General features: G+C 38.3%; 4 protein-coding genes, 1 long non-coding RNA gene and 1 other non-coding gene across 7 annotated transcripts in view; 4 read left to right on the top strand and 2 right to left on the bottom strand.

Moving 5' to 3' along the window:
• The first annotated feature begins 16,955 nt into the window (after positions 1 to 16,955).
• uqcc1 (ubiquinol-cytochrome c reductase complex assembly factor 1) lies at positions 16,956 to 26,360 on the top strand. Its single transcript, XM_008320379.3, has 9 exons — positions 16,956 to 17,191; positions 17,966 to 18,073; positions 20,125 to 20,232; positions 20,511 to 20,583; positions 21,540 to 21,597; positions 21,712 to 21,820; positions 24,097 to 24,174; positions 24,346 to 24,459; positions 25,027 to 26,360. The coding sequence occupies exons 1-9, from the start codon at positions 17,117 to 17,119 to the stop codon at positions 25,159 to 25,161; spliced, it is 858 nt and encodes a 285-aa protein (XP_008318601.1). The 5' UTR covers positions 16,956 to 17,116; the 3' UTR covers positions 25,162 to 26,360.
• A 397-nt stretch (positions 26,361 to 26,757) lies between these two features.
• LOC103386210 (interferon-induced GTP-binding protein Mx) lies at positions 26,758 to 33,512 on the bottom strand. 2 transcript variants are annotated; one of them, XM_025059827.1, is made up of 12 exons: positions 33,173 to 33,349; positions 32,132 to 32,269; positions 31,651 to 31,842; positions 31,180 to 31,318; positions 30,869 to 31,067; positions 30,690 to 30,768; positions 29,843 to 29,965; positions 29,292 to 29,433; positions 28,937 to 29,095; positions 28,485 to 28,561; positions 28,177 to 28,410; positions 26,758 to 27,575 (listed from the first exon to the last, which is right to left on the bottom strand). In XM_025059827.1, the coding sequence occupies exons 2-12, from the start codon at positions 32,153 to 32,155 to the stop codon at positions 27,351 to 27,353; spliced, it is 1,593 nt and encodes a 530-aa protein (XP_024915595.1). In that variant the 5' UTR covers positions 32,156 to 32,269; positions 33,173 to 33,349; the 3' UTR covers positions 26,758 to 27,350. The 2 variants fall into 2 exon arrangements, with proteins under 2 accessions (XP_024915595.1, XP_024915594.1); XM_025059826.1 differs by having other exon boundaries at positions 26,783 to 27,575; positions 31,651 to 31,805; positions 33,173 to 33,512.
• trnar-ucu (transfer RNA arginine (anticodon UCU)) lies at positions 31,452 to 31,543 on the top strand. Its single transcript is given in 2 exon segments — positions 31,452 to 31,488; positions 31,508 to 31,543. It is a non-coding gene; the product is annotated as a tRNA-Arg (tRNA).
• On the top strand, positions 33,469 to 36,835 carry LOC112487697 (uncharacterized). The gene is made up of 3 exons (XR_003051024.1): positions 33,469 to 33,591; positions 33,784 to 36,604; positions 36,698 to 36,835. It is a non-coding gene; the product is annotated as an uncharacterized LOC112487697 (long non-coding RNA).
• Positions 34,758 to 41,935, bottom strand: LOC103386213 (solute carrier family 2, facilitated glucose transporter member 9-like). The gene is made up of 12 exons (XM_025059828.1): positions 41,773 to 41,935; positions 40,928 to 41,026; positions 40,362 to 40,522; positions 39,390 to 39,514; positions 38,185 to 38,330; positions 37,938 to 38,070; positions 37,462 to 37,649; positions 36,949 to 37,059; positions 36,720 to 36,821; positions 36,553 to 36,628; positions 35,517 to 35,644; positions 34,758 to 34,976 (listed from the first exon to the last, which is right to left on the bottom strand). Exons 1-12 carry the CDS (start codon positions 41,908 to 41,910, stop codon positions 34,788 to 34,790), a joined length of 1,596 nt encoding a protein of 531 aa, XP_024915596.1. The 5' UTR covers positions 41,911 to 41,935; the 3' UTR covers positions 34,758 to 34,787.
• A 10,456-nt stretch (positions 41,936 to 52,391) lies between these two features.
• Positions 52,392 to 71,717, top strand: part of slc2a9l2 (solute carrier family 2 member 9, like 2) — a gene marked incomplete at its 5' end in the record, with an annotated part of 78,164 nt that continues 58,838 nt past the window's right edge. The window contains 5 exons of the mRNA XM_025060057.1: positions 52,392 to 52,496; positions 56,202 to 56,362; positions 61,261 to 61,385; positions 61,799 to 61,944; positions 70,168 to 70,300. Coding sequence (XP_024915825.1) covers positions 52,392 to 52,496; positions 56,202 to 56,362; positions 61,261 to 61,385; positions 61,799 to 61,944; positions 70,168 to 70,300 — 670 coding nt within the window. The remainder of the gene's footprint in view (positions 52,497 to 56,201; positions 56,363 to 61,260; positions 61,386 to 61,798; positions 61,945 to 70,167; positions 70,301 to 71,717) is intronic.

Consider the following 71,717-nt stretch of genomic DNA (forward strand, 5'->3'; position numbering starts at 1 on the left):
AAGGTACGATTGGCAGCAGGTATGTCGTTCATCACCGTAGTACATTCACCTTTGACCTCTATAGAATATGTCATCAGGGATCAGCCCAAGGTAAAGTGTCCGGAGCCACATTAAATGCGACACCGCTGCGGCACTTATACGATAACTTCCTGTGTGTCAAGTGGGAAGCAGAGAGAAATGGAGCAAAGTATAATAAAAAAGAATCTCCCTGTGGGAGAACACGTGCAGCTGTATGTCAGCGTGTCACATGACCTCCGGCTGCTGCTGCTGCTGCCGCCGCTCGCCGTGGGATGTGAACAGAACACAGGTATGTTTTGTTGAAACTTTAATGGTGTGAAACCAGAGCCTGCTGGGTAAATACAGAGTTATGCCATTTTCAACAATACGCCGCCATTACCGGCTGTATAACTGCCTGAAGTCCGAGCACATTCAATTGTGTCACTTCCTGTGTTAAATGGTGTTTCAACCCCCCCCCCCGCCTCACTCGGATGAAGAGTCAGAATACAGAAATCGAATAAATAATAGAAAAAGTCCAAGGTCTAATGGAAGACACATTTCAGAGGAGTGTGTTTTTCATTCAGTTGAGAGAAATAACTAAATAGAAAAGGGAGACAAACAACATTAGGCAAGAGGAGACAAAAAAAAAAATCCAGACAAGCAATAAAATAAAATAATGCCCAGAAATAAGACTGGATGAGACAATAAAAAGGATTTAAGCAACGAGGTTATGCCACTGTCAGCACTGTCAATGACTGGAGGCCACGGCTAACGAAACAGCGTTTTTCCATTGATTCATGAGGAACTGTCCTCAAGAGACTGGGAAATAAATAAGAATGAACTCATCAGAGACAAATAAATAAAACAGGAGAAAAACAAAAGTCAATTTCTCAGTCATCCAGGTCATAGTCAAGGACGAAGAGTTCTGTTAGGCAACTGGACGTGACATTTTTTTTTTCAATTTTCTCTGTAGGAAAACAGAACCCTTCAACCTTCAATTTCTTACAGTTTGCCGCTTCGACATCAGTGAGAGGTATAATCTATTACACTCAGAAATCTGATTTAAATGACTTTATTGTGTTTTGGTTTTGAAACAGCAGGAAGACCACCACATGAGTACATGGGTTTTCAACCAGGATCCCATTAATTGTTTACACTAAATCGACCGTTTCATGTCATTGTGGGTTTGGATGGCAGACGGTTTAAACGGCTCCAGCTCCAGATCAAAAAAAAAAAAAAATCAAATCTTTTGCAGGAACAAGACAGCTCCTTTTTTGGTGCCCATTCAAACTGTGAAGCAGAGTGGCGCAGCGGAAGCGTGCTGGGCCCATAACCCAGAGGTCGATGGATCGAAACCATCCTCTGCTAAATAGTAATTTTTAGGGCAGTGGTGGCTTAGTGGTTCAGAAAGCGGACTTGGGTACTCTGAACATGGCACCATGACCTTATGAAAAGAAAAAACATCACAAGATTTAAAAAATAGATATAATTATATATAAGAAAATAACAATGGCTTTCTCACGTAACTAATTATTGAAAAAAAAAAGGAAAATATTTACAGAAAGATTTGCCAGGACATTTTTACGCCAACCCTCCCCCTCCCTTTTCAGTCTCTCAGTTTCTACCAGTCAATGATATATATTGTCAAAGGTTCTGGACTGTAGCGGTAGCAGTTTTTCTCTTTCCGGCTCTACAGTGGCTCTAAAACGACCAGTGTATGAGGAAGGGTAAAAGTTCAACCTGGAGCAGAGGGAGTCGTTGAGAAACATGTTGAGTGCGAGCGGCGTCTGCATCAGCGTCCAAACTGTAATCTGTAGCTATGACCCGAGCAGAACCAATCGAGGAACAATAACTCAGCCCTGAGTGAATCACGCTGCAGCCCAGAGAGAGAGAGAGAGAGAGAGACAGAGAGAGGGCAGTAAGAGAAAACTTTCCAAAACCCCCCAAAATAAAAAAAAAATAAAAAAACGGATACGTTTTTTCCCTCCACTGGTTATGAACGACTGACTGTGAGTGTAAATCCACAGACGTGTCTCCAGTGAACCAAGAAAAACTTGTCTTATATTTACTGGGAGATTATTTGATTTGTGGCCTCAACTGAGAGGAAGAGGAGGAAATTACACAGGTAAACACACAGGGCTGTGTTCACACACACACACACCACACAAACACACACACACACGGATGTATGCACGTACATATACACACACACACCTTGACAAGTTGGTGCACACTGCATCATGATGACTTTCAGCAGAGAAAACATGTCATTTTTAAAGGCCATTTTCTTACACACACTCACACACACACACACACACACACACACACACACACACCACTGATTAATGTGAATTTAAATTTTTTTTCTTTTTTTTTCCTGTGGTGAAACCTTTGGTCACTACGACTTCATTCTGTCAAACAGTCGGTGGTGTAGATTTATGTTTGTCTCTATATGTGATCCTAGTACAGACTGGCCAACTATCTAGGGAAGTGATTACCAACTGGAGGCCCGCAGGCTAAATCCGGTCGGCCGCAGCGTCCAATCCAGCCCGTGACTGGATTCCAAAAGAAACATTAATTAATAAAGTTTGACAAAAATGTGTTGTGTTTTTTTTTTTTTTACTCATTGTAAATCTCTGTGTATGAAATACAAGACAGTGAAAACTCTACCACTGGGTGGCGCACAGAATAATTTCAAATAATGACATTTCTAACAATCTTACAGAAAAAAAAATCAGACACCCGGAACCGTACGTCTACTACAGTAAGAACCCAACGGCGTCTTAGTTTTGACACGGCTCTTTAAACAAAGGAGTTGCTGTTATGATGAAAGACATCACTCAGAGCGCAGAGTAAAGTGGCCCTGAGTGAACCAATCAACGGGGGGTAACGGGTGAAAGTGCTGAGTACGTTAGTTTCATATCTGTTGATCGGAACCCCAGCGGTGGCGGTCGGACCATTTGAGCCGTGGCTTCACAAAGCCGCCTTTCTATCGCTCCTGCTGACAGCATCTCGTCTCCGTCAGCCTCACTTCCCTCACATAGTGTTGCATTGTTGACACCGGACCTCCAGCAGCACGACTCTGCAGCTCAGGGATTTAAATCAAAGTAATGACTTCAATTTTTCTACCTCACAGCTTTAAGGGGAGAAACGTGAAGTTACACCTGCTCTCACTCAGATCTTTGCTGATACACCTCCCCCCACCCCCCTTTTTTTTCGCCCCAGTGTTTTTATGGTCTATCCAGAAAATTTGACCATCGTCAAACAATTTGACTCTTTCTTTAAGGCGATGTTTCCCACGCTCCCATGGTACTTCATGGTGTATCAGTATTTGACAATAATCAGTAAAGAGGCGTCTATTGGCCTCTTTAGAAATTAGATTAAAGAGAAGTAACTAAAAGTATTCAATGGTAACTAGTATGAGTATGAAGACTTTGTACTTGCGCTGAAACTTTGTTGCATCTATCGGTCAATGCAGTTTTACATTAAACTCTTGCCGAAAGAAATGACCACATCTACCAATAATAATGTCTGGAAGGAATATACATAAATAATAATAATAATAATAATAATAATAATAATAATAATAATAATAATAATAATAATAATAATAATAATAATAATAATAATAATAATAATAATAATAATAACTTTAAAAAACTCAAAGTGTCCAGTGGGGAAGAACATGTTACGTCTAATCCAGGGAATAAAAATGGTTTTCTCAGAAGATGACTCGCGTTGATTTCTCTGGTTTCAATGAAGTAAAGAGAAAATGTGAAAGTGTGAAGAGCCGTCAACAGAAACAATGGTTTGACTGCTCTCTCCTCCCTCTGTGAATCTCTGTGGCCACAGCTGCTTCTCTTAAGCAACCACAAACCTTCTCAGAAAGACATTCAATGTGACACTTGATGTTGTCCAGCATTCAGATGTGTTTTTTTTTTCTACATTAAATCATCTGCTACTGTGTTCTTTTATCACATACGATCGCAGTAACCTTCAGTTTGTACTGCTGATGCCGGTTGATCATGTAGGAAGGGTTTCAAATTTGGACTCTTAGCAACTTTTATACCCTACACTCTCCATATCCTTAGTTTTGTGTTTTAACACTTTATCCTCCTTTCAGATATATTTATTGCGAACTGTGTGACTAAAGTTTTAGTATTTACCTCCATGTTACCTTGAGGTTTTTACTTTTTGCTATATTTTTAGTATTGTTTTACTTCAAGGCCATTTTTGTACATTAACTTTGAGGCAGCGTTCTTTAATTTTGGTTATATTTCACACGCTATTGTTGGTGTTTGCTTGACATTTTTGCTTGTTTTTAGGTTCCACTTTCCAGTGTCTATGGATGTTTTAGAGTTTTGCAATGTGATCAACTCTTCTCAGGTTTTGCATCGCTTAACGTCACATATTTTAAACAGGTGTCAACCGTCCAATCATAACAATACAAGGTGATTTTCAAACTCCCCCCCTCCACCCCCCCCGCACATGTTGGAAAAAACTGTACATTGTGTATCTGTCTGTTTTGTTCCTCACATTTGTTTCAGGTGGTCAAAAAAAAACAACGTATCTGTCTGCAACATATCCGCTTTGGTACCAAACCGTGATACTTTCCAGACCACATGACCCCGAGAACCATTTAGCACGAAAAAGCAATTTTTTCCTGTAGAACTTTGGGTCTGAGTTCAAATTAGCTGAGAGCCGCGATGTGCTTTGCTTTCATGCCAGCAATTTGTTCTCCACAGTGGAGGCATCAGTTTAGAGTCAAACTACAAACGCTCCGATAAGGATGGGTCTCAAATGGTTGTTGAGTGGTGAGCTAAATTTACCCACACCGCTCCACAACATGGAAAAGTCTGTGACTGAATAAACAAGTGCTCAGATCTAACAAGTAAGGAATGCTTATAATGGGGCATTTTACCCGATTGTTGCTACGCCACCGTGCCAAACACACACCATCATTGTGGGCGACCCTGCCAAGCACACACACACATATACACACAATCTTCTCACGCACCCTTCTTTTAGACAGATGTTCAGTCTTGATTTACTTGAGCTTTCTCAGGGGAACTCTCTGATGCCTTGCACCTGCTGGTGACTGCAGTCAGGTCTACATCCTAGTCATCAATCACCACCAGCCTGTTGCCTCCTCCGTTGGCACCTTGGAGCCAAGACCTCCATGGATTCACAATGAGAAAGCACTTAAGTTTATATGTTGCATCCCGGCAGCCTGGCTGTCAGTAGGTATCTGGACTGTACTGTGCTTTTAGTGTTCACCAGAATTACATTTTGACCTCACAAATTTCTGGCGACCGCAGAGACGTTTTTTTTCTTGCGATCGCTGCCTTTAATTAAGATGTGCCACCTCAGATGCTTGTTTTAGATGCTGCATTTCATTTTGAACTTGATTTATTTTCATTACAGTATGACTCAAAATCATACTTTTAAATATATTTTAAATATTTTAATATTTAAAAGAAATATTGAAAATATATTTTATATCAGTATTTTTTAGCAACACCATTTGAATTCCAGGTGACCCCATGTGGGGTCTGACCCCAAGATTGAAAAACACTATATATAAATATTTGTATATATGTAAATACTCCTGGCTCAAGCAAAAGTCATCAGTAAATCTGCGTGTAGCTGTGTGTGTTAAAAACAAACAAACATTTATAAGAACAAAAGTTAAATGAGAGTTTTTTAAACCAGAATTCCATTGACAAAGTTAATAATTTTGTCACTGACCACAGACGTAACTGTATCATTACTGGTCCATTGAGAAGTTGAAATTTACTGTATTGTGACTTTCACATGTTTGGACCAGATTTGTCCCAGTGACTGAAACAGTCAAGAGTGGAACAACAGCTCCTGTGTCACATCAAGATAAAAGAAACAAAACAAACAAACTTAACTTTTCAATGGACTTTGTTTCAGTAGAGTGAGTGCAGTGTAAATAAATAATCCTTCTGTTCTTTGATGGGTTTTTTTTCTCTTCCAGGAAATAACTTGTTGTTTTCTGGCTCTGCTTAATTTTTGCACAATTTGCCAACCCATGTGCACTCTCCTACTTGTTGCCCTAACGATATAAAGCTATTTTTGACAATATTATACCTATTTATGTTAATGTGCTGCCTTTTTTCTCTAGCCTAGATCAGGGGTCCCCAAACCTAAAAAGGCCTAAAAGCCTCTATGATGTCAATATCTGTAGGTTTCATAGATGTATAAACAGAATGGAGTACGGTCAAGATGACCAGCATTTTATGAGGTTCGTCTGTTTCCCTTCCCTCCTGTGTGGAGTTGATTATGTCATCAATCTCACCTGTGTCTCTGTCATCAGTCTCACTCTTGTCACCTGGTGCCCTGGGCCACTCACTGTGTCTTGGTGGGATCATTGCACATGTTGTCTGTGGCTGTGTGGTGTTTTTGACTTGTCTTCCTGATACCCTGAGATCCTATTGTTTCTGCCTAGTTTTGAGAATCCAAAACGTAGAAGTATATACGTTTTGTATTCTAAATAAATGTTTGCTCACATGTCTAAAAAACATCAGAATTGTATATCAAAACTCAATATCAAAACTCAGAAGGAACTTCCATATTTGGTCTTAATCACTCTCTTACGAGCAGAGAAAAGGGAAAAATGAAAAAAAAATAAACGAAAATATTGCTGATGTATGGCCATAGTTTTTGTATTCAAGCATACCTTCGTTGTCCAGCTCACAGCAATCTGTGAAGTTAGACCTAAAGTCACTGTACAGTAGTATTCATTTCCATCTCTGCTGAGAAATGAAGAATTCAGACCAAATGATGCCAAACATTGATGCAATGGTGCAAAATGGCCATAAAGGGACGCTAATCTACGCACGTGTGCGTCTCCTGGTGAAGGCTTCCTGTCGATTCAGCCTCGTTAGTTTTAGCCAGCGACAATAATGTGCCAAAAATAAAGGTGTAAATGCGACAGTCAAACAGCTGAGAAGTCACGGCGTACGGCGGCACAGACGACGATTGTGCTGACGTCCTTGCCAGAGGATTGAACTTGTGCTGTTTTGATTGCAGAGTTCCTGACTCTGTAACCTGCTGCCAGGTTACATAAAAAGCCCAGGCCAAGGTATAACCGCTGTCTCTGTGTTCACCGGCCTCCGCTGGCAGCAGGAGCTCCGAGCAGACTGAGGTGTTTACTGAAAAGACAGGAATCCTGGAGAAACAAGGCCTCTAACAGGAGTACTGGAGGACACGGAGGAACACAACATCAGTTCAAAGTGATTTAACTTCTAATCTCAGGTATGTCTTATCTAATAATAGTTCAGTTATTGTAGTTCAAGTGTTAATTTGTTGTAAAGTTAAACTTTTTTACCTCATTTGACTTTATCATTTTTCATTTTTTCATCTCACATATGTTATGATTTTGACTTTTTAATTTCATAATTTTTACTTTATTATTATATTGTTGTTCTTATCAATTGATATTAATCATAAAATATACAAAATAGATTTACTTTCACACACAGAGCTTCACAAAATAAATTTTAGTAATTAATAATTGAATATATAATTTTGTAACTTTCCATAATTACTCTTAAACAGATATTTCAGTTATGATTCACTAATTAATAGTTACATTTTTTTTAATGTGACAACCTTTGACTTTTTATATCCTTACGTTGATTCGATTAGCTTCTAATCTACCTTTCATCAATCTTTTTTTACAGTTGTGATTTAAGAAATGTCAACACAGGGGATTCAATACAGTAGAAAACTGCAATTAATTAAAGATGAGGTAGTTAGTTCTCCCTTTATTGATCCAAACTCTAACACAGTAGACCACAGCAGCAGTTCTGTGTTCAATCTGTGGGTCCTGGATCTGATGGGTTCATACAGAGATTCCTGGGCCATATGGAAATTACCCATAGACGGGTAAATGGGATTTGAAAACTATAGCCCATGCTGTTAGCCACAATAATACCCACGCCCCATTTGTACCTGTGTATCCTGGACGGACAAGTCGAGGTCACATGGAGAAGGCCATCTTCTGTTCATTTTACAAAATTGCACGGTTTTTAAATGTGAATTTGTTTTGCAGCTGGAAGAGATAAACAGTATCTCAAATGTCAGATTGTCGTACACCTAGTGTGTACATCTGTTTGTCACCATCTGGTAAAAGGTTTGCAACTCACATCCCACACTGTTCACGGTTAAGCACTTGAAGAAGAGACCCTACAATAAATTGTTTCCATCGAGATCCCAGAAAAAAAGAATCAAGATAAAGTTCTACGGGACAAATAAAAGCAGAATGGTTTGTGAAATTGTCCAAAGATTGTGGAAAGTTTGTTTAGATGAGGCTTTATAGAGTGTTCCAGGTGGTTAGAGCGTGGAAACTTAAAGCAGATCCCTTGTGTGGGACATGTAGGCAATGTTGATCTTATTAGACCCAGTTTGATACGTTCCAGAAGTACTTGTAGAAGAAATACAAAGCGGAAGGTTCCCTCTATCGACATTCTAAATCAGGTATGTCAAAAGTTAGCCAGCCAAAGTAAGGCCAGCCATTCAAACTCTGCAGATTTCAACCCTCACCCTAACCCTGGCTCTAGCTTCCCCGGGAACAGGATCAAATGGAGGATGGATGGATGGATGGTTGGATGGTTGGATTGATGGATGGAGAAATGGATTGATGGTGGGTGAACTGATGGGTGGACGGATGGATGGATGAGTGGATTAAGGGGGGGTGGATGAATGGATGGATGGTTGGGTGGATTGAGATGTCCTCTTGAAAATATAAAGCTTTCCATGAAGTCCAGACCAACATCTGTACTGTAGGTAACTTTCACATGAACTCAAATGATACAAATCAGTGTTGCCAGATCTTGCAAGAGCAACACACAACTAGGTTTACGAAAAATGATGAAAAGAAACAAACCAACCTCCACTAAATCTTACGATGGAGAATTAATAATAAGACCACTGAATTATTTAAGCACCTGAGTCAATGTTTAGCCTAAGCCAGCAGCCAAATTGGCCATCTGAAAAAATAAATTTGATTTGATCCATATTAGATTTTATCAAAAAAAATTAACTTAAGTTTGTTTGAACACAGTTCACAGTTCAGACCAGATCCTAAAGATGTTTCAACTAGACAGCTCAAAATCGTGATAGCTGCACATCTTGCTGCCCATCTGCCAGTTTTTTGCTGTTGATTCCTACTGAATACGGCCGCTTAAATTTACCCAAACAAAACATTGGCAGTTGTTTCCAATGAAAACACAAGTGGAACAATTTAAAACAGAGGCATTCTCTGGGTCTGTGCTCAAATCCTTTTGCCAGAGAAATGCCTCTGTTTTTCTTTCTGTCTCTGCGTTGGAGATTAAACAGATGAGGAGCATGTACCCTCTGAATCCATGTTTCCACACTACATATGTGCTGTATGTGAGGCCCGTACGTAAAGCCCCGACAGCCCAGTGTGGCTTTTTGATTGCGGTTCTGCTGCTCGACTTTGAACGTCATCAGCACGGCGGTTGTCATGTGACAGGGATTCTAAACTGACAGCGCCAACTGAAAACATACAAAGCAATGTCAGAAGACTGACACTCAACTTCCATTCTAATGCTAAAATAACAAGGTTGTTTTAACCATCGCTGTGGGATGGCACATTCCAGTGCTGATTTCAAGGCAGAAGTCCAAGATGTATTGGTTTGATCGTGCCAATAGGGATACCAGCATAAAACTGGTGACCTTACTTGTTACCTTAATTTCCAGTACCTCCATACCAGATAGGTAATGATCATCACTAATTAATTCACTGTTTTGTCTTTTTTTTAATTGTGCACAACATTGGAAATTCCTTTTTTTTTTTTCATTTTTGCTCCAGAAACAAATATTGGAAAAAGGACTTATTTAGTTTTATTTAAAAAAATAAAAATAAAATTCTACGAATGATACACGGAGTACTTCACCTATTTTACTATACCTTTAGTCTACCTGTTTGATAACAGACACACTGGTGCACTGAGGTGTTTGTGCAGTGAAGCTTGGTAGTTTTTCAAAACACCACCGTCCTCAAAACACTAAATTAGAACCACAATCCTCCATTTACAGGCTGGATCTTTTGACCAATGGTGTACCTCAAAGTCAAAGGACTGAAAAACATTTGCCAAAAGTCCTATGTTGCCAAGGCTTTGTCAAGTTAACCTAGAGAGGAGGCGTAGTGTGCATGTGGAAATGAAGAGGAGGACAAGGATAACGGCTGAGCCAAGAATGAAGCTGTGGAAACTGAGGGACTAGTTGAACGTCTTCATGATATGAATTTACTTTTATATAAATCGGATTTTTAATTTAAAAATAATTAATTTGTTTACGTAGATCAATCGGATAGATTGTTTTAAATGCATGGGCAGAGCGCATGGCGTGCGCTGTATTTTAAAATTTCGAGTTATACTTTTGCACCTTTTCTTGACATTTTCTTGACACCTTTCAACGTGTGTCGTACTAAGGATTTCTTTTTTGTTCACAATCATTTGTAAATTTGTTGTTCTTTTTTTTGTGTGTGTCAGAATTTCAGGGTGAACATTTAAAATTCAGGCTGTGTCAAGTTACATATGTGCTTGACTCACATGTGTCCGTTCTGTGTTTGCCTGCACATGTGTTTGTGTGTGCAATTGATCCAGTGTTTTGATAAAAGTGTCACAATATTATTATGGGATGGAGATGCCAAGAAAGACAACAGTGGTGTAATCTAGCTGTCCTGTCAAACACACTTAAAACCTGGACAACAAGAGATAAACTAGACAAAGTTGTGTGTGTATGTGTGTGTGTGCGTGTGTGTACTTTCCATTGCGGTGACAAGGTGGACCACCCAGCCATGGCACTGGTGACTATTGTTATTGATTTTACCCTTGCAGTGCTAAATACGTTCAACATGTTGAACTGTCTTCCATGTTTTCCCAGAAACCATTTCAAAAATAAAGAAAACAAAAAGGTGCGTCTGAGCGCTTGTTTGTTTCAAACTACATCACTGTATCAGATAAAGTAACGAGAAGAACCAGAGTTTTAATCAGTTCAAGACATACCATAAATAACCAGAGCCATCAGCAGTTACAGAAATAAGAGTATCCTGAGAAGAACCCCATTCCTACTACAGTACCTACTGACAGGTTTACAGACTGGGAGCCAAGGACCAGGTTTACACGACCCAGTGTTTGTTAGAAATTGTGTCTAACTTAAGAATTTTAGCCTGAACACAACAGCAAGTGTTGAGCTGTCCTGTCTTATGGAAAGAAACTCATCGTTTTGCTTGTTCCATCCCCTTCTTGTTTCTTAATAGTTTCCCATGTGGGTGTTCTCCGGTGCTGTGGTTTCCTCCCACTGTCCAAGTGATGAGTCGAGGCTGGATGAATGAAAAAACGTCCTGGAGCCACTGAATTTGCTATTTAAATCTACATAAAGGGGTTTTATATTCTAAAATGTTTTACTTGTTTTATTTCTATATAATACATGTTTTAAAATACAGAAGAAATAAAAAGTTTGGTATATGTGTAAGTGTATACATAAGTGGTGGGACCAATACAGAAAATTACTTTTTATTAATATGGATTAAGTATTTATTTTATGAAATATGACACCTGCTCTCTGGATTAGAGAGTATATTGTAATTACCATATTGGGTCTCTATTTTTCTTGGTTTGTGACGTATAATTTGAAAAAAAAATGTTTTTACCACTAATGTTAAACTAAAAGTTGGTTTTGGTTTATTAAAAGAAAAGAATATATATTTTTATCTCACCAGCAGACTTGAATTCAATGACTACTTTGATCAAGTGATTTGCTTGTCACCAATGCGTCTGTGAAGTCACCACCAGCAGCTTGGTCAGTTGTCATAAATTGACCAAAGTCTGACTGACCTGGGCAGTAGATCAGAGCCTTCCATTCCCAACTCTACAAATGAAATGGTGGTTGGAAAAGGGTTCTCAGCTTTAGGAACCAACCACGTCGCAACCTTCTCTCTGATCAACCAGTCTTGTCTTTCTGGGGTCCACCCTACACCTTTCTTAAAACACACACTCTGAGTACACACTCCTGCTCCTTCATCACAAAGTGGATAAACTTTTGCTACGACTTAAAGAAAACATGGAAAAAGGCAGCACTGCCCTGTAGCTGTCATGATGTCATTGGTCCCTCTACTCAGCTTTAGTTATCTGGAACTGAACATGTATGTGTATGTATGTGTGTGTGTTTTTTTTTTCTCAGCCTAATAAATCCCGACAGACCCTCGACAATGAGCTGGATGAAGTTTCGCGTTTCTCTCACTCAGACGCTCATCCTATGGACTCTTTGCTCCAAAAAGGTTATACCTGCCACCCACGTTCAAACCTGAATGCAAACACAACATAAACAGAATATATGTTATATGCAAATTACTACGGTTCCTTGATGTCAACATGATGAATTCTAATCTTTTGAGCCGATTAACCCTGATTGAAGGTTTGGTCACATTATTTTGTTTTCTCCGAACGTAGGTCCTGTTCTAAAACATTTGGGAAAGCTAGAATTGTAGGTGTTACTAGCTGTACCATATACACTTAAATCTTTAAACTACATTGTTTTGTCTTTTTCGTTTTCATAACATACTATAAAATAAGATGTTTTTTTTCTTTCTTTCGTTTAGTTTTTCTTTCATTTCTTCGTTAAACTTCTATGTTACTCCTGCAGCCACACGACTTCTGCAGAACGCTAAGCGGCGGTTTATTTAGGTTCTGCACGATATATTTCACACTCGTCTGGAGTGGTACAGTGGCAGGTCCTCGCCTCCCATACGTTGCCACCAGAAGGTTCGAGGCTCATTACCACCCAGTTCCCTAGTCCCAGGTTACAGGGAGGCTGTGTCAGAAAGGGCATCTGGTGCCAAAAAACAAGGGTAAGGCCAAAAGTGATTCTTCACCGCAAATGTCAAATTCAGAATTCCTCAAGACGAGGTGAAGGTTTCTTTCTCTGATTTCGTCTTTGCCGTCTTTACGTTCCGTAGTCAGTACATTTTTGTACAGTGGCGACCAATGGTTCAAGGCTGACTTTTTTTGAGTGTGATGAAGTTTTCTTTGGTTCATATAAACATGTTTTTTTGACTGTGATGAAGTTTTCTTTGGTTCATATACTTTACTTACTTAATCACATTTGTGTGAACCGTGATGGTGCGTCACATTTCACTGGTGTATTCGTGGCAGTTGTGTGCCATGTATTCACGTCGGCAATGACGCATCTCACCTCTGCATTTTATGTTCCTCACTTCAACCAATTCATTTTCACCCACTCTTGTCCGTTCACTACACACACATACACACACACACACACACACACAGTGAAGGATGAAGTCATTATCAGCTCTAATAGGTGACGTGCCAGTTATTTCCACTGCAGGGAAATAACATGACAGCAAAACAAACGACACCATTAGTCATAGTTAACACTGCCTGTAAATCAATGTGTGTGTGTGCGCGTGTGTGTGTGTTGTATGTTTTAACAGGTTATTTGCTCCATGAGTAAAACCAGTGGAAAATATGAACCGTTAAGTGACTGACAATGTATGATGAGTGCAGTCAAGTGTGCATACACACACAAACACACCTAAAACACACACACACACACGCTCCACTGTTCATATTTTCCACTACAGGACTGCTGCAGGCTGACCTGGACTCACTCACATGAATGTTTGTCAAACCTGGAGCTGAAGTGGACTAATTCAAAAAGTGGGCAGAGTCAAAAGACCAATCAGCTTCAACCTCCAATTGTTATTATTATTATTTTTTAAATTTCTCTACATTATTAACACACTACACAGGTGAATGCATAAATGATTGATCGCCATCATAACGATGTTAAGGAGGACCAGGATGCAAAGACATAGATATTCCCAGTGATCACATCTGCATTATCAAACATGGACATTACATTTCAATTTGGAAACTGAGCTCACTAACTAAGCCTACGTCTCACCTGATGTATAACATTATTAAACATTTTCACAAGACTACGGACTAGACTACTTTTTTTTTTAGTGGTAACTTTAAACTTTAAAGACCTGTGCAGCAAACTTCAAACTTCAAAATGTGTGCCACTTGCACAAACAAGCCGTCCTCCACACCTACAGGCTTCGCTTCACGAATGGAAGAAAACATATTGTGTTTCATGAACCTACACATCCTCGTATGAGCACAGAGAGAGCAGCTGTGGTGGTTAGATCATCAGTTTGTACAGCGGGCTGGTAACCTGTCCTGCGTCAGTAGGTGTAAGTAGTAACATTAGGCAGGGGGTGTGGGACGGAAGAGCCAGGAGTGAAGGGGGAGGTGGAGGATGGAGGAATGGTGTGGAAGAGAAACAGAAAAAGTGAGTGAGGTTGAGTGTTAGCATAACCCGAGGCTTAAATGTGTCATTTCCATTTAAACACCAGGGAAATCAGGCTGTCGGCAGGAAAGCCTCTCTGTTATTATACACACATGCAGCATCACCGCCGACTCCTTCATTTTTTCATTGCCTTAATTACCTTTAAAGAGGAGCATGTTATGATCCTTTTTATGCAAATGCATACGGCTCCTTGAAATGTGATGTTAGTAAAATTCTTTGGTAGAAAAAGCTGAAGGTTTAAACACAGCTTGATACTTTTCACCTGTTTAACAGCCCTGATCTGAATAGCTGGTTTCTGTGCCTTTACCTTTAAATGGTAATGAGCCACTGTCTGGCTCACTCACTTCTTCCATGGAAGACTAAATTCTAAGTAATATGTTTTAAAATTTTGACAAAAAAGTTTTATTTTTTAAATTCCAAAATGCATATTAAATTAAGATTTGTTAATTAGTAATGTATTTTTTTACAGTTATGGCAGGAATTAGCTTATCAGGCCTGTCAGATTAGATAAGCCCAGAGTGACAGTAACTGTAATACTACATCTGCTGTAATACGGTGGCTCCTCGGCCCCATCGCACCTTGTATGTATTACTGTTTTATTCATTTTTTCTAGGGAATCTTCTCCCTTAGAGGCTACAGAAACTGAAGTGTTAACAGCCAACATTGGTTGGAGACTGAGCAACTTACAATGAGACAGAAACTAGTTTTTTAAAGATATGTTTAAAACATTTTTTAGGATTATGTGGAAACAGCAGTAGGTTTGTGTATGTTCTAATCAACAGCTAACATATAAATATTCGAAAGACTAATAAATGTTACAAATTAAATTTGACAGCCAATTGCTTCACACATATGACAGGCATATTAGTCAGTCAGTCTGAGTTTGTGCATTGGACGGAGTTCTGTGCCTGGTGCCTGGTTGGACCACTGATGTAAGACTGCAGTAGTTTTGTTTGGCATATGTTTTGAACTACTTTATAGGTGATTAATTTACATTTCTGGAACATTTCTCAACAATGTGATATTTTATTGGAGTTTGGCTGCATTTTAATCCTGTTGCCTTGTTTTTGGCAACCGCCATGACCACTGTGGTTTTTGTGCTTGTGTTACTTCTTAACTTTAAGAGTTGAGGTTAATGTGTAAAGCAAGTGATTTGAGACAATCTCTGACGATATACTTCTACAGAGTTTGTTTTAAAACTTTATTTATTTTGCTTAAAAAGGGGAAAACATTTCTGAGCCTGACTCTTTTTCAAAGAGCTATTGCACAGCTGCATTTTGTGTCCCAGCCCTGTGTAACAAGATAAAAAAAAACACATTTAAGAAAAAAAGAAGAATTAAGAAAGTTACATTTTAACTACTTATCAAACATGCTGGATGCAAGTTGCCTGTGCTTTAAATATAGACTTACTTTCCTAAGGAAAGACTTACTTTTGAATACATGTGTTGATACATACTTGACTTTTGTTTTCTTTTTCTTCCATGGGTTCCTGTTGAGACAGACATACACATACACAGGGCTGCAGACTAAGGTGCGGCGGTCGCCGTTATTTATGTCTGCTTTCTTTAGCAGAGGTTTCTCACAGGAACAGGAGCCGAGCATGAATCCAACACTTCCTCTGAGCTTGTCATTTATCACTCTTTATTAAAACACCAGACGCACATACACACACACAAGCACACTTTCTTTGTTTCCCTTATCACTCTATTCAGTGTAGACCAATACATCAGATATAAATGTTATATCAAACAAAAAACGGAAACATTACCCAACTCTGAGTCTGGCCATCGGCTTTTAAAAAAAGTCACTTTGAATGAAACATTATATCTTTCAATATTTTTTGTGCATGTGTTTGTTCATGTACTCGAAATTTGTCTTGTTGCGGAAACAAAACAATTTTTGTAATCATCTCATTTTGAAAACAAAAAACATTACACATGTGTCCACATGCAAATTTGAGGGTTTGTGATGAATGGTGAGGAAGGTTAAAGCACTAGAAATCCATTATAATATTTCTGGTTGAGTTTAGCCTTAGCTAAAAAAGGGCTATTAATATATATTTATACATCTGGATAATATATTTTAAATATATTTGGATTTTATTTTAGGGTAAATCTATACCATGTATGTATTTGTTAATATTATGGTATTTCATTTTTGCACACTGTTTTTACTTTTTGGATGTTAAGATATTTACAAGAACATCAGTGAAGTTTGATGACTTGTGGCTTTAAAATCCCTGTTTCCTCCCTTATCCTGTTAAGTGAATGTAGACACTCTTACTATTTGATACAATATGATGTTGGATTATATATTATATATTAGTCATCTTTTAACTATCTCAGTTGTTTTTTAATGCAAAATATATAAAATACAGGTAGAGACGAATAATAAAAATAAAGAAAGAACATGTATATAATCGGCAGTAACAAAGAGCTCAGCGTGTAGTAAAAATCATTAGATAATTTAAAGAATGACCGTCACAATTTAAGTAATAATAATAATAATAAAAGAACAAAATCTCGGTCTGAGCAGACGGACCGTTTCTCTGCAAAAGTCTATCTTCCTCGCGGACGTTGTTTCTTGTCGGACCGATTCCGCTGACATTGCTAAAGGGGGCGGAGGTGCAGAGGCACTGCTACCCTGAGAGAAACTATAGGCTTAAAGTGAACAGGCCCGAAAGCCGAGGCAGTCCGCTTCTCATCTCCGAGTTCCGGTCAAACGCGGAGTCATGTACCGGCGGCCGCTGCAGTCCGCTGTCAGGAGACTGGTCAGCGGGGCGGCGACCAGGGCCGCCCCCCTGCAGGTAACCCCACGCTGTCGGTCACGGCTAACATTAGCTCAGCTGCTAATGTGATTAGAGCTGCGTAAAGTTGTGTAAGGGGAGCTAATGACAGGATGGACGGCAATTTAACGTCATAGATAAATAAAATAAGTCAATCGCACACACCAGCACTGTATGTAGATTTTTTACACACGATGGTCGATCGAATTTTATATATTAAAAAGTCAGAAACTTTTAAAGATAAAAACTGATCACAGTCAGCAATTTAAGAGACTTTCTGATTGAATCTCCTAAATTCAAACGGGTGCAGTTTTTTTTATATCTGCAACACTTAACGATTTACTCCTATTCATTTATTATTTGAATGATTATGTTTTTGAAAATATTTCAGTCTGTTGCTTGACTAAATAATCTGCATTTTGCAGAGCTCTAAATACATTCTTGTGCCCGACCATACAGAAACATCCTTCACAAGATATAAATACTTAGAATACTTCTTTAAGCACAAACAATATGAAGTCACACAGAAAATAACGTCTTTGTTCAAGTTAAAGTACTTTCAGAACTGAACAAACTCAGTTGTAAGCTCCTTAAAAAATAATCAGAAGGCTTTGCTGGAAGAACTGCACATTAGCATACAAGTAGCATAACAAGAAATTGAAGAAACATTTACTTCTGTTTTTGTGAAAGTAAATATTTCTTTTTCAGTTTTCAGACATTGCTAAAAACAGTTTGGAATAGGTTACAACTTTTCATGTTTTGCTGTGTTCATGCGTTCTTTTCATCTTTATCCAGGTATTACATGAAAAATCCAGCCTGAGCAGAGCTTTAGTCACATGCCAGCGAGCCAGAGTCTTCTCGCCTTTTGTACCTCAATGTCGAAGCTACCACATCAGCACACAGGTAAAAAAGAGACTATGTTACATTGCTTTTTTTTTTTTTTAAATGTTCCCACCTCATAAGGCAGTTATGTCACTGAGATCAATTTGAGCAAGGATTTCACACACATTTTATTGGTGAGAGATTATATTAATATATTTTGATCCTGAACACATTTTATTGGGAGATTATATTAATATATTTTGATCCTGGGGAAAAACAGAATATATGAGAAAAGTTAAATATGAGACACACAATAAATCAGGTATCGGTATTGTTACTGTACTCTTCATAATAAACATCTTGACACAAACCCATTGGACGGCGCTCGGTTTATCAATATCAGTACCTGAGGTTTTTTGCTAAGGATGGCTTGATACAACTTTTTCATGTCAAGAAACCGCAATTTAGAGTATCTGCCGATACCAATCTCAGTCTATAACTTTTCTCCTTCAGCATGCCACGGGCTGCTGTTGCTGAGGCGATAGTGCACCTGTTTACGGCATGTCGTGCAAAGCCAAGTTGAGCATTTGGGCTGACATTCAGATTCATGTTTGAGTGAAAATGGCCAAACAGCATGTCGAGCTATTATCAAAACAACACTGACTTGAACATAGAAGTGTGTTTAAATCTGACTATACATACAGTATTTAGGAATCTAACAGTCAAAATGTTAGCCATGTTGCTTGAGTAACAAAAAAAGGGGAATGCATTTTTGAAGTAACTCACCCTACACTTGTCACAGTGTATGTCTTATCACCTCATAAGACAGGTGACAAAAATAGACAGGCAAGAACAGCAGACGTAACAGGAAACGGAGGGTGTTAAGCGGTGTGTTCAACCCCTTCAATAAATTTTTGTTTAGATTTGTGTAATATAGTTTGGAAAACACATTTGATTAGATTGAAAATCTGTATTATATTTATTTAAACTTGCATGTTAATGCGTAACTTTTGAATGGATTCTTGAGCTGAGTCAGTTCAAAAGATTTCTATTCAATTAATTCCTTAAGGTTAACTGACACCAAACCACTGAGAATAGGTCACTGTATGAACTGCACAGCTGCTTTCCCCAGGTAAAGGCCATGGTTCCCAGGTGTGTATTTTCTGCGGTGACAAGTTGCATTCACAGAGAAAATGAAGCCTTTCATTCTTAAGATGTGTCCTTTTCACTCACTCATCTGTTTTCCAGCTTTTTTAAAATTTGTTCCTTGTAACCGCCCTTTTTTTTTTATCTCTCTGCCCTTTAATTTCAAATGAAAGCAAGGTTTGTTGTTTTGTCTAATATTAAAGAGTGGTTCTGGAGTCTTGAGAGTGGGTCAGGGCTGACACAGTGTTAAGGTTCTCTCCCCATCGCCTTCTGCTCACAATCCTAATGGAAATTTTGTTATGAAGTACTTAGAAATAAATTAAAACCAAACAACATAACCTTCAGAATAGTAATATAAAGAAGTAAACATGAAAAAGTCAGAAACCAAAGTGACGTGTCTGTTTCGACAGCTCAGTACTGTAACTAATGAACAGAGCACGGTCCTCAGCTCTGTTCATGTGAAATGTAGCAGTTGGAAGGTAGAAAAAACATCTTGCTGGTAGGCACGCGATACAGCCCAGGTGATTACTCTGCAGTCACTGCTATAAGTTAGCATTGATAGCTAACACATAGCATTAAAGTTAACTAATAAAACAGGGGTTGATCTTTTCAAATTCACACTCTGTGAAGCAGTTTTTAATTGTATCTGATCTGAGGTTGTGAATCCATGTTTCAGCAGGGGGCAGTCTAGGCACAAATTTAAACTTTGATCTTGACATTCAATTTAATTTTATTCTTAGTATTACCACTCAGTGGTTGGGTACTTGGGCTGAAGCTTTTTTTGTTTGGTTTTTTGCTTATGGAAAATCAGCTACAACAAACTGTCTGAAAAACAACCAGTAGCTTATTTTATAATTTTAAAAATACCAACATGCACCTTTTACAATACTTTTTTTGCCAACAGGTTTTTGTGGCAATTAGTCACCCCTTCAGTTCCGATTTGTCTACTGGACTAACCTGTCTTCTTCTAATATTTTCCTCTGCAGCTCTGTAATGTGAAAGATTCACCTAGGCATTCAGACGAAGAGGTTGGAACGTTCACCAAGTTCATTGAGGCCATGGGCTTCACAGGACCGCTCAAGTACAACAAATGGGTGAGGAATAAAGTGTTTAATATATGTTGGTTTAGACTGTAGCACATGTTTTTTCTTTTAATAAAAATAAAATGTTTCTTTGCTCCTGTTTTTCCTATTTAATAGTGACAGATAGCGGCTACATCAAGGCTAATACTTACTTGATAAAAAAAAATCAAAAACTTTATAAAATACATATTTTTATTGCCATGATATTCATGGCAATTGCATGGTAGGTGCTTTATCAAGATTATCAGTCAATTGAGTAATTACTTTTATGAATGTGTTTCTCCTTGTAGAAAATCAAAATTGCTGCGTTACGAATGTACACATGCTGTGTGGAGAGGATCAATTACGACGACTTCTTTGAAAGTAAGTTTTAGTCACTTCCAAGCTGTAATTTATTTTGGGATCTTTATCATTAATAATGCCTTACGTATAGTCAACCCCAAACTTTCTCTGCAGCCCCTCCCTCTTGTAAATAGAACTGGTAAGACAATGTGTAAGAACAGAAATATTTACAGTAAAATAAGTATAAAGTAGTAAAACAATAGTGGTCAGGGTGTTCCAGTGAGAGAGGGCAGCTATGGAACGTGCTCTGTCTCCCAATGTTTGATGCATTTTTGAAAGGAGCATTACATTTATTGTCAAAGAATATCAAGAAAAAAACATGCACAGAACTACACATTTATCATTGAAGCCATGCTTTTCCTTCTTGGTCCTGCAGGAGTTGAGAAACATCCAGAAATGTTGTCACCACACAGCTGACAAATGTAGTTGACACTTTACTACCTGGCACACACTACACTCACTAATAATACACACACACATACACACACTTGGATCCCACCTGATGATCCCACTCTTTCTTAAACACTTAGTCGTCGTATGTATGGTTGTTTTTGCTTCACAGTTTAAATAATGTTTTCGATTTGCCAAAAAAAATAGGCACTGAGGGATATAATTTTTCACTGAACCAAAAAAAACAAACAAACCATAAAACACACTTGCTGAAGTACTTCTCCTAAATATCTCACTTTAATTTCATTTCATTATATCATTTCCAAAGTATAAATAAAATCTGTTGTTCGTATAGATTGCCCACTGTATACTAATCAATGTGATTAGTATGGCTGCGCTGTTGCAGTGCTGGTGGTGGTTGATCATTACTGGTTGATGTTCAAATGTTCAACATTACAGAACCCATTAAAATTTACAGGTTAGAGAAAAAGTTTTGTTCTTGGAAAATGTGGTCGACCTGTACGTACATCTTTTTCTCACTACATGACATGTCAATATACGTTGTCGTTGTCATGTTATTCTTTCAGAATGTAACCTTCCTGATACACTCAACTCCTGGTTTTTGGTTGCGCAGTTGCATGTTTGGTGAGTTTTGCACACTACTAAACATACAATCACCAAACATTCAAACACACAGTCTGACATGACAAACGACAGAAAGACATGCTCTGACTTTCATCTGTCTCTGCCTTTCGTTAGGATGTGTCTGGTGCGGATGCGTCAGGAGGGCAGAGAGGGGAAGTACATGTGCCACTACATTGTACACTCAATGTGGGAGGATGTGGAGCAGAGGAGCAAAATAATGGGGGTGAGTGTGACGTCTTCACATCTGTTCTCAGGATTAGTTGAGACAAATTTGCAAGTGTAAACTCTGGGCTCGAACCTGAAACCTTCCGGACCCAAGTCCGCTTCCTTAACCACCAAGTCACCACTGCCCCGGCAGGTGAAGGTGAGGATCAAATGTCACCACTCGTATTGCCTCAGTACAGTCCCCGACTGCCTTGGGAACCAATATATGTTCTTTGCAAATTCTCTGTCCCTGCGGCAAAGTAACATCATGGATGTAGTTGTAGCTGTGAACCCATTTACACAGCCTTCATCTTTTTTGACGTTATTCTGTTGTTTCTTCAGTCGTCTTCTCCGTTACTCCTGTTGCTTCTGAGCTGTACAGCACAACAGCACCCCCGTGATTTTTGGTGGTACTGCTCAGTTTTCTCCATTGCGTACTTGCAGTAAGCATCCGCAAGCTCTATGACAATGTACTGAATTGCACACGTGACAAAGTGAGAGGAACAATGACAGGCTCGGTGTGCCTACTAAACATTGAACAGTATTTAGGCTTGAGAGGAATTCTCCTTAGAGGTCCTTGTCTAACAGGAGCTTCTCTGTTCATCCTGGCCACATCCCCTCTTAACCTCAGTGTTAAAAAAACCAAAAAACAACCACAATTCCCCAGAGATAAGCAAAACTGGTCTCGTGCCTGAAAATGACTGAATGTCCCTCTGTTGAAATACATATTCATTATTTCATGAACATGATGCAACAGCACATTAAGTTTTATTCGTGCCATTGCATGCTATATAGGATGCAGGTTTTGTTGACTTAGAGTTTTACATCAGCATAATTGCAGCCACAGTTGTGGACCAACGAGTGTAGCCAGGTCCCCAGAGGGCCAGCCTGGCTGCAGTCGCTGCGTCCACAGAGTCGCGCCTCTATTCTCTGTCAGTGGAGCAGCTCCAGGAAGTGTCGCTCATTGGCATCACTGACTTAAATCCTGGCTTTAAGACCAAACCTCTTGCACTCAAATGATGCTAAAATCCGAAGTTGACACGACTGCAACTGGGTGTGCAACCTATGGATGGAAGCTGACAGAGCAGGATGAGGAAAGGGAGCCTTATGCTGGTACTCACTACGTTTTTTTTTTTCTCAAGAATATTTTTTTATTTTGACACCAACTGGTATATAAGTAACATTTCCAGGACTAAAGTGAAACGAGCTGAAACAGGTATATTTTCTGCCACAGTGTGGGTCAATTAAGACAAATTCTTCCCTTTTTTTTTAAATTAAATGCCCAAGTAGATCAGTAATTATTACATGATAATTCCCGGACTTTGTGCTTTAAAACACCTGGCTTTATGATTCAAAAGAATACTTACGTATGACAAAATGAGTGTACACTTGATGAAAAGTTAGCATCAGAGTCAGCTGTTCTGTGTTAGTTTTGTTGATAACATTACTCTGTGGTGTGAGTAGTTGAAGCTCCTGTGGCCTCCTGTGACAGAAACAGGCCAGAAATGAGAAATTACAGTTACAGCTTGCAGAGTCACGCTTGGCGTGTGTGCACACATGCATTGGGCGGGGCTCGGGGGGGTGTATGTGTTGTGTGTTTTTACAGCTGCACATGAACTGTTAGTGAGTGTAAACATGCCTCACTGTGGTTCTGCTTGACCCACACACAAAAGTGAAACTGCAAAGTTGACTTTTGTAAATAATACTTTAGTGTGAATGGCACAGCAGAAACAGTTAAGACACGGTTTATTCAGTGACCTCTGACCCTTCACTGCCAAATAGCATCTTCAGGAAGATCAAATACTGTGTGCTGTTTGATGACCTACAGGAAGTCACTAAACTAACACTAAACATGAAGAATTTTCTTTCTGGAATTTGCTGTGTATCTGATGGAAAGAAATAAAAAGCTGTAGTCCCAACTAATGAACCGTGAGTGTCCCGAGGTGGTAACTGTAAACAGGGTTAGTCTGTTGTAAGAATCAAACCTCAATATGGTTTTTTTTGTGTGTGTTTGAAAGATCTAATTTTTAAAAGTACTTTGAGCGGGAGTGAAAGTCACTCATCCTTCCACTTGACAGCCGCTCATCTCCAAGGCTTACTTTATTATGTGCCCAGATGGAAGTAAAGTAGACAGTGTGAGAGATGATTTATATAAGATAAATGTGTTGCATACTACTGTGTACTTTCAATGACGATGTGAAATACTGCATGTCATCAATTCTGTCTCTTTTTGTCTCTCTCCCTCTGTCTCTGTCTCGTTGTCTCTCTCCCTCACTCGCTTTGCTTCTAATAAAGATTGATGCCACCCATAGAAAGGAAGGATTGAAAGTCATGACCGAGACTTTCTACGCTGCAATCTTTGGATATGATGAGGTGAAATACGCACTTATTTATCTGACTGCATATAATTTTTGAAGAAAATATTCCATTTCACTTTACTTTGAGTTAATTATTTCCTCCTGAAGTATTGGTTTCACACAGTTAAAAGAAAGTAAGCACTTAGTGAAGGAGTAAATACGAGATGATATGTCTTTGTGCCTGTAGGGAATTCTGTCTGACGACTGTGTGCTGGCCTCTGCCCTTTGGAAAAATCTGTTTGGTTGTCAGTGTGAAGAGCCTCAACAGCTTGAGCTCATGGTGGAGTATGTACGGAAACAGGTGCGTTCTTTATGTACCAGTCCAACAGCCAGCTGACTAGTGCGTAAAACATGGTTTCAGTAAATACAAGAGAAAAAAATCAATCGGGTATCAATGTCAGGTAATAAAGTGAGGAAAACCAGAAATTATCTAGCAAAAATATCAAAACTCTAAATGTATACTCGTCATGTTTTTAAAAATCTTGTAATTTTCCACAACAATGTGACGTTAGATTTTGTCAAGATAATTGAACATTTCCCAAATCTCAGACGGCTTTATAAATAAGAACACATGTTATTTGGTGCTGTTTCCTGCTGGCTATTGAGACACTGCTACAGTCATTGGAAGTATTATGTCAGCAGTTTTGGCGTTTGTGTTTAATGCATTGTCATGAGTGTATAATCGTGTTTTTAACATTTGGATTTTACAATATATTAATATAGAAACCAAGTAGGAGTGGTCCCAGTGTATAGCCATGTGGATCTCCTACTGTTTAGCTTGTTTTGGTTGATTTAAAAAAAAAAAACACTTTAAAAAGTGAAGGAAAGTATTCTTTAGCTAAATGTTTTTCTTCTCGTCTTCCTGCAGATGCAATTTATTGACGCTCTTGATGGCCAGGACCTGCTGCTGACGGGGGAAGTGAAATGGCGTCCTCTGTTGGAGGATAACGCACAGAGCATCCTTAAGGTGGTCACACCCACGTACAATGACACCGGACTTTGAGTGGAGTAGACGTGGGTTACTGTGATGTCGCCCTCACTTACTTTTCAAGTGTAGGGTTTCCTTTCACGTAGTTTTGTTTTTTTCATTTTCTCTACTCTGTCACTCTTTTTTCATTTCCCCTTCACTACATCCATACTTTGCCTTTAGTTAAATATATATTAAATATATATTCATACCATATGCTTTAGATTGGCATTATCACTAAAACCCAGAAATGAAGAGGTGTATTGACTACACCAACAGTTCTGGACTGATGTATGAGACGTTCAGGACTGATAATGTCATCGTAATTCAATTTTCATGCATGGACCAAAGAAGTAGGTCAAACAGGTCTTGAAGTCTAAAGTAAAATAAACCTCAGTCAGTGTTACCAGGTAAGAAGCAATTGGATGCAGCCAGACCTTTTTTTTTTTTTTTTTTTTTTTACTTTGAAGACTTCAAAAATCTAAAGTTGGTTCAAAGTCTTAGATCAAACCAACCACAGACAATTTTCAGATTTTGTTTTTGTGATTTAAGTTGTTTTCCTAAGTCTAGTAAAGTATGGTCTCCTTTAGACCAACATAGACAACGAATCAGGGTGTTTCTGTGTGATTACTGGTTTAGAGTTTGGATTGGTTGATGTTGTTGATTCTGGACTCACCTGCTGGCTGTAAGATGCCAATGTTAAGGCTTCAAAACAGGAGATTGCAACCAAAACACTTCGTCTGTGCTAGTTTCTAACTTAACCCCCCTTCACTGTCTGCCTTTTCTATTGTTAGTTGCATTAGTATGGCTACAGGTAAGCTCTGACAACTCACAGATGTTGCTGTGAAAGTAGTAGTACTGGTCTATTCCTGTAGATGTCATGCTCGTTTCAAACCTTAAATAGGAGAAGAAAACAAAAACTCATGCACTATCACCCTGTTGGTTATCAGAACCTGTATTTATTGCACCTCTTTCCTCCTCCTGAACCACACTTTTAGTATGGATTTATGTCACCACTGTTTACACCACCAACTGAGATTTTTGTCAAAGCATGTAGAGATAAATGTCAGGTTTAAGGGACCTTCAGTCGTTTGGGTGCCATTATGTCACAATTCTTTTGATCCTCTCAGAAGTGAACAGGAAACTCGAGCCTGATAGTCATCAAGTGTAATCAACCGTTCTTGTTTTTAAAAAATATTGAATAATAAAATGTTCTCTGTACTTGTCAATCTTTACAGCTTCTAAGTGTTTGTGTTTGTTTTTGTGGCTTTTACCCTGACACGGGTGATAAATGGAGATAGGGGTGTTCAGAAGGTTAGGGTGATAAAGAACATGAAAGTTTACTTGTGAATGAGAAGAGTGTAGACAAGATGATGGATCAAGAAGTGCCCAAGGATTAGTATGAAGACGTAGGGCAGTGGTGGTTAGGACAAGAAGTGTAAAGACGCTTGATTTGAATGACAAATTTGTATTTGTATGGCATTCTCAGAATGGCTGCATGGTAAAATGGCTAAATCAGAAGCACCCTTTACAATCCCCTGCTTTCTGTTAGGTAGGGTCTTCATTATAGATTGATTTGGTTGTGATTAAGTATTCACAGCAAAAGAGAATGACTTGAGTGTTACCATAGTATTTGGTGTGTAAGAACTAAGGGCAGTTGATGTACTGTATGTACTTTATTTTTAACTCGTATTTATACAGTATTTCACATAACAGAATTGCCAGAAAATAAAGCCACTATAACAATAGTGCACAAAAGGTGTTGTAACTACTCGCTCTACGTTCAAGTGTATATTGGTTCTGTAAAAAACAAACAAAATGAAAGTTGAACTTCTGTTCTTTTGCGTCAGACATCTCAAACAACGTTTCCCAACCTTTTTGATTTTTTTGTGGGAAAAATCCCAGCGTGCACTATCAAACAAAAATGTCACAGATATAAATGTTATCAAATATAATTATCTCTATAAGGGTGAAACCTAGGCCTGTTCAGTACAACACTTGTAAACTCACAGCAATTGAAGAGGAAGTCTTTTTTTTATCTGTTGCCATCTAGTGGAAAATATTTAATTGTTCTGCCTATTAAGCTGAACTTGGGGCAATTGTTAGCAGTAAATATGATGAAATGATTTAGACAAAATAATGAAACTGGATATTTTCATACAGTACATTAGCTGATCATTCATGGCGCACTATATGCCGTGGAACAGAGGTTGGGAATGACTGATCTAAAAGTCCATCACATATGTACGAGCCTTCATGAGACGCTTGAGGCGTCCCTGTAGGGCAGCCCTCTTGTGCCCAATGTCTTGCTCCTCTTTCAGCCAGAATTCCAAATTCTCCCTATTCTGGAGCATCTGCAGCATTTCCCTCTGCAGTTGGACAGCTGACTCCTGCAGCATCTGGTAACGGATGATCATCGGAATCTGGTCTGCGAGACGCTGGCTGGCAATCTGAAGGTACAACCAAAAGCAACAGTGTTTTTTTAAATCCTTTAACCTTAACAATAACACTGTGCAAACAATTAGTGAGTAAAGGGGGTAAAGTTTGCACACTGCTGTGTCCCTCCAGTTTGAAGGGATATCTGGGCAGACCTTGGGAGGCCAAGCATTTTTGTTGGAAGATATGAAATTGGTTGATGGTTTGAAACCCACTCTTATCTCGTTAGGAATCTCAGCCCACAGTAACCTGGAAAATGTTACTAAAGACTATCTAGTCACACAAATTACCCTTGAAGCATTGGAAATAAACCAATGCGACAAATAATGCATTTAGGAAAAGAATGTTGGGTTGCATTTGAACAGATGGTCAAGAGGCTTTTCTAATCCCCCAGAACTTTTTAAACATTTCATTTCACTGATTAATCAGCTGTGATTCAAATTTGGTGACCTACAGACCAGCACTGGTCCCTGGACCAGGGGTTGGAAACCCCTGACTTAAATGACAGCCTGTTAGTGACAATGGTTTGGTTTCTGAGGTTTCTACAGACCTGATGCCGAAAGGACAGTGGAATTGAAGACAGCATTTATAAACAGGACGATTGTTTCAACTAACCGTGTAATATGATTGAAGGTGCAACATTAGTTGTTGAAGAGTTGCGAAATTGTCAATCCTGTCAATCTGATTTTTTGAGCCTTTTTGTTGTTCCTTCTCCTCTTTCTTTCTGTCACTCAAACTGTTGCTGTAGGTGTTGTCCTGGGAGTAAACAATCATCTCCATCTTAAACTGGGTCCTCAGCATGGCTTCGGCCATTGACTCCCTTTCTTGCTTTATGGCTTCAATCTTTGCCTGTTGAAATGACATTCTGGTCAGTCTAAAACTCAATAACAGCACATCAACCTCAGTGGCACTCCATGACAGACCTTAGCTGTTTTCTGAAGGTTAGGAAATCCAGTGAAGCTACTTTGGGACAACTGTATGAACACCTTCTTAACAGCCTCTAGAGAAGAAACAAAATGCTTTAATATACAGCATTTGCCACACACCAAATGTATATTTTTCTTTCCTACTGAAATAAAGCTGCTGATTAGTTTATTCTGTCATGATTGATTTTTGATTCATCACTGGGCAGCAATTAATAATGTTAATAATGTTTAAAATTGGTACATCTAACCTGGTTACCAGCCACCAGCCCATAACCATTAGACTTATTATTTGCAATTAATTGTGATAACCTCAATTTTCAATAATTGATCATTTGTGATTAATCAAATGGTGATGGAAACATGTCAAGAATTGTGGTTATGCAACATATATAATAATTCTGCTAAACTTAACTTAACAATGGGTGCAGCCTGATTTTGCAACAACAAACCTCCAATATCCTTGAGTTTCTTGACCGCAGGTTCTTCTAGCTGTTTGATCTGCTCCTTCACCATGACCTCAAAGGTCTTGTAGTTGATGAAGCCAGGCAGTTCTCTTCCTCGATACTTGTCTTCATAGGCTTCCACCTCATTCCTAATCTTTAAGTAAGCTGGAATACAGTTATTATTAATATAATACGGTCAATAGATCAAATTAATCCACATATTTGAGAAAGACTCAATTGTTCTTCCCACTCACACCACTTCCTCCACCTGTTCTTTTGTGTTGGACTAAAACAGCGTTTCCTAAACTTTTTGAGCCACTAAAAAAACCTTTCCTGCTTCATCAGAAATTAAAGGACCTACTTTTGTATCCTATTTGTTCCAGATGACCGCTCAAACCCCGAAACTCTCTTCTGAGTGAAGAAAAGACGTTGAGCTTCTCCCCGCACTTGAGCTCCTCTCCTTTAGTCAGACTGATGGCGTCCTGTGTGAATGCTGTCACTTTCTGAACACAACATGTGACAGGGAATACAGCTGAACACAGTGTAAAAAAACAAATCCTTATCTGTTTTACATTTTGTTTATGTGATAGCTGAGTTTAATATAATATCATTGTTTTACTATAGGGACATGAGGACATGAGACTAAATTGGATTAGATTGAATTATACACAACACAAACGTTGAAATTGTTTATCTTAAATCAGATAAGATTCAATTAGATTGTACGAAATTATACAAACAATTGATGGAAATAAAAAAAACCCTGTATACTGTAGTTTAGATATGATATGATATCTACTGAATTCAGATTAAATTATTTTAGATTAGATAGATTACATTTCATTGTCATTGGCATATGTAATAGATACATAGGGAGAAAATGTTCATGTGTAAGAGGGTGAAGGAACTTACATCAATAAAAAAATTAAGTCTCTCAGCTACATCAGACGGGGGTCCGGTGCCATATTTCCCAAGCTCTGTCTGTGTTTGTTGAAGTTTCTCCTCTATCTGCTCTTCCAGTCTCGGAAGAGTTTTCTAAAAACCACAAAGTAGAAGTCAGTTCTCCTTGGCCACAGAAGCAATAACTAAGCTGAACATTGACTCCTCTTTTCTGTACTGAAGGTTATTCAAACGTAAAATCCAATGACACTAAAGCCTAAACCTTGACCCATCGAGTCACCGGCATTAATGTCAGACTCATGTCCACATAATCTATACACTTATACACGTATAAAAAAAATGTTTTACACTCACAACTTATCTTTTGGTTTCTAGTAGCAATATATACTGTCAATCACTGTGTTCTTCTAGCGCCTACATTTTTTAACCCGACCTTCCCTTAACCCCAATAGACAACAGTGTCACCCAGTGACCAAAATAAGGTATTGAACCCTTCCACAGTATGATTTCTTTTTTGTCTTTTAAACAGTTGAGATACAATAATATTATTGTATATGATAATGTAATGCAATAATATGTATTAAGGCTCATCCAAATTAATCTTATTACATTAATAAAATCCCACAGTGCACCACCAAACAAAACTTTCACAAAGAGAACAGTATGTGATGGAAAATAATGAGGTTCTAGTTTCAGTTTCCTCACAATTTATTTACTCTTTGTGCAAACTGGGCCTGTTTAGTTGAACACAATGCTGGCATACTCACAGAAATTGAGGAAAGAAGATCTAACTCTTATTTGTTTTGCTTTGCTCTGACCACTAGTCTTACTAGGGCTTCATGAGGGAAAAACAACTCACCTCGATGTGATGCACCAGCTCGAGTGTGAGTTTCTCTGCCAGTTTGGGAACAGATGCAAGGCCTTCATCGTAGAGAGAGCTGCAGCAACAATAAGCCATTGAATAAATGCTACATATTCTGTGAAACAATATGTTTTGGATGTTTGAAAAAAAAAACAAAACAACAAAAAACGACTAACCAGAAGTACATGTGTTCTGTAAAGAACTCTTTCTCTCTTTCTATTGCTTCATTGAGAGATACCTTCTCCATGATCTCCTGTTGACCCCTGCACTTAACAATCATGTAGCCCTTATTCAGGCTAATGACCTCATTGTGGACAATGTCAACCACTGTCTGTTCTGTGCCTCTGTCCACCAGGTCAGGCTTGGTCAAGATCGCTGAATAGGAAAGAAAAATGTTCCTCAGGATTAGGTCACGTAGCCAAAGTCTACCCCAGTGGTTTTTGATGTCATACAGTATGTATGTATGTATGTATGTGTGTGTGTGTACCTAAAGTCCTCTCCCCATCAGGATCCTTCTCCTGTGCCATCTTCAGGGCCTCTGTGGTTGCTAAGTCCACATTGCAAGCATGGACCACCAGGCAAATGGTTTCTTGTTTTGTGATAAACTTGTGAATAAGTCTCTTTATCTGAAAGAATTATTCAATAATGAACAACAGAAGAACTCGACATGTTACAGAGGTGACATAGTGAGCATGTCAGTGTGTTTGGGTTTCACTGTTGTATCCTGTGACAAACTTTAGGTTTGCAGCATTGATACAGGGCTCTGTGGCGCAATGGATAGCGCATTGGACTTCTAGCTACTCTGGGAATAAGACATTCAAAGGTTGTGGGTTCGAGTCCCACCAGAGTCAATGTTTTCAGTCAGTCAGTCAGTCATGTTCAGAGTCAGTGCTCAGAGTTGAATCCTAGCACCGTGCCACTCTTGCCCCCTCCTTTGATCCATAATAACCCGTCATACCTGATCTCCTATGTTTTCTGGTTGTCCCTGCACGGCCACTCTAGTGATGCCAGGGAGGTCAATGAGGGTAAGGTCTGGAACGTCCGGAGAGGCGATCTCCAGACTGATCATGTTTTCACTGATACCCACACCAACCCCAGCCATTGTATTCTGAGCTGGAGTACAGACAGAGGACAGGTCCGCTGTATTCAACTGAATGATCAAGATCATAGAAATAAGGAGCAAGAAATTTCTATTTTATATACATATTTTTAGTGTAGTATTTAGATGAGACAAAACAGCAACAGTTATTACAATAAGAACATATTTTTCCTTAATAGATTTTATGACATGGCCATTGACCTCTGTCAGTATAAGGGCAATGCATCAGAAAAAATATTGTTTTTGCAGTGATTGTTTTTCTTATTGTGGACATTGGTCTTCAATAGAACATGAGGATCCTTTATCAGGGTTAAGCCTTTTACGACTTCTTGACATGTACCTTCTTCAATCTTTTTCTCCACATCAGCAGGATTCTTTATTTCCTCCTCATAATTTTCGTAGCTTATTTTTCCATGCCACGCCTCGCCGTTGTTCTTCCTTTTCATCTTCAGTTCCAGGGGACATCTTGTTACAATTCCTGAACAATTGATGGGCAAAGGACAGAATATTTTGAAGAATTGTAATGAAATGTGAGCAAAGTGTTCAACCAATTAGAAATCAGTGGCTGTACCAAGAACAGTAGTGGACATGGAAAGGACCCAATACCAGCACAACCAAGTCAGAGCACCACAGCTGGTGTCAACCATTATACTAAACTAGTATAATCTACATAACAGTTGAAAACTGAAGTATATGAATTCCTGGTTACACTGCTTTTTATGACTACTGACGCAGACACTCGCAGTATTCTTATCGACCTCCATGACTGCCACCTACTAGAAACAAAATTCAAATCAGAAAACTAAACAACCCAAGCACTGAAAATGGCTCAGAACAAATCAGCGTTCTACTTATATATTCGCCAGTAAAAATTATAAGTGGTAAAGACTAATCTCTTTTGTGAAAGGCCAATATAATGTTAAAAGGAGGTAAAGAAGTTTACAGATTTTAATGAACGTCTCGTGAGCGCCAATTACCAATGAGAATATGTATTTTAAGACAGTGATTGGGCGCTATCCTGGAAATAGGCGTGTTTTGTGTCTCTGTTAACGGAAATAAGTTAAAAATAAATAGGGGGATGTTGTTCCTCAGCGTTTTACAGCACCAAAAGCTTGAATTTAAAAAACATAGCACCCGAGCTTATTTGCTATCATAACCATTTTGATATTAAGAGGCTGATAATATCTGTTAAAGACGTGTTTGTCCTTCAATAGTCTTTAATTTTCCTAATATTTGATTAGGCATAAATCAAACATTTGCATGAGGTTAAGCCAGATATATGTGTTAATTGCTTTCGTAAAATATAATGACAACCACCTTCTGGTTTAATTAAAAAGCTCCCCTGTTAGAATTTACGTCATTTATTTTACATTGGTCTTACCGCTTCCTCTTGGCAGAGCTACCCCTGACAGTGCCTCCAGCACCGAACTTTTCCCAGAGCTTTGGTCTCCTATCACGGCAATAGCGGGCAGCGCCAGGTCCTTCTCTATTCCAAGAGAGCGCAACGAGTCGATGAGGTCGATGCAGGGACGAACCTTTTCCTCGAAATGTACATTCAAGTCATTCATCGTGGTGGTGGTGATGTTCTAGCAGGAGATACGCGTCGCCTGAGGTTTACACAGTGACTGAGTCATGTACGCCCGCCTGTGCTTGGTAACACCTAGTAGAATGCTTAGGTTTCGTTTCCAAAAAACCGACACTAGAACAAAGTCAAAACTGAAAATAGTCATTCTGGGGAATTCACATGAACTATACCTTTGTAGAATTCTCAGGTCTTGCTATTCAGGAAGGACATGTACTGTAGGTTGATGTTTGAAATGTTTCTTTTAGTCCTTTACATCTTGTAGGAATCTTTTCTTGTCGTAGTTCCATTTAACCCCCATGTGACAGTATTGCAACTAGAGTGATGAGAGCCTAGCGGACATCAAAAGAAGGATTTAGTGTTGGTTGTTGGCAGAAAATGTTGGTAATGTTAATTTTTCTTACTTTCAGTTGGAGCCAGTATTGTCAGCCGTGACGTCATGCATCCAAGAGACTCTTAATTCCTGTAAGTATGGTTTCAGTTTTCTGACTTAGGTTTCATTTCTGGGACTATCTACTGAGTTATCAGTCAAAGCAAGTTTTTTTTTTTTCGATATAAACTGCTACACAGTTTCAAAACCCCTATCAACAGATGTAAAGTCAGGTCAAGATGTTCTAAGACACATTTAAAATATGAGGAATTAATGGAAAATCTTTACATTTTTTTCATTAAGAATACACATTTCTGCAAAGGGTGTTGTCTTTTGCACTATGTCAATCGCAATGGGGCCAAAATAGAAGTTCTTATGTTCAGTTTTATTTATTTATTTATTTTTTTCTGGAGGGGGAGAGTGGAAGCTCGATCAAAGATAAAAAGCTTCACATCTTGTTCAAAATATTTGGTTTTGCTTTGTTTTCAAATGTGTTCATTTAATGATAAAACATATTGTCATAGCTGTGCCAGACACCTGTATGAGCCAAGGGCCACTGCTGTCAGTATAATTTATCTAAATCACAAATCACAATTATGTCACCATGGTTGGTTATTGATACATAGAAACCACTAGCTGTTGTTTAAATAAAGATTCCTCAAAGTTCATAAAAGTTCATAAACTTTATGTGATAAGAGTCTGTGGTAATAAGCGCCATTTGTGATAAGCCTAACAATTAAGACAGATTAAAAACCAAATAATAGTAGGGAACTCCCTACTAAAGGGCAAGGAGGAATAAAGTTAAGTAGGAAAAAAAGTTTGGCTTGAACTTATAAACATTTAATACAATATTAAAATATACTTCATTGCACAGTCAATCACAAGTTTAATACAAATTTTAACCAGTATTGTTAAATGATATTGGCTATATTATTACAAAAATACAAAACAGCATAAATAGTGGCAAATGTGTATAATTGTGTGTGATTTTGTCTCACATATCAGAGTGAAAAAATTCCAGATTTTAGTCTTCTTTTTTTGGTGTCAACCTTCATACACAGTAAGCTTTAAATGCTGGCTGTTGGATGCAGAGATGTTGTTTAGCTTGATAAAGTTCTGGCTGATTTCCATAAATGTTTTGTTTTTGGTTTCTGGAAGGATCATGAAAAGGTAGATTGATCCTAAAACGCAGATCACCAGAAAAAACAGGAAGGCATTGGACTGCAAGCCCTCCTACAAAGAGAAGAACAATGGCAGGATTGTAAATAAAATGGGATGCTTTTTTTTTTCTAAATGAAACAACCTGACGTTAACCTGATTACACCTCATCACAGGTCTGTTTTCTGTCTGCAGAGTTGTTAAAAATGGTATCCCAGTTGATTTGCATCTTCGTCTGTAGATTTGTATAAAATAACAAAACACTGCCCAGTACCATTGCCATGTATAAAACAGTGTTCCAAACCAATATGTAAGGCTGTTGTGACTGTCAATAGAAGTCAGTAGGGTGCCCAATAAATAGATCAGGATCTACCAGTAGATTAACCAATGTAGTGTCTTCTGTACTTATGTGGCTCATTTAACCTTTAGTCCTGTCTACATACAGTATTAATAATTACATTATGTGTTTATAATTTTACTTTTTATATTTTACTCTTATATTTGTGTGTTAATGCAATACAATCGTTCCTAATCATACAAAGGCTCTCAGGCCAAAATAGTGTATGTGTATTAATATATGTGCAGGTACAGCATGTTGATCACGTATTAACTCACTTGAATGAATGGAAACAGGAGCCCCAGAGCAAAGTTGGACAGCCAGTTCACGGTGCCGGCGATCATAAAGGCTGGTCGACGGTAAGACTGTTCAAACAGCTCGCTGGTCAGGATGAAGGGTATGCCCCCTGGTGGAGAAAAACACAGAGTAAATAATAAAACCTTTCTTTGAATTTGAAACAGATCCATAATTATAACTATTATAAATGTTGACCATTTTAAGTGGTTAAAGATCAGTGGTAACATCTGGGACGATATAAATATAAAGCATGGATTTCTGTATTACATAACCTGTGGTTATGTAATACAGTGGTGCAATTTGCTGAAAACAAACAAACATGCAATCTTTGTGCCTTGGCAATGTTCAAATACGTTGCTTGAAGGTTTACTACATTTGGACGTCAGCCTGTAATCATAGTGTTATATGGGTTTTCTTTTATTGCCTTTAATTGGACCGGCTCAAGATCTGTAGCTCTTAATGCTTATAGAATTTCCATTCACACCCACAACTACTGCCTCAGGCAATTACACACACAAATAAAGATTACTTGGTGTTGTCGTGGAAATTTTATATGCACTACAACAAGTAATACTACATGTATTACTATCACTATTCACTATCACTATCACAACACTATCATGTTGTGATAGTGATTATCTGAAAGTGTCTCTGCCGTAATGATTGACATTGTCCTGATCCTGACCTCTTCACTAGGGGTGTGAACATTTACTACCCTCCTGCCAGGCGTCCTGCCTGATTAAATCCACATCTTAATAACATTATGGCCACAGAAACCACCAATAATAAGGCAGAATTCTTTGGTCATGGCAACACAAGGCTTATATTTGATTGGTGAAAACATAAGAATGGACCGTGTATTTTATATTATTCAATAAATATTCACTTTATATTGCAACATAAGTCACTGATTCTAATACTGTTTAGGCCAGCAGAGAAGGCCTTGCTGGCCTTGACAGTTCACCACTGTACTGTACTCTACTCAGGTAGAAAGAAAGTGTAGGACTTTGGTTTCACCTGGACCAGAACAAAAGGATGCGATCACTGCCAAGATACAGACGTAACTGAGGTATGGAATCCATGGCGTGCTGTCCTGTGAGGAAAGAGAGAGGGATTTCTGATTGACTGTGAAGGTTCTCTAACATTCACTTTGTGTTATTAGGTAAACTGAGGGAGAGGCTGACCTGGAAGTTGAGGAACACTGTGAGGAGACCAAAGAACACAGCCATGGAAGAGAATCCAAATATGAGGAGAATCTTTCTGCCTGTTCGTTCTATCACAATACCCTATAGAAAAGACAATGCAATATTTTTAGAAACCTTATTTTCTGTCTTGAGTCTTTACCAAAAAAGGGAAACAGCCATTGTCTACTGTCACATTAAGTATTAATCTTTCATTTTATACAACACTTACTGAGGCAATTGCAGCCAATGTCTCTACAGCCCCTGTGCTTAGTGTGATGTAGGGAATGATGCTGTCTGAAAAGCCTGCTGCCTTGAAAATTCTATGGGTGTAGTACCAGATCTGTGAAAAAGAAAAGTTATTATTTTTTACCATCGTGGAGGTAAAACACAAGCAGAGAATCAAAGTACATATTACATATCAAAAATAGCAGGATCTAGTCTTAAAAGTAAGTTAAGTAAAATGTTACCTGCGGGCAAGTTGAGGCGAATAAAATTTAATATCCATTATTTAGTCTAAAATTCTATGATCACGATTAGACTTTTTTTTTCTTGTTGGGTTTCCTTTAGTTAGAAACAATATTAGGTATGTGCAAATGAAGAGAAATTATTGTGTATAGGTAGTATATAAAACACAGTTAAATTTGTTAAACGTATGACTTAACACTTTTTTTAACTCAACTTGTCGGCAGCTAACTATTGTGTTCCTAGGCTAAGAAACTTGGAAAAATAACCTGCAGCTTACAGCATTGAGGCCACAGAGCTGATAGCAAACCATTGTGATAACAATGGTGATAAGCTGCCAGCGTACGTTGCGGCTCTTCAGCAGCTGTAGCACAGTGACAGTGGATTGGTTGCCCAAAGCCTGGCCTTCCTTTAGGACGTCTTCAAGCTCGCAGGTTACGTCCTTCTTTCCCAAAAACCTTTGAAATGCTGTAGAAGAGTGAGGAAGGGGTACATGTTTTTTTATTTAATTAATTAATTGATAATAGCACTTTTGCAGTATCTTTAAATTATTTTCATAAACTAATTTGAACGTGGTCTTATTTTGAAAATAGTATACAACATTAGTCGGAATAGTTGATAGCAATAGTAGTAGTAATATTTAACTTTTAGAAACTGTGCCTCATACACCTCTACTTACAGTCATGTCCACATGCCTATAATTACCACCACATGTTTTAAGTTTTTGTGTGTAATTCCTGTGGTTGGGCTCTGTACCTTTTTTTGCTCCAGCATCATCCCTCTTCTCAATCAACAGATAGCGAGGACTTTCTGGCAGAAAGGGAAGGACACAGAGCTGCAGTAGAGCTGGCACTGCCAGGAACGCAAACAGGAAGTTCCACCTAGATTCCTGCACATATTGGTATGAAAAAAAACACACTTTGGATATTCAGGCTGCCTTCAAAGTTTGTCAATCCATCATCAATACAGCAAATATTTTCTGTCATCTTAGATTAAAACTGGCCTGTCCCAGCAGCTCTGGCATCCCCAGCACTTGTCCTACAAACACACCCAAGCAGATCAGAATGGAGTTGAGCTGGCCAATAGAGCCTCTTATGTGTCTTGGGGAAATTTCTCCCAGGTACATGGGGAGTGCACTCAGTGCTATACCTGCAACAAACAGGTAAAAAAAACACAACTACACAATATAAATTCCATATATGAATGCATGACTTAAAGCATCAAGATACTTCAGATTTGCAAAATGTCACACATATATTCTCTCCTGATGTTAATTGGATATTTCTATCGTCTTGATTTTAAACTTTTAAACTGATTTTAAACAGACCATATTTCTCACAGATCATCTGATGCCGTTCAACGCATTACAGAATTATTTTTGGATTGCACAGTGTGTTCAATGCATTCATTTTATCAGCTTTACTAAAAATAAATAGATAGAATTGCAAGTTGTACGCTTGCCCCTGTGATGGACTCAAAACAAAGTCCGTTCTTGTGCGTAGCCCTACAAAGACTTCAACCTTTTAATAGACAATATCTCACTCTTAACCAAGCTGACCAAACCTTCTTATCTTCATGGTTGGTTGTAGAAGACAGCAGATAAGGCAGCAGATAAGGCCAACAGTACATGACACATGCCTGTAGTTTGATGAGCCTCAGTCACAGCTCTGAGATGACAACTGGAGCTATTTTCTAGGTCAATCAACCAAAGAAAGTCTTGGTCGACTGAAGCCATGAAGTTTTGGCTGTAGTCCATTTAATTTATATTAACTTGGTTTTGACCTTATTATTTTGCATCGAAATGAATTACACATGAGTCTGTCTGCTCTGTGCAATAACGTATGTCAACTAGTGATATCAGCAAGAACTGTTGAGGAATATTGTTTTGGTCATGTTATAATAACTGACAGACCACCATCATTTCGCTTTGAGCATGTTCTAGCACACGGTCTGGGTGTATCTGAGGGATGCTGCTGTTGTTGTGGGTGGGTGGCGTTTATTGGACACTTGTTACATCAATCTGTACTATCTTTGATAATTCTAAACACAATTTGGGACAAGGTTTTTAATTTGACCAATTAAACCTTCCTGCAAACTAAAAAAGGCAGATAATAGATGATTGGATGGATAAAACTATAAAAATGCTGGGCAGTCTCACACAAAGCAGGACACGTTTCAGTCTACCATTAAGACTTAAAGACCTCTGACCTGAGTCCACTCCCATGACGAGACGGCCAATTATGAGCATTTCAAACGATTTTGCTGTTTCACCCAAAGACAGTAGCAGTGCAGCTACAATGGCGAAGCTGTTATTGACAAGCAAGGTTCCTTTTCTGCATAACAAAAAAATAAATAAATTAAGAATTAGTAATTCATATTGGACTCATTTGTGATGAAGACGAGACAGCGTACAAGGCCGAGGCAGAGGAACTGTCGCTCTTGTGAAAGTGAAAAAGTGAATTATTTGTCATTGTGACACAGCTCACCACTGCACACACAACCAAATGTGACCTCTGTTTTTACCCCATCACCAAAGTGAACAGTGGGCAGCTTTAAGCGCCCGGGGAGCAGTGTGAGGGGAAGGTGCCATGCTCAGAGCAGCTCAGTGGCAGCTGGTGGACTCGAACCTGAAACCTTCCTTCCCTAACCACCAAGCCACCTATTGCCCCTATTGTACTCAGAACCAGGGCACACACACACACTCACTCTCAGACACATTGACTGACAGACAGACATAACACCGTCCCAATCTGCCACCTCCTCCCTCCCTTTATCACCTGTGCCTTATAAAGATTACAGCCACTTTACAACAGTTTAGCACACAGCGTGTTTTCTCAGTTGTTTATATAACACCTTCGCAGTGTATATCATACTTTCACTTTTTTATGCCTCTATTTTAAGAAAATACCTCCCTTCCCCCCCAGAAAAGTTTAGTCTGATGCTGTTCCTTCCTTATGTCGTTATTGTTCTTGTTCTTTGTGTTGTTCTTGGTTATTGTGTTTTAAAACACTTTTCTGTGGTCCAGTGGCTCTCTGGGAGCACTCAATTTCAGCGTACCCCTCCACTCCCTAATAACAATGACAATAAAGACTTTTCTATTCTATTCTGATTTAATATTCATGGATATTTTTTACAAAATACCAGCTTAGGAATCAGTACCTTAAAGACTAATAGACTCACCTTCCTAGTATTCCAATAATTAAAGAGGCAGACCACGCTCCCAGAAGTCCCCCAATAGAAAAAATGGACACTGTAACAGACCACAGTAAGGTAGCTGTCTCTGTCCCGATAGGCTGACCATATCGTTCCGTCCATGTCTTATTGTAGAAAGCTTTGATGTACTGCAACATAAAAGACACTGTTTCAACTTAAATAGTCTTTATAGCATTGAAAGCAATAATACACAGCTATAAAAGATATAATAACCATAAAAATCATTGTACTCGAATTACTTTTAAACAGTTGTTTCACAATACTTGGAAAGGTCTGACCTGAATATCTCTAGACCAACACACCTTCACTACGTTCACAAAGTGTTTACACAGAGATTTTAAAATGATTTCTGTGCACTACATAGTACTTTATGTTAACTCAAATTTGTAGTATTCAAAGCACCGGACAAATAACTAGAGGGTCGGTGGCTCAGTAGACTAGTCTGCACGACCCCTACTGGCTTAGGCTTTACATAAAGGCTTAAACGCAAGGTACAGGCGGTAACTGTGTTTTGAATCAACAGTTTGACTTACCACAGCAGGAGCGTTGACGACAGAAAGGTTGTATCCATAAAGGAAAGACGAACCCAGGGCACTGAAGAAGGCTGCAGTCAGCAAACATGCTGTGACAGGCTGCAATTAAATGAGACAGAAAGGACATGACACTCTTTATACCTTACTTCATACAGAACATGTCAGATGCCATATCGTTAAAGAGTCACATGGCTGTGACATTGATGTCAAGGTCAAACAAACCCCAAGGAAACTGAAAGAAGAAAATTCACGTGTATAGTAGGTCCAGGTCTATATAANCAGCCCTGCCAGTTAAAATACACCCCCCTCCTTGTGGTATGCCTATTGTTTTATGTGTGTTATCACCTCTCCTGCTCTCCAGAGTCTTCCACTGTAGTGATTACATGTGCCTGGTCAACACATGTTTAGTTATCTTTTTCTCTGCACTTCTTTATTTTCTTTCTTTCCACTTGTTAATCTAGTGTCCCTATGCTTTTTTCTTGCTTTTACGATTTTGGCTTTTGTCACTTGTTAACTAAATTAATAGTTCTTGACCGGTTTTCTGACTACTGGGATTTTCTGAACTTTTTCATCAAGCATGATCCTTACCTTAAACCCCAGCTATTAACAACTGATTTGGCAAAGAATGTGTTTAAAAATTGGGAAGAAGTCTTCAGATTCTAATAAATAAAATTCCCAGTTCATATACAAGTAGGAGCTGGGTTGTGAGTTAGCAGGTGGCAGCAGCTAAGGTGACAGACACTTAAAGATACTCAAAGCAAAGTAGTCCCAAATCGTTTGTTTAATCATTAGGACATTCCCTTTCTTATAATGATTCTGCCATCTCTTCCTTTAAGCACACTAACCTTTTCACAATTCTTCATGGAAATGTTCACGTCCTGGGATCTCTGCTCTTCATTCTTCCTTGGGTCCATGGCCGCCTTGAATGAAAATGTCTGGTGAGATACTTGGTCTAAATTGTATCTATAGAACTTGCAAAGCATTTGCTACATAGTCACTGTTAAGAACATAGGGACATACAGGGCAGGTTGGGTCAGGTTAATGCTAGCAGCGGCTGCACTGTGACTCCAAAAACTTCAGATGATCTAATTTCCCCTCATTTTCTAAGGTTGTGTTCACTTACCAGCACATGCATCCACAGCCTAGAGATGGAAAAGTCATTGTGAAGTGGTCGTGTTGAGCTGGTGAACCATTACCATTTATGACTTCCCCATGTACAGAAATGCTTCAATCTTGTTGCTTAAAGTCCATTGTGCTACTCCCCTCCCCCAATCAGACGGTGCATTCAAGCTAGTGTTTTAAATTCCCTGCGTTACACAGAAATCCTTGCAACCTGGCATGTTTGATTTAATCACAAGATTTAAAAAACTCATCAGTGATCCTCTACCATAGGGCTGCATCCCACAGTTGGAGCGCAAGCGCCAACAGGAGGGCCTCACGAAACCTTCACCTTAGAATCTGCAGGTCACAGGTCTTTACTGCAGAGCCTTTTTTGCTCTGATCTTATTTAGCTGCATCTTTAAGTGCAGCTGTAGACTGTGATTACATATTTTTTCAAGACTCAGGTTGTTACCCAGTAGCACTGTTTACTCATAGGTGTCATTTGACCACACAATTATTTACTTTTTATTTTCCTCTTACCCCTCGCTTTCATTAATAATTATTGATAATAATTAATTCAATTAACTTCATTTCACATTGCATAAAACTTGATGCAGCTTACACTGGACAATGTTCATCAAATTCCTGTAGAAATCAGAGTTCTCGACATATTGAGGCACTGAGTCACTAAATTGGGATTATATCAAACAGTTATGTCCACCCTTTTTGAGTTTTCCCCTTGTGGATTTTCTTGTGATAAACTGGCTGTTCATCACAAAAAAAAAATCCACAAGGGGTGCTGCAGGCAAGCACACAAGAAAGGTGGCAAGTAGCATATAAATAACATACGACTTGGGTTTCCTTCAAGACAAAGAGAGAGAAAGAAAGAAAACAAGAAAAACCTTCTCTCATTTTTGAGTGTTCACAACAGACTGTCACTCAGTGGCTCTGTGAGATCTTTCTGGCATCACTCAGTCTTTGTTGGGTTATTTTGTGTTCTCTGTGTGTCAATGGATGTTGCTCCTGCATGCTTACCAGTGCTTGTTGCTCCTGCACTGCTGTTCCTGCGTCCCTGTGTTCCTGATCGTTGCTGTTTGTTTCTGCCTGCCAAACGTTCCTTCGTTGACCTGTGGATTACCTGCCTGGACTCTGGATTAAATAAACCTCTGATCACTGTCTCATGAATGATACACAGGCCCTGCCAGCTTCCTTGTACAATTAAACATGACGTAAGCATTGTTTTCCTAGATACTGTCTTGATGTCTTTGGATGACAGTGGTACATTTTAGCTACGGCTTTTGTAATGTATTTTACCTAAAGCTACATTGAAAACGTTAAATATATATTTACTCATATAAACTGAACATACTTTATACCTTACATGTTGAGTGCTGATTAAATGCATGTAGTTGTATGGCACAGTATTATTACATTCTTCTACACAATATAGAATTATATTTATATATTTTTTATTTCAATTGTTCATGATCCAGCAGTACCCCCTTGGTGATCTACAGGTAGACCTACTGATTTGTTATGTTATCTGTTAACATATCAAATCACTCTTTTTCTATTTGCTTCGTTGTTTTCTCTTCCCTTTGGCTGCCTTAAATATTTAAAAATATTTGAACCAAACCAAAATGTAAACCTGCTGAAACATTTCATTCCGTAAAATCAAATGCAATAATGTTTCTCAAAGTGTGGGGCGGGCCCCACTGGTGGGGGACTGAGACATGATGGGACAAACAGGAGGATATGTTCAAGGTTCAGGTGCTGTTGGCACAACTGCACTTTTGTTTTATCTTTTTGAACTTTGTGTTATTTGATGTTATCGATCTTGATTCATCATAAAATATGAAGTCAGTTCAATAAATGTGAAATGTAATTTGATTTTTGTTGGGGCGACGGAGTGTGTGGCTCGGAAATCCCCCAATATTACAAAAAAGAAAAAGAAAAAAAAGAGGGGGGAATCACTTGCAAAAGTGTTTAGACCTTCTCTGTGGTTTTCTTACATTTCATGTAATTTTGCAACATTTTTGACTGACCCCTGTGGTACTGTACTTAAGTATTGGCTCAAAACGTTCATGCATTGACTGATTGGTCAGTTTTTCAAGTGAATTAATTAGGTTTAGGCTTTGATTGTTTTTATATCAAACCAATTTACTTGCGCTGTGTGTTCAGGAGGAATGCCCCCCTCACAAAAATCAAACAAACAAACAAACAAAAAATACAATAAAAAGAAAATAAAACTCCCCCACTTCACCTTAGGTTACACCAATGTGTAACAAATGTACCATTTCTTATTAAAAAACAAATTAGAATGCTTTAAATTTGGGGTTGGGCTCTATGCCTACGGGCCCACAAATTCTCTTAAACGCCCCTGCTGCCTGGGCATACCAAGCGTGTTCACAGAAAAAGGAGTTAAATGCGCTGAAAATACGATAATGAAACTGAAAAATAAGAGGATCCCAGTGGAGCACTTAATACAAACACTGGTCGGAGTCGCCACGTGAAGATAAATAGGCAAATAATCGCAGTTTGCCAATAGATTTTTGGAAACAGTTAGGTACAACAACTGCGTAATGCCTTCACTGCCCTCAGCTTCTCTCTTTGGTGACAAAACCGATCCAGGCACGTCGAGAGATAGAGTGAAAAACACAGAAATGTGAGTAAACATCGGTGTCCATCGCCGTGTCCTGTCTGTTCTGACGTGATTACGTTTTATCGACGATGGTATTGCGTGCGTGTGAGAATAGAGACAGAGAGAAAGAGAGATTCACGTGCCACACTTACAAACATTAGACTTTAGCTGCTACCCAACGGTTTTACCCATTACCAAAACAGTGAAATAGGTGATTTGAATTGTACTGTTCAGGTAGCATAAGCTTACATTGTACATGTAGTTCCCCTCCTGACCATTAGATGGTGCTATGTACTTCCAAAAGGGCTGCCCTTACTGTTACTTTTATTACTGTTACATATGGATTCTAATGAAGTAACTCTGTCAAAGGATGGATAGAAAGAAAGAAAGAAAGAACTATTAATGACATTGAATTGCCTAGGCACACTGATTTTTGTCCTGCTAAAGTGATCGACCGACATTGAAAACTAAATATATATAAACTGAATATCTTACTATATATAATTATAATGTATAATCTATATATACATATACATTATATGTTTTAGAGCTGTATTATACTTTCTGACTCAATACTTGATATGATGATCCTTACATTAGCCCTAGTGGTTAGCATTTTGAAATAGATTTACATCTATAATAATAATAATAATTATTATTATTTAAATGGAATTGGTCCAGGAAACCAGGAGACCCCGAAATATGTTCTAATGTACCATTAAATGGACAACCAGCAATACCAACGTTTCATGGGCCAGATCAATGCTTGACTAAGATATGACAAAACTCAAAGCTGGCACTTGTGTCTTAACATTTTAGAAATCAATGTGGGTACGTTTTGTGTCATAAGGTCATTAATGTTTTTGGCCAATGTCTGCTGAGGGCGCTATTTTCAGTTCTGTTCAAGTATTCGCTATTTCAAAAGAATTTAAAAAGTTGTAATGTAAATAACAAATAGACATAAACTATAAACCTTAAGAGCGTAAGACTTAAGGGTAAATGTGTAGTTCCAGACAAACTGTGGTTTTGGTTAACAAAACAAGACTTTGTGGGGAAAGTCAGAACTGTTTTTCCAACCTCCAAAGTTTTTTTTCCAATCAAGCTGAGTCTTGACACAAACAGACAGATAAAATATCAGTGAAACAACTGAAAGCAGAGCGTTTTTATACCTCTCTGTTATTACACAGTCAGACGCTGTCAAAGTTTTACAGTCGCTCAGCTGTCCACGTTGCACCAGAAGTGAGTGAGTTGGACAATTGGACTATTCTGTGTCCATGTCAGGAAATATACTTTTACACATTCAGACAGGCAGAAACATAAGGTAAGTGAATAAAAAGCTTTATGTTCTCGAAGACTGCCTTTCAGGTCAAATGTTTCACTGTTAGCCTAGTCCCAAACCTGAGTCATTCATCGAGTTTTCCGCTGATGTTCAAAATTTTAGTTTTATTTGTTCAAGAAATTCTCTGGTCTAATCAAGTGAAAGTAAAAGTAAAACCCTGAAATATGAGATGTAATGTTTAAGTTGATAAACAAACTGATGTTCACTTGTTTCACAAATTGTTCACTGATCTTCTGAGAGGAGCTAAAGTTAAAATTTGAAAATAAAGTTTGTATGAAAATGAGCAAGATAACTAAAACGGACCTACTTTAAATGTCAACCTTTGTGGCCTAATTAAGAACAATTATATTGTCAGTCCTAAATGACATGAGTTGCATGTGGCTTTGGATGCTTTTGCTTTATGCCCAGACTTAGTAAATTAAGTTATCCAGATAGCTCTCATGTGATCGGAGGGGTTTTTTATTGACTGCAGTTGCAGTTGCTTTGGTGGTTGTAGCCGTCTGACAGTCCTTGAGAGTAGAGGGTGAGTTTTTTTTTTCTCCTCTAATTGAATTGGACAGAATCGATAAATCTGTAAGAAATTAGGTGTTAATGTTCCCTTTTCTTTACGATAAGAACTGTGAAGAGCTAAAGGAGAACAATTCTTTTTCTCTGTAATTACACTTCAAAGTGCCAGGTCACAGACACGGGGACCAGGGTTGATAGCCCTGTAGTAGTTTTCTCTTGTAAGAAAAATATTAAGTGAAATTGATTATGCCCATGTGGGAGTTTTACTTTTCCATTTTTTCTGTTCATGAACTAAAGCTGTTTTATGCTCTCATTGGTTGACATGGTGATGAGACCCACTATAAGTTAGTACTGATCACCAACCTTGATCCCCCGTGACCCTTGGTTTGTCTGTGTACTGTATGGTGGAGTAAGCAAGCAGTAGACAATAATAATAACAATAATAACAATATTTAATAATAATAATAATCCAATCTCTCTGGATGTGTCATAATAAAATTTGAGTAACATTTCATTCATGTTACATTATAGATAATAATTATTAAATATAATTAATTATTATTCTATACAAAGCCTTATTATGTATTTTGCTCCTAGAACGCACCGTAAAAATTACGAGCATTCATTTTATTTTGTTCTGTTTGTTGAGTTGTATTTTCGAGGAAACTCCTGCATACTCACATCTTAGTGAGAAACTTCCATCTCACACTGTCGGAACTTGATATGTCCAGAGGGGGTTGGTTACTCACAAGCCTAAAAGTAACAATATCAGGCCTTGAGTTTTCATCCAGAAGCTGCTGAGTTAAGAAATAAACCAACCTTTTTCACCCACTTCACACTTTGACCTGCTGTGTATAAGTGTCCACAGTCTGTGAGTGGCTTTTCACATGAAGAAGACACCGCTCACATGCTTATCATAAAGACAGCCGCCAGGCATTATGTTTACAACCCTATTTTATATCAACCCAAAAAGTGCATAGAGCAGCCATTGATAAGAGTAAGAACAGCCTCAGGTAGAAGACTGTGTGGCTGGAGAACAACGCTACAGTGTCTGTGACAGTGCCAGCTGATAACAGCAGTTTGTTGTTTTTGGTGAGTCGTGAGTTTGTCATTTCATCATTTCTTTTAGAAAGGGAATCAGAATCATTAAGTCAGTCTGAGAACTAACTTTTAATCCTCTCTCGTCCAACGTTAGATCTATAAAACATAGGAGCTCGCTCCCACAGAGAATTATACACCGTACGCATTAGTCCATGTGTGTGTGTGTGTGTGTGTGTTTGTGGGGGTGTAGGGGGTGGATTGCAGATGATAGATTATGTAGACACTCAATCCCAGCAGTATACACGGAAACATTTTTTTCTTCCCCAACGTGCACGTGGATCTCCCAAAGGAAACATGCTGAGTTAACAATATACTGCCTGTGTAAGGTTAAACCTTTGTGATCACTGGTGATGTATTATTTGTTTTGTAATGCCTAACTGATAAGTTTTGTAAAAAATGCATTTTCACCGATATGTAAATAGGTAAATCAATAAGTAATTATCTTTAAATTGGTAAATTGTACTCATTTTTAAATCTTCTGTATACATCGGTGGCTTTCTTTTATTGACACTAACCCTGTGGTTCCCAACCATTTTTTGGCCTGTGACCCCATTTTGACATCCCAAATTTCTGGCGACCCCAGAGATATTTGTTTCTCTAAAATTTGTTTTTGATCATGTTTGTCATGCTGTGTTGCAAATTCAGAGTAGACAGATGAGTGCCCAGGGTGCTCAAAGGAACTCAAGTAGCTGTCACTTCTGCAGTACTTATTTGAACTTGATTTATATTCATGAAAGTGAAATAACACAGTTTTTAAAGATTGTGTGTGGTGTTTTAAATCAGAAAAAATAATAAAAACAAAACTCTAAGGTTGAAACAAACTGCACTCATGTAACCTTAGATAGGATCTTCCAGAATAGAAGATTTACCATTCCAAAAATGTTTGTAAACTTTTGTATGACTAAATGCACTTGCTAAGAACTTTATTTAACTCTTGTCTTTTGCCTGTGCAGTAGTTTTGTCCTGGGTTTAATTTATATCAGACTAATATCAATTTACCATAATGAAATATCTCAGCTCTGGGAGTGTTCCCCAGCAGGTAGATTGACTTTTCGGGGGTTGACAGGGAGACAGTGGCACTCCAAGTGTGTTCCAGTTGTCCAGTCTGTCATTTTCATTTTGTTCTCTTCACAACGATGTGTTGTTTGAAAAGGAAGCAGCTTGTGTCGAGTGTGTGAATCACCTGCTGTGAAGAACATATGGTTTAAGTAGAACTCTTGATTTCTCTTTTGTTGGCACAGTCTAATTTCAGATCACTGTTTGACAATTGTTTGTGCGTAGTTGGCCGTTTGCTTTTAAAGATAAAATACCTGTGAGACTAATGAAAGAAGAGAACAAAATATTGTAAAAACTTGATCAGGTAATGCCAGTGCAGGCTCGAAGAGTAAAAGAGTGTCTTTAGATGTCAGCATCTCACTGGGAGCTGAAAGAACAACTAATGGCTGTGTTAAAAACCTTAGCCAAAGCTACGAGTGCAACGTATGGAGAGTTACGTGGTCATTACTGGATGTGTGTGTCTGTGTACTTTTTTCTCTGTGATTATGTCATTAAATTACTCATTGACTCAACTTGGACTTTGTCAGATTAAAGTTGTCGTTGCCCTAATGTACACATCACTTGTCTGTTAGTTTTGTATTACAGTTGTAACTGAGTCATTTTAAACACTAACGTGTTGTTTTCATATGGTGAAAAACCCATTTTGTCACTTTACCTGTTAAAGTAAGCGTTCAGGGAAGTTAGCAGAGATGACCAATCAGTTCTGAGCACAGGTTGTGTGAGTCATGTAGATGCTCTTGTATCAGTGTGTTGAACTAACGGCAGTAGAAACAGTGTGCTCTGAGTCATAATAAAGTCCTGGGGCAGTCATGAAAAGTTAATCATTTGTCAGCCAGTCACACAGAGACAAAAGTTATTCAGTAGTTCAGTTGATCAGAGTGGAAGCCAGTGGCGGTGAGTGTACACAACACAGATTTGCTAACAATATTTCTTCTGTTTTGTTTTCTCTGTTATATAAATGTAATGATTTACATTTTTTTCTATGTCTCACGACAGAGTAACACGAGTATATCAATTTGATTAGAAACGATTTTATATACAGGACTGTCTCAATCTGGCCCTTTGGCCAAGCACCAGGTTTATCTGATGCTTTTTTCTGTCTCTGGAATTAAAAATAATTTATGAATCAGATAACATTGTGTTGAAAAATTCAGGATATAGTTTTGTTAAATAATTTTCTTTCAAAAGTTGAAATTATTGTTAAGGTTATTATTAGGCTCTGTTGCTCTGTAGGCATGCTTTGCATTTAAATCCAATGTTTTCTGGACATACATCATTAGCAGAAGGTAACTTTAGGTCAGTGGTTCCCAAACCTTTTGCTGCAGATAGAAAGAAAGACTTATGACACACTGAGACATTTGGCACTGAGTGACAGACAGATAAAAAATGTCAGAAAGACTGAAAACCAGACAGACAGTGAGGCAGAGAAACAAAGGCAAATGACCGAATGACAAAAACAAGAAAATTAAAGGAACAAGCGACAGAGAAGTCAGAGTCATAAACAAAGACTCCAAGGCAGAAAGACATGTAGACCCAGAGACAGACAAGTAGCTGTGTCTGTAGACAGTTGAATAATTGACCATCCAAGACACAAAAATACAGTTAGAAACAGAAAACAAACAAGACAGACTCGGAGACAAAGCTTTAGATTGGACCAACACAAAGAATGTTGGACAGATGGACAGCTGGCTGAGAATGAGAAAACAGAGGGGAAAAAGACATAAAAAGAAGTATTAGGACAGATGGACATAAATATGCAAGCAAAAAAAAAAAAAGTCTGACTGGTTGATAGATATATGGCAAAATCATCACTAGGTGGCAGTCTTTCATTTTGCTTTTGTTTGTTACTACACTGCAGCATTTGGATATTACATACACTCTGTGAGTGTGTGTGTGTGTGTGCATTTTTTAAAAAGAGGATTTCCTAAACTGTGCTGATGACAAGATTTCACCTAAAGGTTATTCTTGTCTGCAAGCCAAGTTGACTTGTGTGCGCTGGCCTAATAAAGACTACTCAGTCAGTAAATCCTGAACTTGTGATCTCTAATCCATATGTATTTTTGAGTGCTGCGTGTCAGCACATAAACCATGATGTGGTTCCCCTTTCCAGCAGATGTTTCATGCAGAAGCTTCTGCATGACTTCCTCTTTTCATTGTGAAACATGTTAGTCTTCAGTGTGTAACCAATGTCTGACATCACCTTCTGCTTTAGGTGGATAAACCTTTGGAATGGACATGCAACAGAGTGAGGATCCGTCTGGCATCGGGACGATGGAATCCAAGAATAGTGCACTTAAAGGGAAATGTATATATGTGTGTACATATATATGTGTATAAATATATATATAGAGAGAGAGTTGATATGTAGAAAAGCTTTCTACTGAGATAAAAATTATATGAACAAAACATGCAGTGAAATTTGGTTATCACTAGGAATTAAACCGGTAATCTTTCGATGTGTTATCCGTCCTTAACTGCATTTCATTTTTTGACCCATTTCAATTATTACTTCATAAGAAAACCTTAAAAGACCTTAAATATCCAGATTGACCTGTTTTCATTTTTGTTTATTCTATTCTTGTCCTGATAGTTCAAGGTCACAGCCGCCAGACACGCTGTTGTTGGTTGTACTACAGTACATAACATGTTGACCTATTTATACGAGTGATACTTCAATACAACAGTGTTTTTCCAGTTGTGACAACTGGAACATGTCCAGGTGCAGGTAAATAGTGTTGTCATCAGACGCGACAGTCCTTTTAACACTTTTGACTTTTTACAAAGTCACAAAAACCACAGCAGTGATTTGTGTGCATGGATTGCTTTGGCCTGTCATTGTGAAATGATTATTAGCACCAGGCTGTGTATGAGGCAATTGGTAAAACAGACCATGTGTTTGTCTGGACTAATAACTTGGAACAGCATTTTATATTCTTCACTCTCATTTATGAAAGCCTGATGAATAAGCAATTAATACAACAGCTAATATGGAAACATGCTAATTTATCAAAGGACTTTGAATAAAACAACACTTTTACTGGGAGATTAGATGGAGTTGAATCCAGACATGCTGATGAGCTACTTGCTACTTGTTTTGTTTGGATCTTCTCCAGGAATCATGTTGGAATAAAGGTTGTACCTGACTTGTAAATATTAAGAAATGATGCACCCTCTAACCTCCAGTACTCAGCTGCGTTTTTTGCAAAGGGCCAAGGGAAGGCAGATTCCCTCACTTTTTTCAGAATAAAACTGTCATTTAATAAAAAACAAATTTTACGTAACGTGTAGTCCTCCTGTGTTGTGTGCCTGTCGTCTCCACCTCAAGAGCGTTTTATGTTGTGTAAAACAGCGCCCCTCCAAATGCGACGTGGTGAAGTGTTCAAACATGGTACTGCACTTAACTTATCTTTATCTTTCGGCACTCGTCTGTGAGAAGGGCCAATCGAGGGAAAACGCGCTGGCCCAGATTAGTGTCGATTATATAACAAGAGTGTGTAAGTGCTGCTAAAATGAAACTGAGCTCTCTGTGTTGTATCGATGGCCAAGTGAAGGGCATGTTAGGTGAAAAACCCACTTTTCTGTCCTGTATACATTCAGAACTCCTCTATATCACAAACCCTCACCTGAATTACCCTTTAATTTGTGTGACCTTGACTTTGATTGCCAACAATGTTGCTGTTTACCAACCGGCTCTCTCAATCGACTAATCTCTGTTTTGATTCCAGCGAGTCACAGCCTGTTTGCTGAATGCAGCCTTCTTTGGTGCCCTCGGCTCATCTTTCCTCTACGGCTACAACCTCTCCGTGGTCAACGCTCCTGCTCTGGTGAGGGAAAGTACATTACAATCATGAGACAATATTAAAATAATGAGAAAATCAAATTTGAGGTTTTTTTTCTCTAATCAAATTGATTTCTATAATAAAGATGTAAATGGCCTAAAAGTAATAACAATGAATTGGCTGTTGACTGTGACCTGGTGTACATGAGAATAAATGATTTAACCTAATTGTGAAACATTTTTCTGGAGGTCTGTTCCAGACTCATTTCAATACAAGCAACTCACACATCAGCCGAGGCCTGGTCATCAAAGGTCAGACCTCATGTTGGAGTTCCAACCACGCTGAAGAGAAACATGTAACATGAAAGAAATAGTCTTGTGATCAATATCCTCGTAAAACCGCCTGTTTTCATGTGCTGAATTAGACCTCATTATTAAGAGGTCATAGAAAGTAGTCTCCAGCCTGGGACCACGGGAGATTACAGAAGCCACAGTGGGTTCCTTTTTAATTAGATTCAGTTTTCTTTTTACTCTCTCTTTTCTTTAATGATGTGAACATAACAACAAGGAGAAGATAAAACTGAAAGAGAGGAGGACTAACATCACCAAGATGTGAGTTAATCCGGCACTTATGTGACTCCCTGCATCAGCACGAATGTGCTGTGCTGCCGTGTCATTACTGGTGAGCTAGGAAAAGCTTACCAGACCTCTGCAGTGGGAAGCTCATCATGGACAATTTGTCCAACACTCATCACCAGCTGCAGGAAAATGACAGTAGAATTTATATTCAGGCTGTCTATTCAAACTCTGCCTCTGGTCACAATCACACAGAACCACTGAACCACTAGCACCAAAATATTTCACTGTTTGTTTCCTGTCTTTTGGGAAATGTAGGTGTTTTATTTATGGTGGGCCGAGTGATTGGCCAATCAACACTGACTTCCTTAACTTTGCAGGATCGGCAAAGAGGCAATTATTTAATGTGAAACTAATCTTATCTACTTCTGCAAAGGTCTGAAAGCCAGCGCTGACTGACAGGCCGCCCACCAAGGTGTGTCTGCACGTGTCTACACGACTCATCAGTGTGGAAGGGAGCGCTAAGCTTTCTGTCTGTAAAACACTGTGAAGTCTGTTAGGTCAATGGTTGAACAACTGACAGTTTTTTCTTGTTCTGACATCACGCTCTGCATATCATGTTCGCTGACGGGCCTCTTAGTTCAGTGAGTGCGAGAGAGAAAGAGAGAAAGAGAGAGAGCTTTGGAGAAACATGAGTTGTGGCTGTGACATTGGTTCTGTTAGGAGTTCTGTCCTTTTATATTTGTTAATAAAACTCTTGAAGTTACAAGTCATTTCCTCCAAATTAACCAGGGGGAGCCACAGTGAAGTTGTTCGGGAGATGTGAGACAAAATAAACGAAGCCCTTTTGCATTTTAACAAGAAGATTTTACTGCATAGACTCATCAAGGCTCAGCTTTTTTTTTTTTAACTTAATCTTTTTTCTCTCATTTCTTTGTCTTTCTGTAAGCAGGGAATTTATGAAGTGCAGCCTGGGATAATATAAAGCTCATTAATTCAGCAGCTCCTCTGCACTCTTTTCCTCAGACTCTTCTGCAGCGAAAAGTCATAACAAGTAAAGCAAAGTGTTTTTTTTTTCGGTTCTGTGAATTTTATTAAAGGGGCCTATTATATACCGCAAGCCCACTTTGTGGTGAAAGTGAATCACAACAGAAACAAAAATGCCAACATCAATTAGAGTTCAACCGATGCAAAAATAAAACAGAATAATAAATATACAGTGTTTCTTGAACATACACAGTGTGAAGTTTTGTGAAACCAGAATCAGAAGTAGTCTGAAACCAAGGTAGGATAAATCAATGGATGAATGGATATTACAAATAGCATTAGTTCTAATAAATCAATACTATTAAAATACCTTTAATTTGAAGACAGGGTGAGTCAGTCTGAGCTGACTTCTAATCAGTTATTTATAGCGTTATTTCTCACACGGTGACTCGCTGTGACAGAGGGAAACGGATATGATTAATAGGTTAAATGATGCATAAAGTTGTTTAAAAAATACATCAGCAGATTTTCATTTGTGCACCTCTGTTGCATTACATTAACTTATCTTTCAAAATGTAAGATGTAAGAGCAGTGACCTGAATTGCATTAGAGCAGTGGTTCTTAAACTGTGGTACTTGTACCACCAGTGGTACGCAGGGAAAATTCACATTTTCACATTTGCATTTTCAATTGAATAAATCTGAAACATACCATGCACAATTAATACAACATTTAAACATAAGCATCTTTATAAACATTTCTAAACATCTCTCCTGTGTGGGGGAAGCTAATAGAGAAGGCCTCTGCTGCTATATTCTGTGTTGGTCATCACGGCGGTACTCAGAGAGATCAAAGTTTTTTCAGGAGGTACAGAGTATAAAAAGTGTGAGAACCACTTCATTAGAGAATATGTGCTATGATTTAACAGCCACAGCCTCCATGGAACTACAGTAGCTGACTCCAAATACTCACCTCATTGTTATACATCAGCCATCCATATGTTCTTACATCACTACCACTGAGTTATGACGTCAGTATTTTAGCATTAATATACGTTGCGACTCTACATATTCCCATATTGAAGCATTTAATTATTGAGGTGGATAAGGACGCTTCTCAAAGTTAAAAGTAAAGTACTCTAAGTTGAAACTGTAGCATTATGCATTATGAAATATTATACTTTCAGTTATTTCCAGCGAAAGTTCAACAGGAAGGTTAAGGAAAATATCACATTTCCTGTTCTGTCTGTGCAACAAATGCAATGTGTTTCCAGAGTCAGTTAGTAAAAAACTAAATTGTGATTTTAATATTGACCAAAAACTGTGAATATATATATATATTTTTCATTTTTTCATGTCAGTTTAAATATAAAGGCAGAAACAAATGATGATTAACATCCAGCTAAAGCAAAACATTCACATTTGTTTTTGTTACTTTCAGACCCATCAAACAAGAACACAAGTCTTCTGAAAGTTTAAAGTTTGCTCTGATGAGTGGTTGGTTTGACCGCCAGGTCTATGGATGTTCTTGGCACATATCCCAGTTTCTGTTTGTAGGAAGAAACATAGTCCTTCAGGTGTTAAAAGGTTGTACATTAGTTCTCAGGAGTGATTGCTTCAGTCTGTGTTCCTTGGCCGTTTTTCTTAGGTTTTGTCACATGGTCCGTTTATCTGACGGTATGCTACAGCAGCCTCCATACTCTTATGTTCAATGTGAGTTCATGTCTGAATACTTTAGTGTATCTGTCCTGTTTTCTAAACGTCATTAAACCACAATTTCTATGGAGGTTGTAAATAGGCCTACGTGCTCTGTGATCAAAATACAACAGTTTGCCAGTCTTCCGTAGGCTCAGCTTCACAGGATTGGCCAGAGGTGGCGCAGTTTGCCATGACAAGGGTTCTAAAGGGTTGCTGAGTTTTTCAGAGAGTAAGAAAAAAAAAAGAAGGAAATAACCTACAGCTCCTTACAACTTGTTGTTTTTCAGACAATGAAAACAAACACTAAAGGACAAAACCTCTGGTTAGACTGTTACCTTATGTTCAAAATTTGATCGGCTTTTTTTTTTTTTTTTATCTGTCCCGGTTTTCTGTTTTAAGTTGCTCTGTCCAGAACTGAACTTCCGTTTTCTGTGTCATGGGCACTACTTTCTTAGCAACCTTGTGTCAATGGGTTTGTCCTCTCTGTGCAGTTCATCAAAGATTTCTACAACCGGACGTGGATCGATAGATATGGAGAACACATAGAAGCTGGCGAAGCTACATTCCTGTGGTCCATTACAGTGTCCATTTTTGCTATCGGAGGGCTACTAGGAACCTGGTCTGCCTCGATACTCCTGGGAGTCCTGGGAAGGTAGGTTGACTCAAGACTCTGTTTTTCTGACCAAATTTAAGTGTGTAAGTTTTCTTCATAATTGTTGTCGATAAAATACAATGTTCTAGAGACAGTGAAAAATGTTACCTCATAAGTAACAATAAAAAGTACACATTTTCAGTGAACCTTGTCCCTCACTGAAAATTGGTATTTTTTTATTTACAGTGATTTGACTAATGTCAAATACTTTACACCCAATAATGTTCTCCACCCATGATATATTTGAAGGTTATTATTTATATTGATTAGAAATATATTTACAAAACTAAGGATAAGATACTAAAACTCCCTGTATAATAAACACAACTCAACAGAACGTGAGCAGAGTTTTTACGCTGAGGTACATTTAAGTTAAAAATACTCCTGTCTCCTGCTTTCCAATAAACCAAGTGTCACTTAAACTGCTGAACTTAGCACTATTTTAATGTTTCGAACGTGACTTGGTAAAGTGTATACCCATCTATCCACCGTGATGTTAAACTTAGAAGTGGGACCAGTGCATCAGTCCTGTCTATTTGTCGTTGATCAATACGACTGTTGTCTCAGTTCTTTCTTTTTTGGAAGCAATATCCCTTCAGGTCTCACGGATTAGTCCTTAGAAACTAATAAGTGAAAATCACCTCTGTGCTGGGCAACACCTTTGCTGATAACGTTACTGATGAAATGAGTCACCAAGGACATTTCAACCAGAGAGACACTCTATAGCACACAGAGAACCACTGACAGCATAAATGTAACTGTCCATTATCTCCTCATCATCTGGCTCTAAACCAATCATTCTCAAATAGCAGGGCAGGCCCCCCTGGGGGGCTTCAAATGGAATATGGCATGCTGGAGTGTGTACCACTGCTGTAATACCTGAATGATAACAAGCCTCCAGTCACTAGATGGCAGCAACTCATACAGTGGTTTGTATGGATTAAAAATATACATGTTATTAGGTTCTTGATAGTATTTCAAGTTCAGGGGGTGTGGGTCGGAGTGGGCGCAAAAACATTCCTCTTCCCAAGGGGGGTCATGACAGAAAATAATTAAGAACCACTGCTTTAATCAATCTGAGTTGCTTTTGAGTTTTGTCCGCTGTCTTTTTCATAGTAACTGCCCGGAACAGCTATCAAGGGACTGGTTTAGAAACAAATGTCACAAACACCAGTATTAATTTGAAACAGCTCAGTCAACAGATCAATTTTGTGTTCCTGGTACTGCAGCACATAATTGGAGGTTGTTGTGAACATGTCACAAAACACCTTATTACCACTGCATTACTTGAAGACAGCCTTTATGTATTTTTTATTACATACTCATATGAATAAACGAAACACTGACCTGTGAACGGTACAGCAAGTTTAATAAAGATTTTACTAGAAAATATTCTAGTTTTTGGAATAAGTGGAAAAAAATGGATGACATGAATGAAAGTGGTGAAGTGCTACTCATATGAATAAAACAATAGGTTTTGAATGTCCATTACAGTGTAGAAAATTAGCTTTTTTGGCAGCAAAACACGCTATATTGGATTGTTATTCTACATTTATATAAAATATATTTATATTTTGAGAGCACCTAAAACTATAAGAGCAGCAGATTTTACTGAGAAGCTGAAATGGTACTTCATGGTGTAGCTGTTTAAAATTTCAGAACATAAATAACTTAGGTTGAATTGCACGTGTGCTTCCGCGCATCTTCTCCTGACTTGCCAACGCAAATTCAGATGACATATTGAGAACTAGGTCTCATCTTTCCTTAGAATATTTAAGTCCATTCCTTGTTGAAGTATTTTCTTACAGACAAATCTTTTCCACAGACAGGCTCTTAAAACATTTCTTAGTTAAACAATAAAAAAAAATTGTCAAGGCAATGGATAAAATTCCCTGTTAGTGATCCAGAATGAGCTTCTTTTAAATGTGGCACATATACTTTATACTGTATAATGACTGTAGTGACAGTCAATATTCTATTTATATAGTTTTGAGGTTGCAAAATAAACACTGCGAAAAAAAGTCAGCATTGCGAATTCTGTCAGGTTTTTGGTCAGACAACGGCGTTCCACCGCTCATAATAGCCGCTCAAATCTACTCTACTGAGACAGACTGTGAAAACAATATCTGCCCAATGCTGACCAATAAGACGCAACCTGAGAGGAATCTATTATCCACTAATGGATTGGGCTGTCAAAACAGTGAGTGTCAACTTTTTATTTTGACTCATTTGAGAAAGAAGCAGAATTCTGCATGGATTCCTGAGGCGAACAAGGTCAGTGGTGATTAGACTGAAGCCCATTACTTATTCCTTCTCAACATTCTCTACAGCACCTCTCTGGAGCAGCTGCTTCAGTGTATTGGGAATGTGTACAATTTAAATTCACAGTGAAGACTTGAATATATATGAGCAAATGAGGTCATACTGAGCAATGACACTGGAGAGCGCTCTGATGACTAGCCTAAACTGCTCTCATTGGTCCCCACAGTAACCATTTTCTTTACAAGCATCATAAGTCGTATTTCTACCACAAAAAGATAACACATACCTCAGTTTACGATGTTCTTGACCTACGGCGTTTTGTAATGACGTCGCCATCACCCATATTTTGTTAAAAACGTTTTCTTCCATCTCTCTGACGTACGCCATTAAAACTCACCAACTAGTTTGCACAGGAACGTAACACGACGGATTCGCAGGTGGTACGCCGTACGTTTAGTTGGGGTAACACGGCGGATTCGCAGGTGGTACGCCGTACGTTGGATTGTGCTACGTTTGCTTTCATTCGTTTTTGTTGTTTTTTGGGATCTTTCTGCGCTTCATTATAGCTCCAAAGTGTAAGCCAGACTCTTCTAATGTTCTAATGTTCTCTACTTCCTCCTGTGTCCCTGCAGTTGAATTACACACCTTAGAATTGCAATGCTGCTCAATCCTGGGGTGTGGAAATGTTCCAGGTCCATCCTGCTGACTTATCATTTCATCTGGACAGCTGTTACATACTGTGGCTGCCAGGTTGAGAAATTCTCTCTTCAAATCATTCTGGCTGAACTACTTCTGTCATGATGTGACCACTTATTGGAATGGACAAACAGTTTAGCCTGTTTTATAGGTCGACTTGGGCCTTAAGTTTGACACGTGTGATTCTTAGATTTAAAATGAAAAGGGAATGGAGAAAGTTTGCTGCCAAGTTTTAAGTAAAAGAGAAAGTTCTGGCAGCACCAGAGCATCAGTAAAGAGGGAACATCAAAGTTAAACTGCCAGTGATCTTAAGCGAACATTCATTTTTGATTTAGCATTACAGTTGGCATCATGTATTTTTTAAGGCTTCAACTTTAGATCGGATGCCTGGCTTGATGCCTTGCCAGCCTCACAGAGTGCAAGGCTAGTCCACGGCTAACAATCTCACTGACAGAGTGAGGGACTGTAGTAACATTGACTGAGGACAAGCAACTCTTGATGCATCCTACATACATACATCAACCCATTGTTATCTGTTCCAGCAATGTACTGTAGATAAAACCTTTTAAAGCTATTTAGGACTGTTGTTTGAAGTTGATATACCACAATTAATTGTTCATCGATCAATATTAATAATAATTAATCCACGGCTACCCTGGGATTGTTTTTCATGTTAGGCTAAAATGTAATTATTTTTAGGGGTTATTTTTGGCCTGTTAATTGGCAGGCTTCAGTTGTGGCAGTGAGTGGATAGAGATCTACAGTCATGAATAACCAATAGATGACCACCAGTCTCATCAATCAATGGTTTGAGGACAGTGCAAGGATACAATAAATTATGCAGTTGGTTCTGCTTTTGGAGGGAGCGTTTTTTGCATTTTCATTTTTTGGAAATAATAATTTTCAACCAGTTTGAGATAGAAGCGCTGCTTCATTGGCAGCCATCAGGAAAACAGATGTATTCCTCTGTTCAGGGCCCAGATAACAGATAAACAGGCAGAAGTCTGTTTCTCATTTTTCTAGGTGGAAATGGAACGCTCTAAACTCACAAGTCTTCTAAACTGAAATCCCTGGGGCACATAATGTAACGGCTGCTGATCTTCTGCCACATCGGCAACATGTTCCAACGTATTGTTTCCACTTTAACTTTGTCAACTTTGGTGGCTTATGTTCTCTGTTCAGATTTATGCAGTTTTTTAAATTTGCCTTACACAGGTCAGTGATACAACATTAATGTTAAATGCAAAAAAACATGCTAGTTGTAGCAAATGATGATATTGGAACTGCACAATTGACGTGACTTTAGTAGAAGTATGTGTGCGGACAACTGTGTGGTCACACGGTGCAGTGTGCCAGTGAAGATCACATTTGTGTTGATACACCAGGTGATGCTGGTCCCAGCTCATCACTAAAGTGGCTTTTAATTGCATTTTGTCTGAGAAGGACACCACTGTGTGGCCTGCAGAGATTGGTGCAGGCCACACACTGTGTCCATCCCATTATAGGACCACATATACAGACAACCAGCTGTTTATGTAGAGCAGTGGTGTCAAACTCACAGCCAGGGGGCCACTTCCTGCCTGTGAACCTCCTGCAAATAAAACTGGTACTCTCAGCAGGTTAATCATCTCTCTCTATTTCTCTCACTCTCTCTCTCTCTCTCTCTCTTATTTTATAGTCATAGTTTGCCCCTTTCTTGAGCAAACTAGGAATAGAAGTTACGCAGATTGGTTACATGGGACGTCTGCATGGCGAATGAATATAAAGAATGTTTTCCATGAAATTATATATATTATATTTTAAATATAGTATATATATAGTATATATATATATATTTATTATTATTATTATTATATATTATAGTTATTTTACTGTTTGTATTTTTTTATATATTTTCTTTGCATTGTGAGCTAAGATTTGTCCTCCTTTTTTGAACACAGGAAGGGAACTCTGCTGGTGAATAATGTCTTTGCTGTGATCGCTGCACTCCTGCTGTCTTTGGGGGAAATAGCAAAGTCTTTTGAAATGCTCATCATAGGTCGTCTCATCATTGGCCTAGACTCAGGTAAGATGTGTGCATTCTGAATATTAAATGCCTTAATGGCATAGCACCATGATATATAATGCATCCTGGAGGTGTTTAATTGAAATTTGATTATCTTTCAGCAGTGATTTGAGATGATATTACAATGAATGAACATCAAATAGATACCCTGGGATTTGAGCTTCAGACTGAGGAGAGCAGTGTTGTTTGCATTGAAATGGAATGTCAATAGTGTTATCAAAGTTGAATGAAAAAAGTAGATGTCTAAAAACTCAACTTTTATGAAGGTTGTGGGTTTAATTACACAAAACAGGGTGACTTTCTAAAATCCTAACAGCCTACACTGATTTTCTCATTGTGAATTCATTGTGAATTATTTTACCTGTGTCTTAAGGTGTATGTATTTTTCAACGTTTATCCGTTGTGTCTTGCAGGTATTGCTCTCACCGCCCTACCCATGTATCTCGGAGAAATTTCTCCAAGACATATTAGAGGTTCCATTGGCCAGTTCAACGCCATCCTGATCTGCTTGGGTGTCTTCAGTGGACAGGTCTTGGGGTTACCACAGGTGCTGGGGCAGGTCAGTTTTTTTTTGTTTTTTTTTTAATGGCTTTACACCGTGGACTTTTTACTTTTTAAAATACCCCACTTACCAAAATTCTGTTTTAGCCTTTCAAAGACTACACCTAGTTGTCTTTGGTTGAGGTTGTGGTAAAATGTTGCTTGACAGAAATGTAATCTTGAATATATTTATATCATATGTCAACCTAGCCTGAGGGTTAAAACAGCGATCTCTCTCAGAGACTACAGAGGGAAAGAAAAGAACTACCTGAGGTCTCTTCACAGGAGACATGTGGAGACATTTTTAAACAGATCATGTCTGGTTATTTAAAGAAAGCAATTCAACAAGAGATTGGAGTTAAAAAACCAGCTGCACGCCTATTACAGCTCAGGAGCATTATAGAGTTATTAAAGGGATAGTTTGGATTTATTAAAGTGTGATGTTTGAGACATTGTAAATACCATGAGAATGAAGTCCTCTTAAAGACATTAATGTCATCACCTTCCTCACTTTCTCCCACCACGTTATGAGGACATTAATGGAACAAATGTCTGCATATAGCTAGGTATAATAGCTATACCTTTGCTCCAATGTCTTTGGAAAAAAAATCACTAGCTCATAAAATGGTCAAGAAGTTGGTGGTTTTCTGCTGCCTCAATTAGCAGTGTGTGAGTGTTTTTTTTTTTCACACAACTGCGTTCTTGTTGTCAGCCAGGTTTTCAGTTTCAAAACAAGAGTCCAGGTATTGAGCTGTGAGGTCATCTCTGTAGGAGTGTGTCAGAAACACATATAGACGTTCCCATAAATCAGTGTTAAATGTGCTTAAACATCCATTGCCATTCTTGAGGTTGTTTACATCGCCCGTGGATAATTTACAGTTTCCTGCATCGTCTGTGTTCTCACTAGAGCGCTGAGAAAAAAGAAATTGCAAAGAGGAAACTATAACATACCAGTACTGCAGTACAGCAAGTGAATAAACTAAAGAACTGCAAATATAAAATGTCAGTGGAATTTGTAAAGGAGATATCTTTGGATTGCAGATATTATGAATAAAAGAGAATGAGGGATAAAAGTCTATATTTAATTTAATATGGCAGGCACTCTTCAATGATTAACATGAAATACACCAAAAAGATTTGAGTGTTCTTTAATATATTATACTCCTGCAAAGATATTACAAATGATACAAAGTCCACAGTAGAAAGTCCACATTCCTACAATCCTTAGAAATGTGAATCACAGAAAAGACTATTTTGAGACAAAGCAATTCATGAACAAGTCGTTACAGTATGGCATTTGTTGCAGTGATACCATTCAGCGCAGACATCGTTTCAGCTTCAGTTACTCTGATCTTCTCTTTTCTTGTCCTGTTTGTTTTGGGCCTTCACGTAAAAAAAAGAAAACATACTACAGGGAGTCTTTGAGTTACGTTGGGGTGCAGTTCCTTTCTTTTTCTTATGCATTTTTTATGCATCACAAAATATGTAAGGAAACTGAACCTGTGAAACTATTGCTTTTACATGTTGATCACAGCGTACAGACCACACGGAGAGTGTGCCGTTAAATACTTTATTGTCCTTTACAATTTGGTCTGACAAAACTGTGGATTTTCAAAAAAAAGTTTCACAAAACATGAGTACGACAAGAATAAACAGAGCCGTCTTATTTGCATATTTTTTTGGTCCACTTTCCTAAAGTCAGATTGTTTCACACCACGGTGTCTGATCAGTGCCATAACTGTGATCTATTGTTAAGTGTGACCTTGGGTGAATGAGGCTGTTGTCTTAATGTACGTGGTTTATCACAATGTGGTGTTGGAGTTACTTTAACCAATAAACAGCAGCACTTGTCAGCAGGCACTCGACGTTTCAGCATAAGTTATGATTCTAATTACTGTCACAACAACGGTGACAAACTAGCTGTAAAAAAAGACACAACAATAAAAACGGCCTTAGTGCTGAAACTGAACCTCAATAAATTGTGAAGGTTGGAGGGACTTTAATGGGTGTGAGATTTTTATCCTTCAGAGCTCCATGACTAAATAGAAGAAGGATTATTGATGCCTCAGTGATGCGATGTATTTAATGACCCGTCCATAAATTATCGCATTTTCCTTCTCTCTCTATCTTCTTTGCAAAAATTGACACGCCAAAGTGCGAGGACATCCCTGTAACAGCATTTAAATAGTAATAATGTGGTGTTGTAGTAGTGTGTTTGTGGTTCACAGTGTGGTTGCCATAAAAAAAGGAACAAATAATAGTATGGAACTTATTTGTAATGTGTCATCCAGTGTGGTGTTGTTTTGCTGAATTTTACTATGCCAAAGAAAAGCATTTAAAAAGACTACAGATAGATACAGTAGGTCTGTCCTTCTGTTAGAGCAGTGATTCCCAAAGTGTGTGTGTGTGTGGGGGGGCACCCCTCTATTGGGCATAGCAAAGCAATTTAAAAAAAATATTGGTAAAGTAGGGAATACATTTAAAATGATCCCTGCTGCACCTGTTTTATTAAGTTATAATAAGTGTTTCACACACAGCGAGAGAGTTAAGACTGATTAAACGCTTGAGGGAGACGAGACAAAATGCTTTACAGGTGGTAAAGACAGAATTCCTTCTGTCTCTGTGTTACAGTTTGAGCAAATGACACACATTAAACAGATAATATGTTTGAAAGATTAAATTAAATTAAAATAAATTTTAAGAAAAAAATGAAACTAAAATAAATTTACAGACATATTATGAAAAATTGATGTTTATTTGCATGTGGGGAGTTCACACTGAGTGATGGAAGTGCAAACTATATAAACACATAAAAAAGAGAATAGAAACCAAAGGATTATGGAAAGACTAAAAAGTACTTTGTTATGACCCAAAATCAGTTCAGGGTGCCGGGTGATAACCGTTCCTTAAGGATTTATTTTTTTAATATATAAATATTCCAAAAATCGGTATTAACATAGTGGCTTGAACACAGCAGTGCTGTATTAAATATACGGTAACTGCTGCAAATGAGGGGAATCTTGCTGAATGTAAATTGATCCTCAGACTTTCTTCCACTTGCTGCAGGGGAAATCTTAAAGCATGAAGGATGCAGGATTATGGGATGGTGCTGCTGTACACAGAAATGCATTGTTATTACCAGATGGCTCAGAGCGACTGGCTGATGAGTCATAAAGATGTTAATGAGTAAACAGTCGTAGGCCTACATCCGAGACAAACACTTACTAAAACCTTTGCAAAGTGGCAAAAATAGATCATTAAATAAAATGAAACATTATTGACATCTGATAAGACCATCTTCATATCTTGAATGAAAGAGTTTTAAGTCTTTGTTTTTTGTTATTAGACACATTAGAGTCTAAGTGTCAAACTCAAGGCCCGGGGGCCCCTTTTTTAACCCCCTACTGGGATGACTCAGAATTTTCAAAGAGCTGAAAGGGAAAAAAGGATATAAAGTGATGATCACATTTGTGCAGGTAGTGTGTGTTTACTCTGATAATGTGAGTGACTACATGAAATGCAGAATATTCACTCTTTCTTCCCTGCCTTTCTCAGTGTTTTCTTCTAGATGTGGTTTTGTCTTCAAAGTTTTTTTTCAGACTACTATTTTCAGGGTCAAGACTTTGATCAGTTCAGCAAGACAAGGTTTAAGAGCTAACCTTGGCAGTTTCAAAGGCATGCTAGTCTTTTGAAGAGGGCAGAACACCCATGTGTAAATTCAGGATGTAGCAAAGAGGATGTCGGATGGTTGGAAGACATTCATGTGCAGGAAGGACAGTTTTCCTTAGGTCCAGCTTTAGAAAAACTTTAGTCAGTTCCCCTGATTCTGAGGAACAGGAGGAGGAAAAGTTGTCCTTGTGTTTGGCAGAAGTTTTAAAAGACTTGTTATTTCTCAGCAGCTCTGGAAACGTCTCGGTGTCGAGGGTATTTCAGAAGAATGTTGTGGGATTAGTGTGTAACCTTTAGTTCTATGTATGAGTGTTCTATAAAGTTCTGTATTTGTGCTCGTGCCAGTTTAGAAAACAGCCTGGCAGAGTGACAATGTTCTGGGGTCCAGTCCAGTCGAGGGCAGTTCAGAGAATGTTTTTTTGGTGGGTAGGGAGAATTTCATAGAGCATTTGTCCTCAGCAGGGGGCAGCAGTGAGGACAACTGTTTGCCCAGCAAAGGAATTTCTAGAGGATACCCTGGTGTACTGCAGGAGCACACTTCTGCTCCCAGCAGAGGATATTTTAGAGAGCACCTTTGTGTCCAGCAGGTGCCAGTGTGAGGACATCCTTGTGTCCTGCCTGGAGCAGTTTAAAAGACAGAATTAGTGCATCTCCAGCACTGAGCGATATAGAGGTCATCCTGGTCTCGAGCAGGGGACAGTATTGGGGACATGTTTATGTCCAACTGAGGTCTACATAGAGAACATCCTTTATCCTGACGGGTGTTGCAGCGCAAATTCCTGAATGTAGTAAGTTACCGTAACAGATGTGTAAGTGACAAGTATTATTTAGCTGTACCTTATGAGAGTAATCAATACTCAATTGATACTCCCATTCCTAGTACTAGTCCTTCAGTGCAGTTAGAGTGACAAAAAGGCAGTCCTTATCATCTCTCATTCTGTGGAAAAGATCATGCATAGTAAATGAAGGTCTTCCTGTCATGGGATTTGTTCTTCACGTATTGTAGTCGTGGTGAAATACGAAGTGTAAAATATTCGACTTTTCTGTAATCTATATGTGTGTATGTATGGTGCCCATTGTTCCCTGTGTTATTTTTCTACCACTGTCGCTTTGCCCTGACATTTACACATGGCCATAGTGAAAATGGAACTGTGCTGAACTGCGTCTCATTTTTAATTTATGAGTTTCGGTGTGTACCATCCATCACACCAATCTGTAGATGGTTTATAAATATGGTGTTGTATGTGTTCCCATCATCTCTGTGACAAGCCTCCACTCTTTGTCCTTCAACATTTGATAAGAGTGTCACAGGCCTGTGTGACATATGTGAAGATAATACCGTCACATATGTCACTGCTGGGCTTTGTTTATACGAAATGTCACTGGAAGCTTGTGTGTGACACTGGCCACACTTGCTGTGTGTCGCTCAGTGGTGATGAGCTTTGACAAATTATAATCACGTCAACCTTCATGCTTAGCTGCTGACCTTGTCCTGGGAGGGAAGCATGTTTTATCCTGCATTTACAGAAGGAGCAGGATTTTAGCCAGTCTGCCTGAAAACTCCCAGGAGCCACTTTACTCATTGGTATGCCTCAGGCCACTTCACCCCAGCAAGGCTGCATTCAATGGCCTTTATGGTGTTTAACCGCTTTATTCTCTAGCACATCCAATTATGACTTCAGAGGTTTTCTTTTAAGAAACAGCCAAAGAGAGAACCGTGTCCTTGAAGTTTATTTCACTTTAGACTTTTGTCCCAGTGGATATCAGACGTCTGAGTAAAATGTCTTACTTAAGCTTTCACTGTATCACAAACATGAACTGATCTGAAATCCGATGTTTTCAACATACCATATTTTGCGGACTATAAGTCACACTTTTTTTTATCCTTTGGCTGGGTTTGCGACTTATGCTCAGGTGCAAATTATATATTAAAATATATATAATTTCACGTTATTTTAACACTGACAGCCATTAGAGTGCACTCTAGGCTTGCGTACCAGTATCTGCTACTCATGTAACACTAAAACGTTTGTTATTTTTGCACTGACAGTCGCTAGAGGGCACATGTGCGACTTATACTCCAGAGCAACTTATATATATATTTTTTTCTGCTTCATTACGCATTTTTTGGCTGGTGCGACATATAATCCGGAAAATATGGTACTAAAAAAAAAAAAAAAACACAGACACTTAGTCAAGGCGGCTTCTGTGCATTGTTATTGTTTGAATCCATTTATATGTAAAAACCCACATTTGCAGCTCTTTCTGTAATAAACAGGTTTGTGTTGTGACTTCAACACCTCACCACTCCATGTTTCTGTCAGATTCTCCTCATTAATTTCCACAACACGTCACCACACGGTGCTACACACAGACGGTGGCTGTGTTTACATTCACCAGTTGAATGCTTTACATTGGATTGTGCCATTTGCTTTCTTCCGTTTGTTTGTTTTTATGCCTTAGATGTTACCACTGTGTTAGCATAGGTGAGTGACATAGGTGCTTATTTACACTATGTGAGTTCTGACTCACACGAAAATAGAGTTACTTCACACAGTAGTAACGTTTCCGACTTAAGCATCAGTTGTTAGGGTACTTCCCTAAATTGCCCACCTTTGTAATAGTAGTCTTGGAACTATTTTCTGGTTCTAGACAGGGCTCTGTTGTCAGTGACATTTTTAACTATTAATCCTTTTCAACCATCCAGATGACACAGGACTGCAGTATTTTCCTTAAATGAATATGTACACCATGACATTTCCTCCCTGGTGAATGTGATTTCCTCTCTCTGTTTTCCCATTTTGTCAAAATTGAAATTTAATCATTGTTTTTACATTCGTTTAAATACAGTTTAAAAAAAAATGAAGTGCAGCTACATTACCCTAAGTAAGGAGGTTAATGCTGTGTGATGCCTACATTTCTTTCCTTTAAAATATTAAGAAGGCTCCTGTAATTAAAATGTACTCTCCTCACATCTGCCCGCCCCAGCTGTCGGACTGCTCTTCAGACAGAGTGCAGGTCCGTGGGTTAAAGGAGGAGGTGGTACTCATTACAAACAGCTAGAGGCGGAGGGATTATGGTCTTTACTCCTGATCCTTGGTGATTCTACGCCAAGAGTCAGATGATGTGAGATTTTTATTTATTTATTTATTTTCAGGAGAAAATCAGAGGGAATTGCTTTGGGATTTTGTGCATGAATTCACACACACTACCCTCCAGTTATGGTTTCATTTCAAAGTTGATGGTAAAACTGAAGAAATAATTAAAAAGAAATCTTTTGTCCAAATCTGCTGCCGTTTGTGCAGGAACCAATGCTTTCTACGTACCTGATTCTGTGAACAGTGGTGTTTGATAGCCAGTATGTATTGACACAGCAGTGATTCACTATTTGTAGAAACAGACATTCTCGTTATGTTATAGTTAATAATAGTTGTTAATTATTAGTGCCTCAACTTCAGTAGCACTCTAACAATGCACACTTAGCAGAAGAGTACTCTTCAAATGTAAAATAAAATGAAATAAATAAATAAACAAACAGTGAAGGTTGTTGCAATACAATTTTCTTTTTATTTGAAGATAAAACGTCATTGTAAACACTAGAAAACAAATAAAGAAATGAAGCAGGATTAATCAACACACAATAAATGGAAATGGAGACTGTGAAGGACAAAGGTCTTTTTTTCTTTTCTTTCTTTTTTGGATTTTTTAACATTTTTGAACTTGAATAAACACAAGATGTGATTTAATAATCAAAATGGTAAGAAATAATGATTTCCTTTTATATTGAAGCTGCAATAAAAAGGACCAAACTGGGTAGACAACTTCACTGTTGGTTTTGTTGTCTGACCTTAGATAATGAATAATCATGACTAGCATGAACTTTCTTTTGTAATCGTCTGTGCAGATTATTGGACTATTGTATTGCTGTGTTTAAGTCAAGAATGAAGAGTTACCACTGTACGACGTAGGTATAGATTCAATTGAATGGTTTTAGTTGTTTCATATTTATCTGCAAAACAACTGAGAAGAGATGTTCTCCATGAATGTTTCTCTGCAGGACAAATGCCCTGTGAACACAGTTAGGATGAAGGAACAAAGCCAAGTCAGTCACTGTGAAAGCTGTAATGATTTTTTGAGTAGATCTCATATACCTTGATGTCTTTTTGGGGGAATGAGATCTGTGCCTCTAAAGTCACAGAAACATCTGGATCATTGAACAAAAATGTGGCGGTGAGAAAGAAAACAGAACTTAATCCAAAGATGAAATATCATCAAAAAATAAAAAAACTTTTCAAATAACTAAAATTCTAAAATACTATTTCATGCAAAAGTGTAACTGACAATGAAAAATATATACAAATGAATGCATCACAGTATCACTGTGAGTCTGTGAGTGAGTTCCACATTCTGGAAACTGCCAATGAGCCGGCAGCGTATTTTCCCAATTATCGACAAACATTGTTATTTTGTTTTAAACCTGTGATTGTTGCTGGCAGACTCTGCCTCAGCTTGTTCACAGTTTTACACGACAACTGCAAAATTCTTTCATGATGTTTTTTTTTTTTACCTGCAGGAGTCGAGGTGGAACTTTCTGTTCTCCTTTCTGGCACTTCCAGCGTTGCTGCAGCTGTGTGTGCTTCCTTGCCTGCCTGAAAGTCCTCGTTACCTGCTGATAGAGAGAAGGGATGAGGCTGGAGCAGAGAGAGGTAGAGTGCAGCACACAACAGGAGTAAACAGTCAGCACATCATCACAGTCACGTAATGATTGCCTTCTAAATGTCTTCACTATATTCCCTGAAAAAGCTCGTACTTGTATTTAAGTAGCCACTCTAGCTTTAGCCACTCTAGCTTTAGCCACTTTAGCTTTAGCCACTTTTGGTAGACATTGAACCTTCTTTAACCATTCCTGACATTATTTATATAGTAATAGAAAGTTTTACTTAACTAAAATAGGATAATATTTCATATATATATACTTTCCATAATCTGGATTTTGAAATTCCTGCTCGGCCTTTAATGATTTGAAACATCACAGCGGTCACTGTCAGCACGTCTCAACTCCTTGTCTTTGTTTTTGCGAATTCTTTTCATTTTGTTCTAAATCTGTTTACAATCCTTTGAGATGAGATATGTACCAAACACGTCAGGTGTTTGGAGATTCACCATATGGTGTGTTAATGAGATCTGTGCTGAAGTGTATGGCTGTAAAGGAGCTTTCCCTGTGTTTGTTTCCTTCCAGTATTTCTCTGAGCACAGTTGATATAAACACATGCTTTCTACACTACTGAGAATGGTTGTTATCAACTGTTGTGTTCACTATTTGAAATTTTAAGGATAACCAAAGGCTGTCATTTCAAAATGGTCATTTACAGTTATTCTTATAAGTCAATCTTTTGATAATGTTGTGAAACTTTGCTAATGCTTTAAACCAAAGCACATCATTAATAATAACTTTCTCTTTGAGTGTAAAAACATGACCACGCTGCACTTGTAATTTATTTATGTAGCTTTTAAAAGTCCATCACTGATATAGACCTTATGTTAAAGAATTTAAATATAGTAATATTGCAATCTCTTATTATATTTAAATGTTAACTGCCACACTGTATCATATATCTTATTGGTGCCTTCAACTGTACATGGCTAGGGAAATCAGTGATGGATCAAGATTGTTGGATCACATCATAGATTGATGGATCACATTCTTGGACTATATAGAAGAAGTTACAGGGCAAATGCACTGTAAAATATACGGAATTAAAGATGCCTTAGTAGGCAGGTCAATGAGAGAGAATGTATTCAGATTGATGTGTTACTTCATGCTGAAGGTTATGAGAAGGCCGAAGAACAAAGAGTGCGGCTGTTGTAACCATAGCTACAGCAGCAATGGAGGGCTAAATGACTGATGACACTAATGAAACTGCATAAATTAAAAAGCTGTCATTTTTACACAGAAACATAAAAGTGATAAATCTAAAATTTAATAGACATTAATACACTCCGAAGTAGTAGCTTGAAAGGTTTAAGGATTCTTTAAAAAATGCACAGAATTTTATCATTACATTTCTAAAGATTTCTCATGACCCTACAATGGAGTGTTTTTTTTTATTACTCATTTTAATA

The sequence above is a fragment of the Cynoglossus semilaevis genome, chromosome 11 (assembly GCF_000523025.1).
Source record: "Cynoglossus semilaevis isolate Cse_v1.0 chromosome 11, Cse_v1.0, whole genome shotgun sequence".
NCBI lineage: Eukaryota > Metazoa > Chordata > Actinopteri > Pleuronectiformes > Cynoglossidae > Cynoglossus > Cynoglossus semilaevis.

Bases quoted from the DNA above. Each gene is read 5' to 3' on its own strand.
- uqcc1 (XM_008320379.3), top strand. From the start codon at position 17,117: ATGTACCGGCGGCCGCTGCAGTCCGCTGTCAGGAGACTGGTCAGCGGG. The intron at 17,192-17,965 runs GTAACCCCACGC...ATCTTTATCCAG, and splicing joins CCAGGGCCGCCCCCCTGCAG to GTATTACATGAAAAATCCAG. The intron at 21,598-21,711 runs GTGAGTTTTGCA...GCCTTTCGTTAG, and splicing joins GTTGCGCAGTTGCATGTTTG to GATGTGTCTGGTGCGGATGC.
- LOC103386210 (XM_025059826.1), bottom strand. From the start codon at position 33,359: ATGAATGACTTGAATGTACATTTCGAGGAAAAGGTTCGTCCCTGCATC. The intron at 30,769-30,868 runs GTTAGTCGTTTT...TTGTTGCTGCAG, and splicing joins ACAGAACACATGTACTTCTG to CTCTCTCTACGATGAAGGCC. The intron at 27,576-28,176 runs GTTAGTTGAAAC...TTGTACCTTCAG, and splicing joins ACCTTCAATCATATTACACG to ATTGCCAGCCAGCGTCTCGC.
- LOC103386213 (XM_025059828.1), bottom strand. From the start codon at position 41,910: ATGCTTTGCAAGTTCTATAGATACAATTTAGACCAAGTATCTCACCAG. The intron at 38,331-39,389 runs GTCAGAGGTCTT...TGTTTGTTGCAG, and splicing joins CGTCATGGGAGTGGACTCAG to GTATAGCACTGAGTGCACTC. The intron at 34,977-35,516 runs GTGAGTTAATAC...TTCTCTTTGTAG, and splicing joins TCCTGTTTCCATTCATTCAA to GAGGGCTTGCAGTCCAATGC.